At 42.9% G+C, this 72,089-nt stretch overlaps 1 long non-coding RNA gene across 1 annotated transcript; it reads right to left on the bottom strand.

Moving 5' to 3' along the window:
• Positions 1–60,271: 60,271 nt before the first annotated feature.
• On the bottom strand, positions 60,272–63,016 carry LOC143818426 (uncharacterized). Its single transcript, XR_013224536.1, has 3 exons — positions 62,747–63,016; positions 62,233–62,421; positions 60,272–60,538 (listed from the first exon to the last, which is right to left on the bottom strand). It is a non-coding gene; the product is annotated as an uncharacterized LOC143818426 (long non-coding RNA).
• Between the last annotated feature and the right edge of the window lie 9,073 nt (positions 63,017–72,089).

Raw genomic sequence — 72,089 nt, 5'->3', positions numbered from 1 at the left:
TGTATATATTGACAAACCATGTGACATTTAGATTGTACCCAGGTGAACATCATTTCACTAAGCATGTGACTTATGAAGGTAATTGCTTGTGCCAGAATTTTTTAAGGGCTTCATAGCAAAAAGTATAAATACATATACACGTGCCAATTTTTCATTATTTGATCCCATACATTTAATTTCTGCCTATATTTTTCTTACTTCTCTTTACCAACTTAGATTATTTAGTGCTGATGCATTAGGCACAAATCGGATTACAAAAATTTTTAAACACAGGTTGCGATGTAACAAAATATGTAAAAGTCAATGGCGGTGAATACTTTTGCAAGCTATTGTAAAGACTATTATTACTGAAGAAACCAGTAAGTCAATAAAGAGGCAGAAGAGACATTCGCAGTCCTGATTAGCAGAAGAGACCCTAAATATCGTTGAAGAAAGATGAGTGACAAAAGCAAAAGGTTACAAAAAGGTTGCAGACAACATCAGTAAAAAACTAAAGAGAGACATTCAAGCAGACAAAGAACTTTATTACAAAAAAAAATGTATGAGATAGAAAGTGAACATCTGAGGGGCAAGAAAGACTTACCCAAAGATCAAAGAGATACAATGAAATTTTCAACCAAGGGTGGGCATGTTGAAAGACACCAACAGGAAAAAACTAACTAAGCCAAATCAGATCAAGAAAAGATTGAAAGGCTACACTGAGCACTTCTACAAGAATGAAGCAAGAAACTGAGGTTCGAAATTGTAGAGATACGAGCATCCTGAAATATGAAGTTGTTGCGGATATAAAGCCACTGTCAAAGAGCGTGAATGTGACAATATAGCTGTCCCAGGTATACCGTGACAGAGAAGGGCCAGAAGATTGTGGTGCCAGGTACATGAATTACAGCACTGATTAGAACTGCTTCACCATCCTATTAAACAGGGCTGGTTTTCATTGCTCTGTCATTGCAAGGGTTAATCAGTTAAGTTAATCTTCTGGAGCTCTCCCTCCTGAATTGTCTCAGCAGTTCATCCTCTCTGGTGTATATGCTTGCCACTGGCACTTGGGAGTTGCCAGTGATAGTTGCAACTTCCTTATTTGATGGTGAAGGACAGTTCTGAATTAGTAGCAGTTGGTTGGTGTAGTTTACAGGATATATCTGCTTGGACTTGGTGTTGTGTGTTTATCCTACTTCTCTCCCATTTGGTTTATCTCTCCTACAGTTTCCTTCATTTCCACTCAGTTGTTTGGTTAGTGCATTTGTATGTTTGTAGTTTTCTTTTATTCAGATGATTAGCATCCTGTTTTGGCAGGCCATATCAAGAACATAATAATGCATGTTCCTGATCTCCAGTTTATATGATACCTTGTTCTCTCTATTGTGGGTGGAAATCTGTAAAATAACCTTAGCGCTACACAATAAGCATGAGCTGCTAAAAAGGATTATTTTAGGATTAAAAATATTTCTAACAGTAGGTAATGTGAGAATGAAAATAATAACAATGCTCATTTATTAATTACCCTTTCAATTCAATGCTACAGACCCAATGGTCTCTTCTGGTCTTCTTTGTATACTTTGCTGCATTGATCATGTTCCATAGTTTCACATGTACCCCGCAGTAGTGATGAATGCATCAATGACAGCGAGTGAATATTAACAAGATAAACCACATTCCCTGTTGGTAGACACTTTTTGAAAGATCCTGGAAAACTACTTTTTTTTTTGTGTGCCATTTTAAGATATTTGCTTATGTTAGATTCAAATATCATTTTTTTCTGTATTACATGTGACTTAAAAAGAAATTAATTATCTTATAGGAGCTCACAAATTTGTCATGAAGAATCACCAATTTGTCAGTTAGTTAATTAACTTTACTGAATTGGATGCCAATTAATTCCATAAAGTCACATTTTCTTGGAAGTCAAGAATGAGGCAATGTCTACTGAAATTTACACTATGTCATATTACATATATTGCAATGATTCATGATGCTGTGATTCCATAATATGTATTTTACTTATTTTGTTTTTCATGAAAATATGAATAACTACTGAAATGAACTGCGAGTACATATCATAATACATAGTATAGTAATAGTACTTGTTCAAAAGTGACTAATTAATATTTATGGAGCCTCTCCTTTAGAAATACAAAAACATTGTAATAAGCAATACTAAAAAAAGATAATAATGGCTTGAATATAAGACACAGATGTCTTATTGACTGAAGGGCAATATTTTAGAATATTTCAGAATGAAAATGGGTATACTTCGATGCATTATTTCAACAAAATTTTATTATGTATTGTTTTTTAGACCACAGTGGCCAGAAACTTTTTAATATGTTAATGTGCCATTTACTGTGATAGAATATTCCAAATCATAGCAGTGTATTGTCTATATATCAAAAGGTTTCCAGACCAGAATTTCCATTTCTCTGAATGTTTGCTCTTTTCTGACAAGGAAGATCTTCAGGGGCTGATTTAACCCCTTCCCGACCTGTGACACAGCGTATGCGTCATGAAAGTCGGTGCCTTCCCGACCTGTGACGCATATGCTGTGTCACAGAATGATCGCGTCCCTGCAGATCGGGTGAAGGGGTTAACTCCTATTTTACCCGATCTGCAGGGAGAGGGGGAGTGGTACTTCAGCCCAGGGGGGGTGGCTTCACCCCCCCGTGGCTACGATCGCTCTGATTGGCTGTTGAAAGTGAAACTGCCAATCAGAGCGATTTGTAATATTTCACCTATGAAAATGGTGAAATATTACAATCCAGCCATGGCCGATGCTGCAATAGCATCTGCCATGGCTGGAGACCCCGATCTGCCCCCACCCCAGCCCACCGATCGCCCCCCCAGTCGTCCTTTTTGCCCCGATCTCCGTTCCGCTCCCCTCCTCCCTCCTGTCGGCTCCCCCGGTCCTCCTGTCCGCTCCCCAGGTCCTCCGATCCCCCCCCCCGTGTTCCGGTCCCACCCCCCCATACTTACCTAGCTCCGATGTCCCTCCCGGTGTCCGGCCGTCTGCTTCATGGGCGCCGCCATCTTGGAAAATGGCGGGCGCATGCGCAGTACGCCCGCCGAATCTGCAAGCCGGCAGATTCGTTCCTGCACATTTTGGTCGCTGTGATAAGTTCTATCACAGCGATCAAAATAAAAAAAATAGTGAATAAATCACCCCCTTTATCACCCCCATAGGTAGGGATAATAATAAAATACAGAAAATATAATTATTTTTGTTTTTCCATTAGGGTTAGGGTTAGGGGTAGGGTTAGGGGTAGGGTTAGGGGTAGGGTTGCACTTAGGGTTGCACTTAGGGTTGCACTTAGGGCTAGGGTTGCACTTAGGGTTGCACTTAGGGTTGCACTTAGGGCTAGGGTTGCACTTAGGGTTGCACTTAGGGTTGCACTTAGGGCTAGGGTTGCACTTAGGGTTGCACTTAGGGCTAGGGTTGCACTTAGGGTTGCACTTAGGGTTGCACTTAGAGTTGCACTTAGAGCTAGGGTTGCACTTAGGGTTGCACTTAGGGTTGCACTTAGGGTTGCACTTAGGGTTGCACTTAGGGCTAGGGTTGCACTTAGGGTTGCACTTAGGGTTGCACTTAGGGTTGCACTTAGGGCTAGGGTTGCACTTAGGGTTACACTTAGGGTTGCACTTAGGGTTGCACTTAGGGTTGCACTTAGGGCTAGGGTTGCACTTAGGGTTGCACTTAGGGCTAGGGTTGCACTTAGGGTTGCACTTAGGGTTGCACTTAGGGCTAGGGTTGCACTTAGGGTTGCACTTAGGGTTGCACTTAGGGCTAGGGTTGCACTTAGGGCTAGAATTAGGGTTAGAATTAGGGTTAGAATTAGGCTATGTGCACACGGTGCGGATTTGGCTGCGGATCCGCAGCGGATTGGTCGCTGCGGATTCGTATCAGTTTTCCATCACGTTTACAGTACCACGTAAACCTATGGAAAACCAAATCCGCTGTGCCCATGGTGCAGAAAATACAGCGCGGAAACGCTGCGTTGTATTTTCCGCAGCATGTCAATTCTTTGTGCAATTCCGCAGCGTTTTACACCTGCTCCATAATAGGAATCCGCAAGTGAAATCCACACAAAAAACACTGGAAATCCGCGGTAAATCCGCAGGTAAAGCGCAGTGCGTTTTACCTGCAGATTTTTCAAAAACTGCGGAAAAATCCACACAAATCCGCAACGTGAGCACATAGCCTTAGGGTTGGAATTAGGGGTAAGACTAGGGTTAGGGGTGTGTTGGGGTTAGGGTTGTGGTTAGGGTTGGGATTAGAGTTAGGGGTGTGTTGGGGTTAGTGTTGGAGTTAGAATTGAGGGGTTTCCACTTTTTAGGCACATCAGGGGGTCTCCAAACGCGACACGGCGCCACCATTGATTCCAGCCAATCTTGCGTTGAAAAAGTAAAATGGTGCTCTCTCCCTTCCGAGCCCCGACGTGTGCCCAAACAGTGCTTTACCCCCACATATGGGGTACCAGCGTACTCAGGAGAAACTGATCAACAACTTTTGGGGTCCAATTTCTCCTGTAACCCTTGGGAAAATAAAAAATTGCGGGCTAAAAAATTATTTTTGAGGAAAGAAAAATGATTTTTTATTTTCACGGCTCTGCGTTATAAACTTCTGTGAAGCACTTGGGGGTTCAAAGTGCTCACCACACATCTAGATAAGTTCCCTTGGGGGTTTAGTTTCCAAAATGGGGTCACTTGTGGGGAGTTTCTACTGTTTAGGCACATCAGGGGCTCTGCAAACGCAACGTGATGCCCGCAGAGCATTCCATCAAAGTCTGCATTTCAAAACGTCACTACTTCACTTCCGAGCTCCGGCAAGTGCCCAAACAGTGGTTTACCCCCACATATGGGGTATCACCGTACTCAGGAGAAACTGGACAACAACTCTTGGGGTCAAATTTCTCCTGTTACCCTTGGGAAAATAAAAAAATCAGGGCTAAAAAAATTTTTTTGAGGAAAGAAAACGTATTTATTATTTTCACGGCTCTGTGTTATAAACTTCTGTGAAGCACTTAGAGGTTCAAAGTGCTCACCACACATCTAGATAAGTTCCCTTGGGGGTTTAGTTTCCAAAATGGGGTCACTTGTGGGGGGTTTCTACTGTTTAGGCACATCAGGGGCTCTGCAAAAGCAACGTGATGCCCGCAGAGCATTCCATCAAAGTCTGCATTTCAAAACATCACTACTTCACTTCCAAGTCCCGGCATGTGCCCAAACAGTGGTTTACCCCCACATATGGGGTATCAGCATACTCAGGAGAAACTGGACAACAAATCTTGGGGTCAAATTTCTCCTGTTACCCTTGGGAAAATAAAAAAATCAGGGCTAAAAAAAATTTTTTGAGGAAAGAAAACGTATTTATTATTTTCACGGCTCTGTGTTATAAACTTCTGTGAAGCACTTAGAGGTTCAAAGTGCTCACCACACATCTAGATAAGTTCCCTTGGGGGTTTAGTTTCCAAAATGGGGTCACTTGTGGGGGGTTTCTACTGTTTAGGCACATCAGGGGCTCTGCAAAAGCAACGTGATGCCCGCAGAGCATTCCATCAAAGTCTGCATTTCAAAACATCACTACTTCACTTCCAAGTCCCGGCATGTGCCCAAACAGTGGTTTACCCCCACATATGGGGTATCAGCATACTCAGGAGAAACTGGACAACAAATCTTGGGGTCAAATTTCTCCTGTTACCCTTGGGAAAATAAAAAAATCAGGGCTAAAAAATTTTTTTTTGAGGAAAGAAAACGTATTTATTATTTTCACGGCTCTGTGTTATAAACTTCTGTGAAGCACTTAGGGGTTCAAAGTGCTCACCACACATCTAGATAAGTTCATTTGGGGGTCTAGTTTCCAAAATGGGGTCACTTGTGGGGGGTTTCTGCTGTTTAGGCACATCAGGGGCTCTGCAAAAGCAACGTGATGCCCGCAGAGCATTCCATCAAAGTCTGCATTTCAAAACATCACTACTTCACTTCCAAGTCCCGGCATGTGCCCAAACAGTGGTTTACCCCCACATATGGGGTATCAGCATACTCAGGAGAAACTGGACAACAAATCTTGGGGTCAAATTTCTCCTGTTACCCTTGGGAAAATAAAAAAATCAGGGCTAAAAAATTTTTTTTTGAGGAAAGAAAACGTATTTATTATTTTCACGGCTCTGCGTTATAAACTTCTGTGAAGCACTTAGGGGTTCAAAGTGCTCACCACACATCTAGATAAGTTCATTTGGGGGTCTAGTTTCCAAAATGGGGTCACTTGTGGGGGGTTTCTGCTGTTTAGGCACATCAGGGGCTCTGCAAACGCAACGTGACGCCCGCAGAGCATTCCATCAAAGTCTGCATTTCAAAACGTCACTACTTCCCTTCCGAACCCCGACGTGTGCCCAAGCAGTGGTTTACCCCCACATATGGGGTATCAGCGTACTCAGGAGAAACTGGACAACAACTATTGGGGTCAAATTTCCCCTGTTACCCTTGGGAAAATAAAAAATTCAGGGCTAAAAAAAATTTTTTGAGAAAAGAAAAAATATTTTTTATTTTCATGGCTCTGCGTTATAAACTTCTGTGAAGCACTTGGGGGTTCAAAGTGCTCACCACACATCTAGATTAGTTCCTTGGGAGGTCTAGTTTCCAAAATGGGGTCACTTATGGGGAAGCTCCAATGTTTAGGCACACAGGGGCTCTCCAAACGCGACATGGTGTCCGCTAATGATTGGAGCTAATTTTCCATTCAAAAAGCCAAATGGCGTGCCTTCCCTTCCAAGCCCTGCCATGCACCCAAACAGTGGTTTACCCCCACATATGGGGTATCATCGTACTCAGGACAAACTGGACAACAACATTTGGGGTCCAATTTCTCCTGTTACCCTTGGGAAAATAAAAAATTCTGGGCTAAAAATCATTTTTGAGGAAAGAAAAATTATTTTTTATTTTCACGGCTCTGCGTTATAAACTTCTGTGAAGCACTTGTTGGTTTAAAGTGCTCACTATGCATCTAGATAAGTTCCTTGGGGGGTCTAGTTTCCAAAATGGGGTCACTTGTGGGGGAGCTCCAATGTTTAGGCACACAGGGGCTCTCCAAACGCGACATGGTGTCCGCTAACGATTGGAGCTACTTTTCCATTCAAAAAGTCAAATGGCGCGCCTTCCCTTCCGAGCCTTGCCATGCGCCCAAACAGTGGTTTACCCCCACATATGAGGTATCGGTGTACTCAGGAGAAATTGTCCAACAAATTTTAGGATCCATTTTATCCTGTTGCCCATGTGAAAATTAAAAAATTGAGGCTAAAAGAATTTTTTTGTGAAAAAAAAGTACTTTTTCATTTTTACGGATCAATTTGTGAAGCACCTGAGGGTTTAAAGTGCTCACTATGCATCTAGATAAGTTCCTTGGGGGGTCTCCTTTCCAAAATGGGGTCACTTGTGGGGAAGCTCCAATGTTTAGTCACACAGGGGCTCTCCAAACGCGACATGGTGTCCGCTAACGATGGAGATAATTTTTCATTCAAAAAGTCAAATGGCGCTCCTTCCCTTCCGAGACTTACCATGTGCCCAAACAGTGGTTTACCCCCACATGTGAGGTATCAGTGTACTCAGGAGAAATTGACCAACAAATTTTAGGATCCATTTTATCCTGTTGCCCATGTGAAAATTAAAAAATTGAGGCTAAAATATTTTTTTTGTGAAAAAAAAGTACTTTTTCATTTTTACGGATCAATTTGTGAAGCACCTGGGGGTTTAAAGTGCTCACTATGCATCTAGATAAGTTCCTTGGGGGGTCTAGTTTCCAAAATGGGGTCACTTGTGGTGGAGCTCCAATGTTTAGGCACACGGGGGCTCTCCAAACGCGACATGGTGTCCGCTAAAGATTGGAGCCAATTTTTCATTCAAAAAGTCAAATGGCGCTCCTTCCCTTCCGAGTTCTGCCGTGCGCCCAAACAGTGGTTTACCCCCACATATGAGGTATCAGCGTACTCAGGACAAATTGGACAACAACGTTCGTGGTCCAGTTTCTCCTTTTACCCTTGGGAAAATAAAAAAATTGTTGCTAAAAGATCATTTTTGTGACTAAAAAGTTAAATGTTCATTTTTTCCTTCCATGTTGCTTCTGCTGCTGTGAAACACCTGAAGGGTTAATAAACTTCTTGAATGTGGTTTTGAGCACCTTGAGGGGTGCAGTTTTTAGAATGGTGTCACTTTTGGGTATTTTCAGCCATATAGAACCCTCAAATTGACTTCAAATGTGAGGTGGTCCCTAAAAAAAATGGTTTTGTAAATTTTGTTGTAAAAATGAGAAATCACTGGTCAAATTTTAACCCTTATAACTTCCTAGCAAAAAAAAATGTTGTTTCCAAAATTGTGCTGATGTAAAGTAAACATGTGGTAAATGTTATTTTTTAACTATTTTGTGTCACATAACTCTCTGGTTTAACAGAATAAAAATTCAAAATGTGAAAATTGCAAAATTTTCAAAATTTTCGCCAGATTTCCATTTTTTTCACAAATAAACGCAGAAATTATCGACCTAAATTTACCACTAACATGAAGCCCAATATGTCACGAAAAAACAATCTCAGAATCGCTAGGATCCGTTGAAGCGTTCCCGAGTTATTACCTCATAAAGGGACACTGGTCAGAATTGCAAAAAACGGCAAGGTCATTAAGGCCAAAATAGGCTGGGTCATGAAGGGGTTAAATTATTCTTATTATTTACTATTATGGAATAAATGGCACTTTACATGTGAATATGTGGTGAAAAGTCACAACTGGTACAGTGGAGAAAGGACCCTGCCCACGAGGGGTCACAATCTACAAGGGATGGGTGAGGATAAAGTGGGTGATAGTAAAGCTGGTCGTGCAGCAGTTTGGTGGATTGGTGGTTACTGCAGGTTGTAGCCTTGTCGGAAGAGGTGGATCTTCAGGTTCTTTTTGAAGGTTACCTTGGAAGGCTAGAGTCTGATATGTTGGGGTAAAGAGTTCCAGAGTTGGGGGAATGCGTGGGAGAAATCTTGTATGCGATTGTGGGAAGAGGAGATAAGAGGGGAGTAGAGAAGGAGATCTTTTGAGGATCGGAGGTTGCATGCAGGTAAGTACAAAGGTCAAAGGTGTACATGGAGTAGAGCATGGACCCTAGGAGTGAACTTTGTGGGACACCAACAGATAGGGGCTGAGGTGACGAGATGGTGTGTAAGTGGGAGACGTTGATTGTCCCACCTGTTAAGTATGACAAGATCCACGATAGAGCCAAGTCTGTGATGTTCTGTAGTAATAGGGAATGGTCCACTGTGTCAAAAGCATAGGACAGGTCCAGTAGTAGGACAGAGTAGTGTCACTTGGCTTTGGCGGTTAGTTGGTCATTGGTGACTTTAGTCAGGGCAGTTTCAGTGGAGTAATGCGGTCAGAAGCCAGATTATAAGTGGCTGAAGAGAGAGCAGGAGGATAGGTGGAAGGACAGTTCAAAATGCACCACTTAGTGGAAATGGACAAATTGTGCCAAATTAGCCCTTTTTATTTATGGGTGTACTCACTTTTGTGGCAAGAGATTTGATTTGGATATTATTGGCTGTTTGTTGAGTTATTTAGAGGTCACAGCAAATTTACACTGTTGTCCAAGGTGTACACGGACTACTTTACATTGCTTCAAAGTGTTAGATCTTCAGTGTTGCCCCAAGAAAAGATACATAAATGTGAGGGGTGTACTCACTTTTTTGATATACTGTATTTGAACACCCAAGTCCAGAAGTGAACATTAGTTATTTTCTCTTAGTACTTACAGAATGCTACTTATCATTGATTTAATAAAACAAAAAAATATCCAATCAATTACTTGCTTGGCACAAAGACTTATAACAGAGAAGGAATTCTGTGAACATTTCAGAAAGTAAGTTGCAGAAAATTTTTCTATCTTTCTTTTGACCAAGAGAATTTTTTTTTCAATTGCTATTTCCTGGACCAAATCTCTTTTCAAAATTACAGGGGATGTCCACTATTTGACAATCCAAGCTTAATAAACTGATCCCAAGTAAAATATAAACAGTGGATGTTCATCTTCCACAGCGGTGCAGCTGAAGTGATATCATCATAACTGATTGCAGAAAGTGGCGTGACTTGTGTCACATTCTGTCTGCAGCCAATCAGGTGACACTCTTTAGCTGAAGATGATCGATATTTTGTCAGGGCGTTCGTCCGCTTTGATGAAACAGTAAAGGCTGCAACTGACAAGCAGCCGATCAATGGCTGGAGTTAGAATGTAATACAACAAGTCGCATAACTTTCCGAAAACAGCAGTGTTAACATTGGAATGACATTTCTGAGGTGGGTAAGTATCGCCTGCTTTTAATTTACCGTATTTATAGGACCATAAGACGCACTTTTTTTCCTCCAAATTTGGGAGGAAAGTGTGGGTGCGTCTTATGGTCGGAATGTAGCATGTGGGGAGAGGGCAGCGACAGAGTGGGATCGCACTTGCAGGAGGCATGAAAATGTCTCTGCTGCAGGATTCTGGTGCTGAGGAAACCACGTGGTTCCGAAACTTGAAGTGAAGTGAATATTCATTAGCCGCTTCCCTGCCCACCTGTCAGTAGTGAGCAGGGAGCAGCAAACCAATATTCTTTCACTAAAACAGCGGACATACATGGTTACCCAGGACCAGATTCCTGCAGCAGCTGGGGAGATCTGTGACTGGTGGAGGAGGCGGCAGCAGCAGGGTGCCAGAGGAGGGACAGATACCGCATACATGACAGTGCTGAATCAATGCTGAATGCTCTGTGGAGGACCTGTGCTGAGGTCACAAAGAGGGCGAGCTGGAGCATCACATGACCGCACACAAGCCCTGCCTCTTATTAATGTCACAAACAGTGCAGCTTCCTTCCTGTTACATGATCTGTGGTGAGGTCATAAGAGGGAGGGCTCTGTGCGGTGATGGCTTGCTGCAGGACCTGCACTGAGCACAGCCTGTACAAGAAAGAATTCATTAAAAGGTTAATGATTACAGCACATACAAAAGCACTCTGCCACACCTGTGATGAACTATAACTCCCAGCATGCCATAGGATCTGCAGGGCATGCTGGGAGTTATAGTTCTCCCACGGGATCTTAAAGCAGCATTCCAGTTTTATTTTTCAGTGCTGGAGTGGTGCTTTAAATATAAGCCCTGTGCCCCCATTCTTATACTCACCCTCCAGCGTCTTCATATACCGTATTTTCTGGTGTATAAGACAACTGGGCGTATAAGACGACCCCCAACTTTTCCATATAAAATATGGAATGTGGGATATACCCGCCGTATAAGACGGGGGTCATCTTATACGCCCAGTCATCTTATACGGCGTGTGGTTCCCAGGGTCTGGAGGAGAGGAGACTCTCCTTCAGGCCCTGAGATCCATATTCATGTAAAAAATAAAGAATAAAAATAAAAAATATGGATATACTCACCCCTCCGACGGACCCTTGCTCTCACCGGTGCAAGCGTCTGCCTCCGTTCCTAAGAATGCAGTGAGTGAAGGAGCTGCGATGATGTCGCGGTCACGCGACCGCTCATGTGACCGCAACGTCATCGAAGGTCCTTCACTCACTGCATTCTTAGGAACGGAGGCAGACGCTTGCACCGGTGAGAGCAAGGGTCCGTCGGAGGGGTGAGTATATCCATATTTTTTCTTTTTATTCTTTATTTTTTACATGAATATGGATCCCAGGCCCTGAAGGAGAGTCTCCTTACCTTCAGACCATGGGAACCATCCAGGATCGCTCTGTGCACCCGTACCCGGCGTATAAGACGACCCCCGATTTTTGGGACAATTTTTAGGGGTTAAAAAGTCATCTTATACGCCAGAAATATTCCCGCATACTGCCACAGGGTGGGACTCTGCGTGTGCCTACAACTTTTCTACTCTTTGTAAGTATAATACGGCCCTACTCATGTATCTCTATGGGATTCTTTCCGGTATATCTGCACACATGTGTTAAAGACTAACATAGGTATATGGGGTTCTTTTGCCACATATGTTTATGGGATTTTTTCCGGTATATTCGCACACATGTGTTGAGATTAATATAGATACGTAGGGTTATTTTGCCACACTGTATTACGCTGAGGCACTTTATATTTATTTTTATCTGTCTGCTACTTACATGCACACTCTCTGTCCCTTGTACCTGCTCTCCACCTGTGAAAGAATATCTCATTGCTGCTAGACCACTTATTGGATCTGTGTCACCATGAATACTTCATAGCATTATATTTATTTTCTTTTTATTTATTGGATACCTTGCTGTGGCACACCTCCTTCTTGTTCTTTCACCCTGTTATTTAGCAGGTTGTATTTGTATGCGGCACTAGTGTTGCCTCTCTTCTGTATTATTATTTTTTTCTTATTATTTTGTCTCTTAATTTATTTCATTTATACAATTTGCTTACTGATGTAATGGTTTTCAATAAAATTGTTATTTTTAGCTTTGATGTCCATTTTTCTTTTGGTTTATTATACGCCAGAAAATATGGTAGTACTTTACAGACACCACACTGGTCCCACAGCACCTTCTTCTACCCGTAGCTTCCAACATAATAACGTACTATTATATATAATAACATCACATATAATAGTATGTTATTTATGTTATTAAATATTTTACCACATTTGTTGCATCAAATATATTTTTCCACCTCTAAAACCTGGGTGCGTCTTATCGTCCGGTGCATCTTATAGTCCGAAAAATATGGTAATTGTCTTGAATTGATTAAGCTGGGGTTGTTTAGTGGTGAACAATTCCTTTAAATAACTCTGTCCAGTGAAATCTTATGGGTATTTTACATTTACTTTATACTTATTTCTTCTTCTTTTGCAATTTATAGGACTATTTCCATTTCTAAAATCCAACCATTTGTGGTGACATTTCAACCTATGTGACCGATACTGTAAAAAGGCAGAAGGCTAGCACTCAATTCTATAGATATGACGGTGCTAGTGAACGGAGCCAATAGTCCCATAAACAATAGAGTATATAATCACTGCACTCGTACAAATTGAGGAATTTTGCTTTAAGTGAACAAGTTAATACCGGTGGCAGGTGAACTGACAGACAAATTAACGTTTCAGCCAGTTAATGGCCTTGATCACAATGCTGCCCTTAGAAAAATTTCTCTAGGTTAGAACACAAAATGTCAATATGGATGGTTGGAGTAAGAGTGAATGGATAAAATCTTCCATAAATGGTAAAGTTGTGTATGCAGACACGAATGTGTCTTGGGAACAGCTGGATAGCGTTGCAGCAGAAGCCGACACCAGTGTTGTGCCAGCATTTGCTAAATAGCCACTGGTGTCGGCTTCTGCTGCAACGCTATCCAGCTGTTCCTAAGACACATTCGTGTCTGCATGCACAACTGTACCACTTACGGAAGATTTTGTCCATTCACTTTTGCTCCAACCATCCATATTGACATTTCGTGTTCTAACCTAGAGAAATTTTTCCAAGGGTGGCATTTTGATCAAGGCCATTAACGAAGCCATCGAAACGTTAATTTGCCTGTCAGTTCACCTGCCACCTGTATTAAATTTTTCACTTGAAGCAAAATTCCTCAATTTGTACGACGAGTGCAGTGATTATATACTCTATGTGACCAATACGGAAAATCAGAAGGTTGTAGAGTATTTATGAGAAGAAATGTGACCACAGGAAGCCACAATGTACTGAGATCAGCTTGCAAGGAGACCTAGGAGTGATGACGCAACAGAGGAGCTGAATATTTGCATTCTACTTTGCTGCTGAAGTTCACAACAAGACCAGCACAACTCGGTGTGGATTTGTAACTACAAATTTCCCTGTGGATGCTTGTGATTGGCTTTGGACTTTGTCTGTAGCAAATCTGGTACACTTGGATTTTTCCTTTCATGATTACAGACATTCAAAAATACAGGCCAAGGAGAGAACAGTGCAAGGATGCTCTTTCCATGAAGGCAGCAGAAACTATGGAGTACAGCTCTCAGGCAAAAAAAGAAACATCTTTGATTAATTGCTCCTTGATGAATGGACTCTATTTTAGGGAGAGGGGAGCATTTAAAAATTCTTTTATAAATTTGTTAACTTGGCAGTGTTTTTTGCATTGCAATTGATATTTGCTGAAACTAAAAACAATTTCAAATAAAAGTCTGAAAAAAAACATGGTTAAATATGCTGAAATGAGATGCTGTGGAAGTAATTCACTAAAACTCTGAAGCAGCTGTGGGGGATATTTTTAGATGAGATCTTACATTAAATCAAGAATGAATTACCACAAATAAATGCACAGATTTTTCATTAACTCTGATGCTGCTTAGAATGTTGAGTTTAGTATTTTAGAATTCAGAATATCTAGGATTTTTATCTGTGGCTTTTAGCCTATAGAGTTATAATATAGAAATGTTCATCAACATATCAAGTATTTTAGCTGCATTTCTGTGCTGTGCATTTTTGTATAGTATTTATGGTGATTGAAGTAGGTACTTAGTTTGGGCAATAGGTTACATATGATAGAATCTGGTTACATTAGGTTATATTTGGGTTTTTGCATTTGCAGGAAAAATAAATACTCTCTATGGATGTGGTGCCATATTTATGACCATGTTTCTTTCTAATATTGTTTTCTTTGATTTCAGTGAACTTCCTTATGAGTTCCAGCAATTTAAGGAAAAAATGTTTCCATGCAATTCTCATATTAAGATTTTTTACTAATCATCCTGTAATAATAACTTTATTTGCATAGCCCAAACATATTCCGCAGCAGTTTACATTTAACCACTTAGTGACAGAACTAATTTGGTACTTAATAACCAAGCCAATTTTTATAATTCTGACCACTGTCACTTTATGAGGTTAGAGCTCTGGAAAGCTTCAACGTATCCCACTGATTCGGAGATTGTTTGGAAAGAGGGAAACCGATTGGTAGAGAATTGCAGTACTCCAGACGAGAATGAATAAAAGTGACAATAAGAATTTTTGCAATTTCAAATGTGAAAGAATGTCGGATTCTGGATATGTTTTTAAGATGCAGGTGACATGAGCGAGTGAATGATTGCATACAGGGAATAAAGGAAAATTCTGTGTCAAATATGAAACCAAGAAAGAGAGTATGGGTTACGGGTGAAACACCAACGGCAATTGCAATACCAGGTATAGGAAGGGAAGAGGAAGGAAACAAGATAAGTTCAGTTTTGGAAAGATTCAATTTCAGGTATAAAGAAGACATGATGTTAGAGACAGCAGGGAGAAAATTCCTGGTATTTTGTATTAAAGGGAATCTGCCAGCAGGTTTTTGCTACTTAATCTAAAAACAGCATTAGGTAGGGGTTAAAACACAGATTTCAGCATTGCCTCTCTTATCAATCTCCATGCTTTTGTTTGCAAACAATGATTGTTTTAGCACCAGGAGCATATCATTGCTGGAACACAACAGAGCTCTTCTGGTAGTTCGACTCCACCCCCTCCTTTGATAAGCAGCTCATTGTCTATAGCTATGTACACAGAGAGCCTGGTGTGGGTAGTGGCAGCTTTCTCAGCTATGCTACATTGCTAAGTCTAAAAGCTCTGATTGTGTCAGAAATGTTGCACCCAATAAATTAATTGATACACTGTTGGATTTGGGGTCTCTTTTAGTATATTATCCTGCTCTCAGATGAGGAAGCAAGAACCTACTGACAGATTCCTTTTTAGGTGGGGGTGATGTCAGGGGAAGATGTGTATATTTGTCGGTCATCAACATGGTACTGGAAACCAAAATTGCTGAAGGTTTGTTTATTAAAAGAAGAGGTGAGGGGCTAGGATTGAACCTTTAGGAATTCTGACAATAAAGGGCAAGGTAAAGGAAGAAAGTTGGCAAATGATTCATTGAATCAGTGGTCAGAGATATAGGCGAAGACCCAACAGAAAGCAGTTTCTTTGGGGCCCAGAGAGCAGAGCATAATGAGGAGGAGCTGGTTATCCACATTGTTAAATGCAGCAGAGAGATCCAAGAGAATTAGCAGGGATAGTAGCCATTAGACTTAGCTGTTAATAGATCGTTAGAGACTTTAGTATGGGCCATTTTAGTAGAGTCTAAATAACTAACACTGGATTATAATGAGTTAAGAAGAGTTTTTGGAGAGATAGCAGAGTAGATAAAAGAGGACCAAAGCATTCCAAAAGTTTAGAAATGAACGGAAAATTAGAAAGAGGTCTGTAGTTAGCAGTGCAGTTCTGGTTGAAGGATTTTTTTTAGTAAAGGGGTTATGACAGCGTGTTTGGACGAGGAGGCAAAGATTCCGGATGAAAGAGAGAGGTTAAATATTTCCGTTAGGTGGGCAGTGACAGCCGGGAGAGGCACTGAAGGAAATGTGAGGGAATAGGTTAATTGATGCAGGTTGTAGGGCGAGAAGAAGCAAGTAGTTTGGTAACTTCTTCTTTTGTAACAGGTTCAAAGGTGGAAAGTGAATTTTTGGTACGGGAGGGAAGGTGATCTAAGCTGTGAAGGAATTGGGTGAAAGTGTCCTTACCTTATAGCTGTCGTTTTTTTTCTTGGAAATAAGTGGCCAGATCATCAGCAATAAGTTTGGTGACAAGGGCCTGTACTTTAGGGCTCAGGAGGGAGTGGAACATTTTAAAGATTAGTTTTAGATTTTCGCATAGTGATATGATGAGTATGGTGAAGTAGTCTTGTTTTGGCCAGATGGAGAACAGAGTAATATGTTTTGAGAACAAACTTATGCTGGATGAAGTCTTCTTCTGAAAGTGATTTTCTCCATTGATGCTCAGCACACCTGGAGCACCACTGGAGTAAACATGTTTGCAGCATGTCCCAGGGTTGCATTCGTCTGTGTTGGGTTGAGATAGGCCTACACCCCAGGTCAACATTAGTTGATTATCTTCTTTGACTTATAATTATGTTTGAATAACTTACATTTTCTTCTGTTTAATAAAATTGAATTACTTGCAAGTAAATTTAAAAACATATTAGTTCTGGTCCCAATGATACTAAGGGGCTTCAAGGGGTTTAGTATAGCACTGGATAAAAAAAAAAAAGTAATGGCACTATTTGCATATATACATGACTGAAAATGAAAAAAACACAATTTTCATTACTTCTGCTCCCTGGAGGGGTCCATAAGTGATGCCCCTATCTCAAATATATACATGCTAGGATCTGTATCATATGATGACAATGAGTCTATTACTATTTATTAAAAGAGTGCAAAGGAAATTTAGAATATACAGCAGCAGAAACCCACATGAACATGGGGAGAACACACAAATTCCATACTGATGTTGGCTGGTTGGATTTACACCAACCAAATAAAAATCAACCTCAAATATTTTTTAAGTGATACATACGTTTATTTTCTTCAGGTGGTCAAATATGTATATTCATTGGATTTGTAGAGTACTTTTCTCCAGGGAGCTTACAAAAAGGGGTATAAAATAATACATTATAGACCAATAGGGGTCGAACAACTGAGATAGAAGGGGGGAAATCTCTCCAACATTAGAGCGGTGGTCGAGCATGTGCACTGCAGCTTCATTCATTCATTTACGTAGCTATCAGAAATTCCCTATTTAAGTTATCGTTGGATGTCTGAGATATCAGACTCCCAACAATCTAGTTAGTTGTTATCACCAATCTAGGGAATAAGTGATACCATATTCTTACTGAAATACTCTTTAAGCTAGACAAAAAGTGCAGAATTATTGTAAAGAATCAGTAATTATTAAAGAACCAAGATAACACATTAAGAAGCCATGCTGTACACAACTTCAGCCATAATAAAATGTTACATGCCAATGAAATTGACCAACAAAATTAAATAAGCTATTGATTCACCCTTGTCAGAAAGATGCAATATGTCAGGCTAGTAATTATTCCATGTTTAGGTTTAATGAGTTAGGCTGGTTTCACACTTGCGTTTTGATCTGCAGCGTTTTTTAAAAAAACGCATGTGGTGAAAAAACGCATGTAAACGCGGCAAAACGCCGCGTTTTTTAGACGCATGTGTTTTTGCATGCAGAAAAAAAACGCGGCGTTTTGCCATGATTACATGCGTTTTTTCCAGCGTTTGCGGTTTTTAAATGCATGCTGAGAAGTGTGTGACAGCTGCCAATCATCAAAATCAACTAGAAAACCCACTATAAACAGAAATAGCTAGGGTTAGGGTTAGGGTTAGGGTTAGGATCCCTAGTAACCCTAGGGATCCTAACCCTAACCCTAACCCTAACCCTGACAAGCCACCCCCCACCATCAAGGTGATAAAGGCATCCAAACCCTAACCCTAAACCTAACCCTGACAAGCCACCCCCCAACATCAAGGTGATAAAGGCATCCAAACCCTAACCCTACCCCTAACCCTAACCCTAACCCTGACAAGCCACCCCCCACCATCAAGGTGATAAAGGCATCCAAACCCTACCCCTAACCCTAACCCTAACCCTGACAAGCCACCCCCCACCATCAAGGTGATAAAGGCATCCAAACCCTACCCCTAACCCTAACCCTGACAAGCCACCCCCCACCATCAAGGTGATAAAGGCATCCAAACCCTAACCCTACCCCTAACCCTAACCCTGACAAGCCACCCCCCACCATCAAGGTGATAAAGGCATCCAAACCCTAACCCTACCCCTAACCCTAACCCTGACAAGCCACCCCCCACCATCAAGGTAATAAAGGCATCCAAACCCTAACCCTAACCCTACCCCTAACCCTATATGATAGTCAATACGAGTTTATATTTTTAGTACTCTATAGCAATACCGTATATCTTGGGGTGTCCACATTGAACAAAGCTTTTTATTAGAAGAATGTCCTGGTCACCAGGTCAACATAATAGCCAATTCCTATGGATCCCTAGGATCCCTAGGGTTAGGGTTAGGGGTAGGGTTAGGGGTAGGGTTAGGGGTAGGGTTAAGGTTAGGGTTTGGATCCCGTTATCACCTTGATGGTGGGGGTTGGCTTGTCAGGGTTAGGGTTAGGGTTAGGGGTAGGGTTAGGGTTAGGGTTTGGATCCCTTTATCACCTTGATGGTGGGGGGTGGCTTGTCAGGGTTAGGGTTAGGGGTAGGGTTAGGGGTAGGGTTAGGGTTTTCTTGTTTTTTCTTGTGTTTAGGGATAGGGTTAGGGTTTTCTTGTTTTTCCTTGTGTTTTCTTGTGTTTTTCTATAAAAACGCATGCGTTTTTAACGCAAGCAAACGCATGTGCTTAAAAACGCATGCGTTTACATAGACAGCAATGCATTTTTTTGCCGCGAATAAACGCATGCGTTTTTTGCGGCAAAAAAAACGCCGCTAAAAATTACTACATGTTGCATTTCTGCAAATGAACGCACGCGTCAAAAAACGCATGCGTTGCCGAAAACGCATCAAAACGCACGCTAAAAAACGCATGCGTTTTTTAATGTTAAGTATAGAAAAAAAACGCATGCGTTTTTTAGCACTAAAACGCAGCGGACAAAAACGCAAGTGTGAAACCAGCCTTAATGATATTGCTCAGAAATATGCTAATTGTATAAAGGAGCTGCAGCTCACCATTTTATCATTAATGGTGATGAGTAGTGTTGAGCGATACCGTCCGATACTTGAAAGTATCGGTATCGGAAAGTATCGGCCGATACCGGCAAAGTATCGGATGCAATCCGATACCGATACCTGATACCAATACAAGTCAATGGGACTCAAGTATCGGACGGTATCCCTGATGGTTCCCAGGGTCTGAAGGAGAGGAAACTCTCCTTCAGGCCCTGGGATCCATATTAATGTGTAAAAGAAAGAATTAAAATAAAAAATATTGCTATACTCACCTCTCCGAGGGAACCGGCAGCGTTGTTTGCTTAAAATTCGCGCGTTTCCTTCCTTACGTGAAGTCCCGGCTTGTGATTGGTCGCGTGCCGCCCATGTGGCCGCGACGCGACCAATCACAGCAAGCCGTGACGTAATTTTAGGTCCTTCAGGACTTTAAAATTACGTTCCGGCGTTGTGATTGGTCGCGTCGCGGTCACATGGGCGACGCGACCAATCACAAGCCGTGACGTCACGGGAGGCAGGACAAGCGCGCATTTTAAAATGCGCGCGTGTCCAGCCTCCCGTGACGTCACGGCTTGTGATTGGTCGCGTCGCCCATGTGACCGCGACGCGACCAATCACAACGCCGGAACGTAATTTTAAAATCCTGAAGGACCTGAAATTACGTCACGGCTTGCTGTGATTGGTCGCGTTGCGGCCACATGGGCGGCACGCGACCAATCACAAGCCGGGACTTCACGTAAGGAAGGAAACGCGCGAATTTTAAGCAAACAACGCTGCCGGTTCCCTCGGTAAGGTGCAGGCTGCGTCGGAGAGGTGAGTATAGCAATATTTTTTATTTTAATTCTTTATTTTACACATTAATGTTGTTTCGATACCGATACCCGATACCACAAAAATATCGGATCTCGGTATCGGAATTCCGATACAGCAAATATCGGCCGATACCCGATACTTGCGGTATCGGAATGCTCAACACTAGTGATGAGGGAATACATTTGGCACTATTCGTTACTTGCACGAATAGTACACTATTCGGGCTATTCGTTACTCAGCAAATAATTTGGTATTTGCCTCGGTATATTTGAGTGACCCACCCAGCATGTTTGCCGCTTTATTTGCTTGCCAATCACATAAATGCTGGCACTATCTTTGGTGTGGCATTACAGCGATTGGCTGCCTGAACACCAGATGTTTGTCGCACTGTCATGTGCATGAGAGAGCGGCAAACATCGCTGCTGAATGGCGGTGAAATCATCCCCACCGGTCAGAGAGCCGTGGTTCCCATGCTGTCAAAAGACAGTGTGATCAAACAGCTGTGATCGGAGGTATAAAGTTTAACTCCGGACATTGGTGTCAGCTGATGGGACTACAGCTCCCATCAGCCGATGGCTACTGACGCTAATAACAGTGAGAGCAGGGAATATTCATCAGCTGGCTCCTGCACTGCAAATAAATAGTTTTATAAAAAAGTGGGTTCCCCTGTATTTTTGATAACCAGCCAGGCTGCAACCCTCAGCTGTCAGCTAAAGCAGATAACTGGGGGCTGATATTCTCAGGCTGGTAAGGGGCTATGGATATTGACCCCCAAGCCTAAAACTAGCAGCCCGCCAAGAAAAGGCACATCTATTAGATGCACCAATTCTGGTTCATTGCCTGGCTCTTCTCACGTGCCCTGTAGTGGTGGCAAATGGGGTTAATATTTGTGGGGTTGATGTCACCTTTACATTGTCAGATGACATCAAGCCCACGGATTACTAATGGAGAGGCATCTATAAGACACCTATCCATTACTAGTCTTATAGTTATAAGGTAAATAAAGACACAGCAAGAATGAAGTCTTTTATTAGAAATAACGCAAAAAACACTTTTTCATTTTTATTTAAAAATAGCAAACACAGTTATACTCACCTAATGCCTAATTCCACTGAATCCCTGGTCTCTTGTAAGAAAACAAAAATAAAAAAACAACAATATCACTCACCTATCCATTGCTCTGTCTCACACCATAATACATGTCTGGAGAATAAAGAGTTTTCCAACTGGATGATGCCACTGAAAAAGTCAGTGATAAGGTTACCACAGATCAAGCTCAGTGACTTCACAGCAGATCAGAATTTATCACTGTCTTCTGCGGTGAAGTCAGTATGCTTGAACTGCGGTGACATTGTCACTGACTTTTTTCCCATAGGGCTGAAGTGATCATCACAGTTCAGCCCGGCTGGGAACACAGCCTTAGTGACTGGAGTTAACTTCAATGACGTAATTTCTAGCCACTGAGGCTGCGAGCAGCTCATTCACCAATGGTTCTCAGCCTGGACGGTCGCGTCTTGGCACCGAATAGGTTGCAAACTATTTATCCCCCAGACATGGATTACAGTGTGGGATAGAGCGATAGAGAGGTGAGGGATAGTGTTGTTTTTTATGTTTGTTTTCTTACAGAAGACGAGGGATTCAGTGGACTTAGGCGTATTGACTCATCTAATAGGCTGGGGGGTCAATATGCCTGGCCCCTTACCATCCTGAGAATACCAGCCCCAGCTGTCTGCTTTAGCAAGGCTGGTTGTCAAAAAATGGGGGGACCCCACACCGTCTTTTTTTAATTATTTACTTAATTAATTAAATTAATTTAAATAATTAAAAAATATGGCGTGGGAACTCCTCTATTCTTGCTAATGCTGGCAGCTGAAGGTTGCAGCCCCCAGCTGTCAGTTTTGCTTGGCTGGTTATAGAAAATACAGGGCAATCCACAACATTTTTTTGATTCATTTTATCTATTTATAGCACAGGAGCCAGCTGATGAATACTCTCATCAGCCGCACCTGTTCTCACTGTTATTAGCGGTAGCAGATGCTGCTGAGTGTCTCTGCTGACTGGTAGGTTGTATGGTTGCATCATGCAACCATGCAGCCTGCCATCTAGATGTAGCAGAGCTAGACTCATTGTGGGACAAATGGATTATCATTTTCTCTGTGGAAAGGTGAGGAATATGGTTGTTTTTTATTTTAACTCTTTTGCAGATGACAATGGTGTTGGTGGAATAGGTGATGTCGTAAGTATGGTTTAAATAAGGTTTTTTAAAAGGAGTCTGTGTCATTCTTTCAATTAAATGACTTTTTTTCTGTGTGTTTTTGTGCAATATAACTAGGAGATTAGTAATGGGGACATCTTATTGACACCTCATCATTACTAACCTCTGGGCTTGCTGTCACCTGACAAAACAAAGGTGACATCAACCCCCTGAACTATCACCCCGCATGCCACTGCTACAGGGCAAGTGTGAAGAGCGAGGCTAAGTGCCAGAATTGGCACATCTTAGAGATGTGCCTTTTCTGGGGAGGCTGAGAACTTATGTTTTTAGCCTGGGGGGAGGGGGGGCAGTATACATGGCCCCTTCCTAAACTATTAATATCAGCTCACAGCTGTCTGCATAGCCTTTGTTGGTTATTAATTATAGGGGGATCCTACATCATTTTTTGTGGGGGTCCTCCATTTTTATAGCTAGTTAAAGCTATGTATACAGCTGTCGGCTGATATTAACAGCCTGGGAAGCTCCATGGGTATTACCCCCTTCCCAGGCTCTAAACATCGGCCCCCAGCCATTGGCTTTCCCTCTGCTGGTTAAGAAAATTACTAGGGAGCCCATGCCATTTTTATCTGAAAAAGTCTTTTAATAATTAACTACATGTCCAGTAAGCTGCACACACATTGTACTAAATGTATATGTCACTGTCATCTGAATATCTATATTTCTATATACACTGTGTGCAGAATTATTAGGCAAGTTGTATTTTAGAGGATTATTTTTATTATTGATCAACAACTACACTCACCGGCCACTTTATTAGGTACACCATGCTAGTAACGGGTTGGACCCCCTTTTGCCTTCAGAACTGCCTCAATTCTTCGTGGCATAGATTCAACAAGGTGCTGGAAGCATTCCTCAGAGATTTTGGTCCATATTGACATGATGGCATCACACAGTTGCCGCAGATTTGTCGGCTGCACATCCCAAAGATGCTCCATACAAGGCAGGATGGATCCATGCTTTCATGTTGTTTACGCCAAATTCTGACCCTACCATCCGAATGTCGCAGCAGAAATCGAGACTCATCAGACCAAGCAACGTTTTTCCAATCTTCTACTGTCCAATTTCGATGAGCTTGTACAAATTGTAGCCTCAGTTTCCTGTTCTTAGCTGAAAGGAGTGGTACCCGGTGTGGTCTTCTGCTGCTGTAGCCCATCTGCCTCAAAGTTCGACGCACTGTGCGTTCAGAGGTGCTCTTAGGCCTACCTTGGTTGTAACGGGTGGCGATTTGAGTCACTGTTGCCTTTATATCAGCTCGAACCAGTCTGCCCATTCTCCTCTGACCTCTGGCATCAACAAGGCATTTCCGCCCACAGAACTGCCGCTCACTGGATTTTTTTTCTTTTTCGGACCATTCTCTGTAAACCCTAGAGATGGTTGTGCGTGAAAATCCCAGTAGATCAGCAGTTTCTGAAATACTCAGACCAGCCCTTCTGGCACCAACAACCATGCCACGTTCAAAGGCACTCAAATCACCTTTCTTCCCCATACTGATGCTTGGTTTGAACTGCAGGAGATTGTCTTGACCATGTCTACATGCCTAAATGCACTGAGTTGCCGCCATGTGATTGGCTGATTAGAAATTAAGTGTTAACAAGAAGTTGGACAGGTGTACCTAATAAAGTGGCCGGTGAGTGTATGTTCTCAATCAACCCAAAAGACTCATAAATATCAAAGCTTAATATTTTTGGAAGTTGGAGTGTTTTTTTCTTAGATTTGGCTATCTTAGGAGGATATCTGTTTGTGCAGGTAACTATTACTGTGCAGAATTATTAGGCAACTTAATAAAAAACAAATATATTCCATCTCACTTGTTTATTTTCACCAGGTAAACCAATATAACTGCACAAAATTTAGAAATAAACATTTCTGACATGCAAAAACAAAACCCCCAAGAATCAGTGACCAATATAGCCACCTTTCTTTATGATGACACTTAACAGCCTTCCTTCCATAGATTCTGTCAGTTGCTTGATCTGTTTACCATCAACATTGTGTGCAGCAGCCACCACAGCCACCCAGATTCTGTTCCGAGAGGTGTACTATTTTCCCTCCGTGTAGATCTCACATTTTATGAGGGACCACAGGTTCTCTATGGGGTTCAGATCAGGTGAACAAGGGGGCCATGTCATTATTTTTTCTTCTTTGAGATCTTTACTGGCCAGCCACACTGTGGAGTAGTTGGAGGCATGTGATGGAGCATTGTCCTGCATGAAAATCATGTTTTTCTTGAACGATACCGACTTCTTCCTGTACCACTGCTTGAAGAAGCTGTCTTCCAGAAACTGGCAGTAGGTCTGGGAGTTGAGCTTCACTCCATCCTCAACCCAAAAAAGGTCCCACAAGTTCATCTTTGATGATACCAGCCCATACCAGTACCCCACCTCTACCTTGCTGGCATCTTAGTCGGAGTGGAGCTCTCTGACCTTTACTGATCCAGCCTCTGCCCCATCCATCTGGCCCATCAAGAGTCACTCTCATTTCATCAGTCCGTAAAACCTTTGAAAAGTCAGTCTTAAGATATTTCTTGGCCCACTCTTGACGTTTTATCTTATGTTTCTTGTTCAAAGGTGGTCGTTTTTTAGCCTTCCTTACCTTGGCCATGTCCCTGAGTATCGCATGCCTTGTGCTTTTTGTTACTCCAGTAACATTGCAGCTCTGAAATATGGAAAAACTGGTGGCAAATGGCATCTTGGCAGCTTCACGCTTGATTTTCCTTAATTCATGGGCAGTTATTTTGCGCCTTTTTTGCCCAACACGCTTCTTGTGACCCTGTTGGCTATTTGCCATGAAACGCTTGATTGTTCGAGATCACGTTTCAAAAGTTTGGCAATTTCAAGACTGCTGCATCCCTCTGCAAGACACCTCACAATTTTGGACTTTTCAGAGCCTGTCAAATCTGTATTCTGACTCATTTTGCCAAAGGAAAGGAAGATGCCTAATAATTAAGCACACCTTATATAGGGTTTTGATGTCATTAGACAACACCCCTCCTCATTAGAGAGATGCTCAGCACCTGATTTACTTAATTGGTAGTTGGCTCTCAAGCCTGAACAGCTTGGAGTAGGACAACATGTATAAAAAGTATCATGTGATCAAAATACAACTTGCCTAATAATTCTGCACACAGTGTACTTTATGTAATCCATCCATTCCATCCTGTCGGTACCTGCTGTGATTTCACAGTACGTGGCCGCTGAATTGCCAGCTTTTTGTTAGCTAGATGTAATATATATACAGTATATATATATATATATATGCCACTGACATCTTTATATCTATGTATTCTGTGTGTACAGTATATATATTCTATCTATTCTATTCTAACCTGTCACGCTGTGATTTTGCTGTACGCAGCAGATGGATTGCCAGCCTTTCATCTCCATCTATCTATCTATCACATCCATTTCAGCTTTTTTTCTCAGGCTCCCAGACCTATTTGTAGGGCACAGCTGAAAAATATTCGGCCTTTCCATTGACTTGCATTGGATCCGTTATTTGGTACGAATACTAGTGTTGAGCGATACCGTCCGATACTTGAAAGTATCGGTATCGGAAAGTATCGGCCGATACCGGCAAAGTATCGGATCTAATCCGATACCGATACCCGATACCAATACAAGTCAATGGGACACCAAGTATCGGACGGTATCCTGTATGGTTCCCAGGGTCTGAAGGAGAGGAAACTCTCCTTCAGGCCCTGGGATCCATATCAATGTGTAAAAGAAAGAATTAAAATAAAAAATAGGGATATACTCACCCTCTGACGCGCCCTGGACTTTACCGATGTAACCGGGAGCCGTTGTACCTAAGAATGCACGCTTGAAGGGCCTTAGATGACGTCACGGCGCTCTGATTGGTCCGTAGCGGTCGCGTGACCGCTAGGCGACCAATCACAAAGCCGTGACGTCACCCTAAGGTCTTTCAAGCGCTTGAAATACCTTAGAAGACGTCCGCAGCTTCTGATTGGTCGCGTAGCGGTCGCGTGACCGCTACGCTACCAATCACAAAGCCGTGACGTTACCTAAGGTCTTTCAAGCGCTTGAAAGACCTTAGGGTGACGTCACGGCTTTGTGATTGGTCGCCTAGCGGTCACGCGACCGCTACGGACCAATCAGAGCGCCGTGACGTCATCTAAGGCCCTTCAAGCGCGCATTCTTAGGTACAACGGCTCCCGGTTACGGCGGTAAAGTCCAGGGGCCGCCGGAGAGGTGAGTATATCCCTATTTTTTATTTTAATTCTTTCTTTTACACATTGATATTAATCCCGATACCGATTCCCGATACAACAAAAGTATCGGATCTCGGTATCGGAATTCCGATATCGGAATGCTCAACACTAACGAATACATAGATATTAGAAATATTTGTGATGATTTTCCCAAATCCGAATATTTCACTATTCGCTCATCACTAATCATTAATCATGGCTTGTCTATAGCAAGGCCAACAGTGATTATAAAAGATTACTTTTATTGTGCTATGTGGTTCAAAAGTTTTATTCTCTCCCACTTTGATTAGTATTGAAAAACATCAAAATATAGTAATCAGAAAACCTTTCCTGAAAGCTCCTATCTCTGTACTTATAAGATATGATGAAGAACACTCATTAGGAAGATTGTTTTACACAAAGAAAAGAGCAGGAATATTATTCAGTTTGTCGAAATATACTTTTATTGCAAAATTCTTATGTTAACCAAATGTAATAAGTAGAGTTGAGCGACTTTTACTTTTTTCGGATCGAGTCAGGTTTCGTGAAACCCGACTTTGTCAAAAGTCGGGTCGGGTGAAATCGGCCGATTATTGCGAAAAGTCGGGGGCCAACTGAAACACGAAACCCAATGCAAGTCAATGGGGAATCAAAGTCGGCAGTGAGTGGAGGACAGGAAACCACCTACAGTGCCAATTTTAATGCCAAAAACATAAATTCCTATTACTTAAGCTTGTCAATCTTAATTTACTTTATAATAATAGTTAGGCATTGAAAACTGGGGGTCATTTGGCTAAAGCTGTGGGGGGTAGGGCTGGCTCAAAATTTTCGTGGGCCCAGGAAACGCGGAATACGTCACGGCGGTGGAGCAGGGAGAGGTAAGTATTTCAACTTTGCAAGTGCTGTGATCCTGAGCAAGCAGGGGGCCCACTCGTTGGCACTGGCACAGGGCCCCTCATAGTACGGCGGTGTGTTTGACGGCAGGTGGCACCTCCCACTGGCAGAGACACTTTTGCGTACTATGAGGGGCCCTGTGCCAGTGACGTCGCCAACGAGTATGCCACCCCCCACCTGATGAAGGAACCTGCACTTTCATCTGCAACTTCCTCTTTCTCCCCATGTAAGGTGGTCTAGTATGCGGGAAGGGGAACCTGACTTTCAGCAGGGTCAGATTCTGGCTGTGTAGAGTGCAAGGGGAATGTAGTGGTCTGGGTCAATGTACCAGCAGACTCATCTAGCACTGGCTGGGCAATGGGCAGGATGAGGAGGAAACACAGATATAGGCCCAAATAATAAAGTAGGCTAAATGCAGTTCAAAATTGGTAACAGGACTAAACAAGCGGCATTTCTTTGTTCAGTGGAGGAAAACTGTAATGAGTGGCAGACACAGTTAGTAGGCCCAAATAATAAAGTGGGCTAAATGTCTGCCAAAAAATTGTTCATAAATAAACAGGTGGCATAGCTAGGTACAGGGGTGGGCTCCTCTGCTGAGTAGCAGACAGTGGTAGTAGGCGCAAAGTATTAACTGGTCTAAATGGAGGCCAGGGCCCCAGTATATTTTAACTATCATCTATCATTTCAACAAATTTGTATTGGCAGTGGCATTGAAGGATTTAACAGCACATACTACACAGTGGTGGAGCAGGGAGAGGTAAGCATTGCAAGTGGTAGAGCACTGTTCGAGCTGGGGGGGAACACTCTCTCGTGGGCAGCGGTACTGGCACAGGGCCCCTCATATTACGACGGTGTGTCTGACGTTGGTTGTGCACCACCACCATCAGAGACACTTTATTGTACTCTGAGGGACCCTGTGCCACTGCTGTTGCCCAAGAGTGGGCCCACCCACCTGTCCAGGCAAACGGCACTCGCATGGGTGCTTGCGCCAGCTGGTGACCACGGCCCTGTGGGGGGAGTCAGCCCATTTAGGGAGGTATAAAAATGGCCTATGGTGGACATTCAGCAGCTGCAAATGGAGGAATTGGAGAAGTCAGTAAGAGGAGGCCAAAAGCAAGACATTTTTCAGGCAAGCTACGTGTCAGCAGGGGAAGGTGGGGCAAAATAATTTGAAATCTATGATTGGTTCATTTTAATGAAGGTTAGATCATCAACATTTTTGGTAGCCAGACGTGTCCTTTTTTTGGTCAGTATTGAACCAGCAGCACTGAAGACTCTTTCTGATAGCACACTAGCAGCAGGGCAAGCGAGCTCCTGTAATGCATATTCTGCCAATTCAGGCCAGGTGTCTATTTTAGATGCCCAGTAATCAAAGGGGAATGACCTGTGAGGGAGAACATCGATAAGGGAGGAAAAGTAGTTCTTAACCATACTGGACAAATGCTGTCTCCTGTCACATTGAATCGATGCAGCAGTACCTGTCTTGTCAGGTACTGGTACTGGTATATGGTACTGTAAAACAAGGTAGAAGGTGTATATAAACTTGTTGAGAATTTAAATCTACCTTTTTTGGGGGGGAGACTGAACCAAAACTCAGGCCCTGTGCATAAAACAACACAATGTAAGTGGCAGAAAGTGGCTGGCTGATATACGACAAACTAACAGGACTGAAGTATATCCACTTTGTGAGAATTTGAATCTCACTTTTTTTGGGGGGAGACTGAACCAAAACTCAGGCCCAGTGTATATAACAATGCAATCTAAGTGGCAGAAAGTGGCTGGCTGACATACGACAAACTAACAGGACTGAAGTATATCCACTTTGTGAGAATTTGAATCTCACTTTTTTTTTGGAGACTGAACCAAAACTCAGGCCCAGTGTATAAAACAACAAAATGTAAGTTGCAGAAAGTGGCTGAAAGATATATGAAAAAATACAAGGATTGTAGTACAATTTCAATCTCCCCACAATGATCTCAGGACAAGTATGGCAGCAATAAAAAGGACTGCTGCACACAAAAGTGTGGACAAATGAACAAGATAACTGTGCAGAAAGGAGCAACAGGATTTTTGCTTTTAAAAAAGCAGTTGGTTTGCACAGCACCGTGCACACAGCAATGCAGCTATCAGGGAGCCTTATAAGGCAGCCTAATAAGCTACAGAGCTGATGCACAAAAATATAGCCTCCACTGTCCCTGCAAAAAAAAGGTGGTGTTGGACAGTGGAAATCGCTACAGCACAAGCAGTTTGGGGGTTAATCTTCCCTCCCTAACTATATCCCTTCTTCTGATGAAGCTGCAGCAACCTCTCCCTATGCTAAGATCGGCAGAAGTAAGATGGCTGTCGGCGTGCACGCCCCTTTATAGCCCCTGTGATGCCGCAGAAAGCAAGTCAATCACTGTCATGCCCTTCTCTAAGATGGTGGGGACCGAGACCTATGTCATCACACTGCCCACACTCTGCGTCCTCCTTCATTGGCTGAAAAATGGCGCTGAAAGCGTCATATGAAACGCGACTTTTGGGCGCAGATCGGCGACCTCATGGCCAATTCCATACTAGAATCGAGTCGGTTTTCATGAAACCCGACTTTGCCGAAAGTCGGCGATTTTTGAATTTGTCCGATCCGTTTCGCTCAACCCTAGTAATAAGGATTTTAGTTTAAGTCACAATGCCCTAATCAGATCCAACTAAGATTTGATAAAAGACTGTTGCAGGGGCTATAATTACTGAATATAGATACTGTATATGTAAATAAGAAAAAAGTAAGGTGTGCTCATGAATCGCCCCCAGGGTAGGGCAATGGGGTACTCGGCACCGAGGTTCTTCGGTTCGGGGGATGTCACAGTGGCTGACCCGGTCCGTGGCCCTCAAGGGTGTCAAGGAAAAGAGTTTATATATGGGAAAGGTCTTTAAAGGGGAAGTGTTCGTGACTCCACCTGTGGTATTTGGTCAGGGTGACCGACGCTGCTTAGGGGTCCGCTGGGGTGATGTTATGGCAGCTAGATGGTATACCTTCCCACAGGTGAAGTGTATCCCCAGGGCTTCCCAGAGTGTAGACGGTGAACGGTGTGAGGCGCAGTGAAGAACAAGGACACAAGGTTGCAGTCTCTTTACCTTTACTGAAGGCTTCAGTGTCCACAGTCCAGGGTACAGACCACAGGGTAGGCAGAGTCCCGCCGGTCCGAAGGCAAATCCAGAGTCCCCTTATCCAGGTGGAATGCAATAGCCTTCCTATGCACACAGTAACACAGTAGGTCCCTACTTGGATAAGCTCCAATAAGGTCCTCACTGTTATTACTCCTCTCACTGTTCCCTGTGATCGGATAGAACAAAACACGTATGACCGGTGACTTGAGACTTTGGTTAGGGACTCTAGCACGCCCCGGCCTCTTTAAGGTTGCCACCTTGCCTCCTGTGTATAAAGGACGGACAGGCAACTTGGAATCACCTGCCCTGCCGGTCTCTGAAGCAAGGCATAGAGCACTTACTCCCTCGGTATTCCGGCTACCGGATCGCGCGCCAGAAGGATGCAGCTTCTCTCAGCCACTCTCCTCTCTGGTATCCACTTGTTGCTATGCCTTCGTTTCTCACTCACTGCAATACACTTCTCTTCTATATCTCTTTCTTAGGATGCTACCGCACGTGGGACAGGCGCAGCTCCGTGGACCCTCGTCCTCCTCAGACCACAGTCTGGATCTGACTGGAGATCACTGCAGCCAGCTCGATCTGGAGACCTTTCTGTCTCGGTCCCCAGCCAGGAACTCTCTAACTTTCCCTCCAACTGCCAGTTTTACCTAACTGTGAGGAGTGGCCTAATAAATAGAACCTTTGCTCCCCCTGGTGGATCGAGTGTGAAGTATGTTGTGTGGTTGTGATACCTGGACAGAGGATTTCCTTTATTGCCTTCAGAAGTAATATCGCTCCCCCTGGTGGAAGAACAACATTACTGCAACGACCAGGACTCTGGGGCGCTGCACTCAAAGTAAAGGTGCAAAAGAATCCCCACTCTAAAGTAAAACATTACCACTTGAGAATACAAGGGCCCAAATTGATTTAATCACGCTAGTTTTTAATAATGAAGAGAAAAGTGGGCATGGCCATTAACTTTTATGCAGACTTATTAAAGGGATTGTCCGGTTAAATGAAGTTATCACATATTCACAGGATAGTTTGATAACTTGTAGTGCTCATGTTTTCCTGAGGGATCTTCTCCCAGACCTGGATTAAAGCATCTGTCAACTCTTGGACAGTATGTGGTGCAATGTGGTGATGATGGATGGAACAAGACATGGTGTTTCAGACGTGCTCAATTGGGAACAGGAAGGCAAGTCCATAGCATCAATGCCTTCATCATGCAGAAACCGCTGACACACTTCAGCCACATAAGGCCTAGCATTGTCATGCATCAGAAGGAATCTAGGGCCAAGTGCACCTGCATATGGTCTCACAATGGGTCTGAGGATCTCATCCCAGTACCTAATGGCAGTCAGGGTACCTCTGGCTAGCATATGGAGGTCTTTTCAGCTCTCCAAAGAAATGTCTCCCCACACCATTAATGACCTACTGCCTAAGCGGTCATGTTGGAGGATGTTGCAGGCAGTAGAATGTTCTCTACGACATCTCCAGACTCTGTCACATGTGTCACAAATGCTCAGTGGGAACCTGCTCTCATCCGTAAAGAACATACGGCACCAATGTCAAATCAGCCAATCTGTGTTCTCTGCAAATACTAATTTCCTTTCATGGTGTTGGGCTGAAAGCACAACACCCACTTATGGGCTCAGGCCCTTATGCCTCCCTCATGCAGTCTGTTTCTGACAGTTTGAACAGACACATGGATGTTAGTGGCCTGCTAGAGGTAACTGTGCAGGGCTCTGGCACTGCTCCTCCTACTTGTCCTTGAACAAAGAGGGAGGTAGCAGGACTGCTGCTGGGTTGTTGTCCTTCAACGGCCCCCTCCATTTCTCCTAGTGTAGAAGCCTGCCTCCAGGTATCTGTTCCATGCTCCGAGCACTGTGCTGACAGACACCCTTCTTGCCACAGCTCACATTAATGTGCCATCCTGGATGAGCTGCATTACCTGAACAACATTTGTGGGTTGTAGACACTGTCTCATGCTACTGTACAGTATCTCTAGGGGTGAGAGCAATGAAAAATGCAAAATTGACCAAAACAACAGTAAAAAGGGATGCGAACAGAATTATGGTCTGTGGTCACCCCTGCAGAACCACTCCATTATAGGGGTTGTCTTGCAAATTTCCTATCATTTCTACCTGTATTCTGTTCTATTTGCAAAACAGCAGGAAAAATCGATTCATTATCATTGTTGCTTTATAACTGGACAGGTTGATTTCACAGAAGTGTGATTAACTTGGAGTTACATTGTGTTGTTTAAGTGCGCCATTTATTTTTTTGTGCGGATTCTATATACAGTAATAAGAAACTGTGCTATATATAACAAGAGGACACTATATAATATGGAACAGCACTATATATAACAAAAGCAAATGCAATATAATATCGGAAGGATCACTCAGTAAGCAATGTTTAAAAGGGTGGAATAATTTTTTTTTTATTTTCATCCTAAACTCTATCTATTTAATATCATAATCTAATCTTTTCTCTAATATACTTTAATCCGTTTCTGACCTCGGACGGGATAGTACGTCCGAGGTCAGAAGCCCCTCTTTGATGCGGGCTCCGGCGGTGAGCACGCATCAAAGCCGGGACATGTCAGCTGTTTTGAACAGCTGACATGTGCCCGCAATAGGCGCCGGCAGAATCGCGATCTGCCCACGCCTATTAACTAGTTAAATGCCGCTGTCAAACGCAGACAGCGGCATTTAACTACCGCATCCGGCCGGGCGGCCGGAAATGACGGCATCGCCGACCCCCGTCACATGATCGGAGGTCGGCGATGCTTCAGTATTGTAACCATAGAGGTCCTTGAGACCTCTATGGTTACAGATCCCCGGCAGCTGTGAGCGCCACCCTGTGGTTGGCGCTCACAGCACACCTGATTTTCTGCTACTTAGCAGCGAACAGCAGATCGCTGCTATGTAGCAGAGCCGATCGTGCTGTGCCTGCTTCTAGCCTCCCATGGAGGCTATTGAAGCATGGCAAAAGTAAAAAAAAAATGTGAAAAAAATAAAAAAAATATAAAAGTTTAAATCACCCCCCTTTCGCCCCAATCAAAATAAATCAATAAAAAAAAATCGCCCGATCTATCAATTAAAAAAAAAGCATTAACCTGATTGCTAAACAGTGTAGCGAGAAAAAAATTAGAAACACCAGAATTACGTTTTTTTGGTCGCCGTGACATTGCATTAAAATGCAATAACGGGCGATCAAAAGAACATATCTGCACCAAAATGCTATCATTAAAAATGCCAGCTCAGCACGCAAAAAATAAGCCCTCAACCAAACCCAGATCATGGAAAAATGGAGACGCTACGAGTATCGGAAAATGGCGCAATTTTTTTTTTTTTTTTTAGCAAAGTTTGGAATTTTTTTTCACCACTTAGGTAAAAAATAACCTGGTCATGTTAAGTGTCTATGAACTCATAGTGACCTGGAGAATCATAATGGCTGGTCAGTTTTAGCATTTAGTGAACCTAGCAAAAAAGCCAACCAAAAAACAAGTGTGGGACTGCACTTTTTTTGCAATTTCACTGCACTTGGAATTTTTTTCCCATTTTCTAGTACATGATATGCTAAAATCAATGATGTTGTTCAAAAGTACAACTTGTCCCGCAAAAAATAAGCCCTCACATGGCCAAATTGACGGAAAAATAAAAAAGTTATGGCCCTGGGAAGGAGGGGAGTGAAAAACGAACACGGAAAAATGAAAAATCCCAAGGTCATGAAGGGGTTAAGGAAAAGCTCCCAATCTCTAAACACACAGACCCCAGTGAATGACTGCTGATCGGTAATGGTCTACTGATTATTGGTTGTTTAGTGCCGCCAGTTGATCCATGTAAACATTACCCTGTAGAGTATCCCTATACAAAAAATATTTAAATCCAGTTACTTACCGCTGACAACTCATCTGATTACGCCCTTTTTCATTCTTCAGGACACCTCCCTGCCCAGAGATGTGTGCTGCAGATGGTGATACACAAATCATTGTAATGATGGCAATTTGGTCATGGCTTCCCTCCCTGGGTCCTAGGTGGTCATCCAGATTGAGCTCCTTATAAATCACTTTATAATATGCTTACTATTGCTACTTGTCTCAACTGATTCCAGTGGCAAGTTCAATATAGTGTCTCCAGATTCTATGCTCCTATTTATAGGTCATGTCTGGTTCACATGGTGACTGGAAGCCAATGTTGATGTCTCCTACTTAATAGAAAAACTACCATAGCTTTCGCACCTGCTTATTAGGGTGCATCCTTGTAAGGTTCTTACTCCAGATCTCATATCCTTACTCTTATCCTGACCTTAACATTTGCCTTATTCCACATTGTGTCTTCATTTTCATTTCTTGCCTGATTGTTGTGTTTCCACTACATGTATCAATTCCTGGCCTGACTTCTGTCTATGCTTCTAAACTCAACATATACAGCCAGGATTCGGCCCAAGATGAGAGGTGCATGCTGGAAGAGGGCGTGGTGCAAATGCAGGAAATATGGCTTGAGGTGGAGTCGCTGAGAGTGACGCATGATGTGGTAATCTTGTCAGGACACTTGCCCCAGAAGAGGTGGATTCGAACAAACAGGAAATGTGTGGTGAGTGGAAGACCGGTGACATTTTCCCTGCAGCATGTAACAAGAGAGGAGCTAAAGTAGAGATCTCAAGATGTGATGGTGCATAGAGACCGTGAGGTGAGAGCGCAGTCTATGTGGCGGATGGGACCCTGTGATGATCTGGAGGAGATACTAAAAATTGTGATGCCCGGAGCTGTGATGGAGAGTTATTGCCCAGAAGGAGCTGTAGGAGATCGAACACAACTGCTGCAGCTTGAGATGAGGTCGGCCACCACCCCACAGTCTGAGGTAGGCCTGCTCATGCATGAGTTGTGTGTCTGGTGCAGGAGCCAGATGCTGGAAGAAGGAATTTCAGCCGGCAAAGTAGGGACATGCTCAACAGCCATGCAGCAGGCTGTGTAGGCACCTTAGGAGACAGCATTCAGGGCAGCTGATCCTGCAGCATCACCTCTTGGAGAAGCCATCCCTGTTACAATGGAGCAGCCTCTGGTTGAAGACACATTGGACCCTGAAGACTTAGCGGGTCTTAAAAGGAAGGAAGCTGGATTTTCTGCAGTGAGGCCAGCGACACCAAAGGAGGAGGTAAACTGGTGGAGGCTGTGGTTTGAATTGTCACCCTTGTACCTCTGCCAAGAAGCCATTGGCATGGGCAAGTGTCTGAAAAAGATGACGTCATCGAGGAGAAGTGGGCCAACATCTTTTTGAGGGGGTGGTTGAAAGAAGCTGATGCTACCTGTTGTTTTGCTGTGTAGGACTTGCAGACCAAGGGTTGCGTCCTGGAATTCAACATTGACAGTGGATTTGGGATCTTGAAGGAAGTGGGAACCAAAGACAGAGTCTACATCAACCACAGCATGTTAAATTGAAAATACTTTGGCCAGTGGTTCCACAATTTATACCCCAGTAAGGTGCTGGATTCATTAAGCTGTGGTGCTGCAAGTGCTGGTATGTGGCAGGGATGATACAATCCTCAACGGCCGGCGACATCGAAAGCTGGAAGAAAGAGGTCATCGGGAACACAGGCCAGTGGGTTTGGGCTAAGCAGGCTCTCATAGGTTTTCAACATCGGGGGGGCACTCCAGAGGGGGCCGCTTGGGTCTTTCAAAGGCCGGTTGTAGAAGAGGGAGAGTCACAATTACCTGAATGGGCATCAGGAGAAAAAAAAAAAGATTTGGGCACCTGCATCATCTTTCATGTCTGTCCAACAGAACATCCGGGTGAACAGCTATTGTCATGTCGGACGCTATTCACACTAGGGCATCCGACAGACAGCGGTAATTCCACATTCATCCACTATATGCTCAGTGGTGCCGGCTAGACTTTATCCAGGTTGTCCGGGGTTAATCTAGCTGGTAATCGGGTTGGAGGCTGGGTCACGCCCGTGGCCTTTAAATAGTCATTCTGGACTTTGGGCGTCGCCGATTATAGCTTGTGTCTTGTGCCTGGTGATCTCGGGCTGGAGTGGTGGTCTAGGAGAAGAAATATCGTATCTGGTGGTGTATTATCCTTTGTCATATTTCTCCTTCCTATATTTGTATTTGTTTTGCCCTGTGCACATTTTAGTATTTTCCTGTGTGTCTGCGGCGTGGTGCATTTTTAGTTTTCCCTGTCTGTGCTTTCTGTAGGGGTTGGTGTGTGGTCTAATCACTGGGTGGCGGGTGGAAGTTTCAGCATAGGACTGAAACAGGAGTCAGGGTCAGGCCTGGCAGCCCAGACAAGCACACCATCAGTGTAAATTCTGGGAGAGGGACAGACAGGGTTTTCCCTAGTCTGAGGGATATCACAGGGGCCCGGGTAATCAGCTGTAGTCTACCCAGTACCCGCATGACATTATAATCGGCCTAAATAAATTTTGGATGCCATAGATCCCATGACTTCCATAACCCGCCAGTTGGAGGTGCTGTCCTTACAGGTCACTGAGTTGAAGGGGCAGTTCAGCAACAGGGTCTTGTAGTATCTAATGTGCAAGCTGAAAATGCAGGTAGAGTTGCAGAGCCAAAGATTCCTTTACCTGAGAGGTTTGCTGGGGAACGCAGTAAATTTGTTGTTTTTCGTGAAGCTTGCAAATTATATTTTCGTATGCGCCTGGTTTCCTCAGGTAATGAGGCTCAGCGTGTGGGCCTGGTATTGTCATTACTGAACAGAGACCCCCAAGCATGGGCATTTTCATTACCATCTGATTCAGTGGAGTTTTTTTTTCTGCTCTTGGGCTCATATATGATGATCCTGACAAATTGGCTCTAGCAGAATCTAAAATACGCGCTCTCTGCCAGGGGGAGCTAATGGCGGAGGATTACTGTTCTGAATTTAGCCGCTGGGCAGTGGACACACAATGGAATGACCCGGCACTGCGGAGTCAGTTCGTACATGGGGTTTCGAGAAGGGTTAAACAAGCCCTCCTGATGTATGAGACTCCTGCTTCTCTAGAGTCTGCCATGAGTCTTGTTGTCCGCATTGATTGCCGTTTGCGTCAGGGGGTGCAAGAGATGCCGCTTATGGGGGAGGGCGTAGGTGCACGTGAGGTTGCTGCAGGTGAGTACACGGAGCCTATGCAAATCGCAGGGGTGTCACATCATCGAGCCCCCTTGCTCAGGAAGCAGGGAGCCTGTTTTTGCTGTGGTAAAAAAGGGCATTATGTTAATGCTTGTCCTCTGTTTTCTAAGAAAAGTGCAACGGCGGAAAACTACTAAGCTCAGAGGGTGTGGAGGAGGCCAATCTGAGCTTATGCATATCCTCCATGGTGGTCTCTCAATGTATGCTTCCTGCCAGAGTTATGCTCGCTGGCAGAGAGCTGCCAATCACTGTTTTTGTGGATAGTGGGTTGGCCACTAATCTCATTGATGAGGAGTTTGCGTGCACGGCCGGGTTCACGGTCGAAAAACTGCCTCATCCTATTCGGGTGGTTACCATCAATGCTACTCCACTCCCACAGGGGTAGATTACTGAGTTTGTGGCTGAGGTTAAACTCCACATTGGGGTCCTACATTCTGAGCAAGTTACATGTAGGGTGCTCAGTAATCTTCCTGCACAAATGGTTCTGGGTTTTCCATGGTTGTCTATGCACAACCCGGTGATTGACTGGAAAACTCAGGACATAATTCAGTGGAGCGGATTCTGCCAGGAGAATTGCCTGGCCACATGTGTGTCTGCTGTGACTCCTAGCATTCCTGAGTCACTTCTGGATTTCGCAGATGTGTTCTCTGAGAAGGGTTGCTCAGAATTGTCACCTCATCGACCCTATGACTGTACTATTAGGTTTAAACCAGGGGCCAAATTGCTGAAAGCTAGGATGTTTAACATCTCTGGTCCCGAGAGACAAGCTTTAAAAGACTACATTGCTGAGAGTTCGAGCAAAGGGCACATCAGGCCTTCGTCCTCGCCGGTGGCAGCGGGGTTCTTCTTCGTTAAGAAGAAAGATGGCGGACTACACCCGTGTCTGGATTTCAGGGAGTTAAATCAGATTACGGTTCGTGATCCATACCCTATGCCACTGATACCTGATTTGTTCAACCAGGTGGCTGGTGCTAAGTGGTTTTCCAAGCTTGAACTCAGGGGGGCATACAACCTCATAAGAGTCCGTCAAGGTGATGAGTGGAAGACGGCTTTTAATACTCCTGAGGGTCATTTTGAAAATTTGGTGATGCCATTTGGGTTGACAAACGCGCCTGCGGTATTTCAACATTTCATAAATGATGTGTTCGCGCATGTACTGGGGAAATTTGTTATTGTGTACCTAGATGACATTCTCATTTATTCATGCGACCGTGATACTCATTTAGAGCATGTGAGGCAGGTGTTACAGCTACTCACAAAAAATAAGCTCTATGCAAAACTGGAGAAATGTGTTTTTTTCGGTTCAGGAGTTGCCTTTCTTGGGTTATATTGTGTCTGCTTCAGGGTTTAAAATGGACGCCGCTAAGGTGCAAGCGGTGTTGCATTGGGAATGGCTTGATAACCTAAAAGCACTCCTGCGGTTCCTTGGATTCTCTAATTATTATAGAAAATTTATCAAAGATTTTTCTACCATTGCTAAACCGCTTACTGACATGACGAAAAAGGGTACCAATTTCTCCGCCTGGCCTGAGGCTGCTGTGCGCGCATTCGAATTTCTGAAGAACAGTTTTGCTTCTGCCCCCATTCTGGTGCAACCGGACGTATCAAAACTGTTTACCGTGGAAGTCGATGCGTCTGAGGTTGGAGTGGGGGCAGGGCTGTCACAAGGCTCATCCTTGGGCGAGTTGCGTCCATGCGCCTACTTTTCCAAGAAGCTGTGGCCCGCCGAACGTAACTATGATATCGGCAACAGGGAGTTGTTGGCTATCAAGTTGGCTTTTGAGGAATGGCGACACTTCTTGGAGGGGTCGGTCCACCAGGTTACAGTTATCACCGACCATAAAAATCTGCTTTATTTAGAGTCAGCCAAGCGTCTGTCCCCCAGGCAGGCTCGCTGGGTATTGTTTTTCACGCGATTCAACTTTTTTGTTATGTACTGACCAGGGTCTAAGAACATTAAGGCAGATGGTTTATCCAGGTGTTTTCCAGGGGGAGAACCTCTGGAAGATCCGGTACCCATCCTCCAAAAGTGTGTAGTGGTCTCGGCTCTCACGACAGAGGTTGAGGCTGAGATTGTCGAGGCTCAGGAGGAAGTACCACCAGAGCTTCCCATTAACAAATCATTTGTACCGCTCCATATTTGCCTAAAGGTGTTGGGTGAGCATCATGATGCTGTTCTGGCTGGCCATCCAGGGGTTAGGGGTACCTTGGAGTTGGTGTCGCATTGGTTTTGGTGGCTCAAAATCCGACAGGACGTGGTCTCGTACGTATCAGCATGTACCACGTGTGCTAGAGTTAAGACGCCTCGCTCCCATCCTGCTGGCTCATTACATCCTCTAGGGGTACCCAGTAGGCCATGGACAGAGATTTCCATGGATTTTATTACAGACCTACCCTCCTCAGCTGGGAACACGGTCATCTTGGTGGTTGTTGATCGGTTCTCAAAGATGTCGCACTTTGTGTCCTTGCCTTCGTTGCCTAACGTGAAGACTCTGGCTCAGGTTTTTGTGCAGGAGGTGGTCAGACTTCACGGGGTCCCGTCTGACATAGTGTCTGATAGGGGTACTCAGTTTGTGGCAAAGTTTTGGAAAGCATTTTGCTCATGGCTGGGGATCAAGTTGTTGCATTCTTCGGCATTTCATCCTCAGTCAAATGGTCAGACCGAGCGTATGAACCAGAATTTGGAGCAGTACTTACGCTGCTTTGTTTCTGACAACCAGGCGGAGTGGTCGACGTTCCTTCATTTGGCTGAGTTTGCCATTTATAATCACCACCAGGAATCGTCTGGGGAGTCTCCGTTCTTTTGTGTTTAAGGGCACCATCCTCAGTTTTGTACTCTGCATCAGGGTGGCTCTGCTGGCGTTCCGGAGGAGGACCAGCTAGGAGCACAACTGTCATTCATTTGGAGGAGAGTGAAACAGCGCTTGCTGAGCGTGGGTGCAAGGTACAAATGAGTGGCTGACAGTAGACGTGTGCCAGGTCCAGACCTGAGTGTGGGTGATTGGGTGTGGCTGTCCACAAAAAATATAAAACTCAAAGTACCATCCCTGAAATTGGGTCCAAGGTTTATTGGTCCATTTAGGGTCGCCGCCATCATTAACCCGGTAGCCTACCGATTGGAACTTCCTACGGTATATAAGATACACAACGTGTTTCACAGACCTCTTTTAAAGAAGGTGGTGGGTTCCGTGGACGCGGCGCCAATGCCACCTCCAGTCTTGGTGGATGGCAATTTGGAGTTTGAAGTCTCCAAGTTGGTGGACTCTCGTATAGTGCGCCACACATTACAGTACCTGGTACACTGGCGTGGTTATGGGCCGGAGGAGAGGTCTTGGGTACCAGCTTCGGACATACATGCGGACCGGCTGGTCAGTATGTTTCACCGCCGCCATCCGGACAAGCCGGGTCCTATAAGTCATGAGGGCCCTGGGGTCCCTTGTAGAAGGCGGGGTACTGTCATGTCGGACGCTATTCACACTAGGGCATCCGACAGACAGCGGTAATTCCACATTCGTCCACTATACGCTCAGTGGCGCCGGCTAGACTTTATCCAGGTTGTCCGGGGTTAATCTAGCTGGTAATTGGGTTGGAGGCTGGGTCATGCCCGTGGCCTTTAAATAGTCATTCTGGACTTTGGGCATCGCCGATTATAGCTTGTGTCTTGTGCCTGGTGATCTCGGTCTGGAGTGGTGGTCTAGGGGAAGAAATATCGTATCTGGTGGTGTATTATCCTTTGTCATATTTCTTCTTCCTATATTTGTATTTGTTTTGCCCTGTGCACATTTTTGTTTTTTCCTGTGTGTCTGCGGCATGGTGCATTTTAGTTTTCCCTGTCTGTGCTTTCTGTAGGGGTTAGTGTGTGGTCTAATCACTGGGTGGCAGGTGGAGGTTTCAGCATAGGACTGAAACAGGAGTCAGGGTCAGGCCTGGCAGCCCAGACAAGCACACCATCAGTGTAAATTCTGGGAGAGGGACAGACAGGGTTTTCCCTAGTCTGAGGGATATCGCAGGGGCCTGGGTAATCAACTGTAGTCTACCCAGTACCCGCATGACAGCTATGTTCCCACTCTAGTGACCTGCGGGGGTCCACCACAAGCTAGAGAAGATCCTGGGTATGTCTGACACCTGGATCAGCCGATCAGCCATGGAGGTTAGAAAGACTACCTTGGGAGAATGTCTTGGCTTGATTCTGGAGCTCAATCCAGTGACACAGCATGTGTTGTTTTTGTCCAGCCACTAATAATGCTCTTTGCTTTGTTCTGTTGCTTCTATGCAGATGTTTTCACTTTCTTGTTTTGGTTTGTTATATGACATCTTGGGATGGGCTATTTATGCTCACTGCACATGCAGTTTTTGCTGGCTATATTCCAAGTTAGATGGATGTTTGCAGTCTCACCTCTCCAGTTTGGTTTTGTGTTCCCCTTCAGAGCACTTTTCCCATTTTGTTACATTCAGGGTCTGGTGGTTTTCACATCTTTTGGGTTCCTATATTTTTCTTCCGTCTTTCAAGTATGACTGTGTGAACAATTCTTTAGCTCTTTGTATCACCCTCTCTCTGTGTGCACTACACATGTTTGTTGTTGTTTTGGGTTACACTCTATGTATAGTTGATAGTGCAGTTAAGGACACTCAGGGTCAGCCTATGTTGAGCAGGAGCATCATTGTGTAATTTTAGGGTGCTAAACTTCACTGACAGCCAGGGACAAATCAGGGTCAGGTTATGATTTTGCCTAGTCTGTATAATAACCTGTGATGTGCAGGTAATATCTCCCTGATTTGTCCTTTCCCGTGTGAGTATTAAGGCACAGTCATAACAGAGGGGTTCGAGGTGGCCCATACAAAACTTTCTACAAAAAACTGAATGACATCTGAAGAAGCGTCTTGTTGCATCCATTGTTTTGGTTGGCCGAAGTAAGCATTGTTAAAGAGTTGAGTTCTGGGTAACCCTGTCAAAAGGCAGGGGACCAGTTGGACCTCTGGTGAAGATTTAGTTTAAGGTAAACATGCCTTTGATCTGAGGGACTGTTCCAAACCCTGATGACCAAAGGAAGGCTTTTATGAGCCGAATAGGCTGAACTTTTCTCTTGTTTCTCTTTTCATTTTGTTGCAACCATTGCATCTTTTTCTGCTGGACTTCAATGCTGGTGCAGCCAGTAGGGTCAGAAACCTCAAGTAAAAAAGACAGTGCTTTTTATTGACTCTTATGTTTCCAAGGTCCTTACCTGAAAAGACCAAGTCCAGTAAATTTCAAGGACTTTGAAAATTGTGCAGGAATGTGCTACACACTCTTCCAGGGTCTTAACTGAGAAGGAACGGATACCATGAAGGATGCTAGTGACCGTGAAGAAGACATCTTTAGTCAGCAAGACTTCAGTACCAAGTGCATTATTGTGTATAAACTAACCTCTTTGTTATAAGTCCTAGATGGCCGCTGATGGCCATCAATAAAGAGGAGGGGAGTGTAGAGGTGGAGAGGATGACGTGTCACCTCTCTGGAGATCCCCGTTTTAAATAAATGAAAATGTACTGTATTGTATGTGTTACTCTCCTTGAGTCTGCACTGCCTGTTAGTCAGGGGTGATGAAGTTAACTGTAGGGACGGTCCATAGTAGGGAGACGGATTGAGCAGCTGTAGGCAGGTCCTGTTCATAATGAAAGAGTTGTTAGTGAGAGGGAGACAAGAAAGGACACCCTCAGAGGAAGGGAATCATCACTGGGTGTTTGTGTTGTTGAGACCAGGAAAGTTTCAGCAAGGGATCTTCAACGGTGTCAGTGTTCTTCCATATGCTGGCAAGTCAGGGTACCTAGAGACTTTTAGGAATGTATTTAAGAGACTTTTGGAAATTTCTTTAGTGTTAGTCAGATCTGAAATTTGCCGTCAGTGAGGTATTGTCAGCTAGGCTGGGTCAAGTTTGTTGTTCTCAGGAAGTGTAGTTGGAAAGTTGTGATCACAGCGAAACACATCGATCTGGGTATCTCTATACTGGGATGATGGAAGTCCTCAGCTTAACCTACAGTTCTACAATAATGTTCATTTCAAGTATTGTGTCGCTGTCCATGCAATCAAGATTGTGTCTCTGTATTGTGCAGAAGAAAACAGTAAGCTTATTTCCTGGTATCCTTGATTGTCGGTAAAAAGGATTTCCCTTTTACAGGCTGGTCTGGTTTCAATTTGGGGTCAAAAAGGGTCCGGCGCCACACAAATCATGGTAGAGCTGAAAATGAAGGTGTCTGCAACAGCAACACAACCACACACATGCACCCAGGAAGTATTCCATTTTTATGTAGAGTGCCGAGGCATATTAGACAGGTGCCTTGGTTACAGCTACCTCCCTGCGTAAAGTTACGCTGACTGTGCTACAAGTTAACCAGTAACGTCCTTCCAGTCGGCAGTGATTATCCTGGAAACTTTGTCCAAGGAATCTGAATGTCCATTTAGGACAAGTACATACTTCTTTATGATTGATTAGGGTGAAAACATTGGTGATTCTTAAGACTCCTTCAGTCTAGTCAATAAAAAAAAAATTGCAGTTGAAAAAGGATTCCCAGTACTATGATATTAATGATGATGACTTATCTTAAGGACCTATCCAGTACTATAAATTTGATGGTGACAACCAATACTCACATCATCCTCTAGATAGATTGTCATAAATTGCATTGCACGGGAAAATCCATTTAAACAACAATTGTTTTTTACTGGCTTGAAGGTATTACAGAGTCTAAGGAATTACCCAGATTTTTACTCTTATCCCCTACAAAAAGTTTCCCTACATGGATTTTCAAATAGCTTATCATCAATATCATAGTACTGGAAAACCTCTTCCACTATAGTTCTTTTACTGGCTAGATTGGAAAGCAGAGTCTAAGGCCGGCCTCACACTAGCGAGTTTTACGGACGTATGAGCGCATAAACTACGTCCATAAAATACGCATAACACATGGCCCAATGATTCCCTATGTCCCAGCTCCTATCAGCCGTATTTTACTGATCCGTATTATACGGTCTTGTACGGCCGTACAAAATCGCAGCATGCTGCGTTTGTCACCGTATTGCGCAAAAAAATCGCCAATGAAAGTCTATGGGGGCGAGAAAAATACGGATTACACACGAACCATGTGTGTGACTTGCGAGAAATACGCACCGGTGTTAGAGAAAAGCCGGTAATTCAATTGCCGGCTTTTCATTTCTCCTTCCCAAACCCGAAAGGATATGAGACATGGTTTACATACAGTAAACCATCTCATATCCCTTTTTTTTGCATATTCCACACTACTAATGTTAGTAGTGTGTATGTGCAAAATTTGGGCGCTGTAGCTTGTAAAATAAAGGGTTAAATCGCGGAAAAAATTAGCGTGGGCTCCCGCTCAATTTTCTCCGCCAGAGTGGTAAAGCCAGTGACTGAGAGCAGATATTAATAGCCTAGAGAGGGTCCATGGTTATTGGCCCCCCCCTGGCTACAAACATCTGCCCCCAGCCACCCCAGAAAAGGCACATCTGGAAGATGCGCCTATTCTGGCACTTGGCCACTCTCTTCCCACTCCAGTGTAGCGGTGGGATATGGGGTAATGAAGGGTTAATGTCATCTTGCTATTGTAAGGTGACATTAAGCCAGGTTAATAATGGAGAGGCGTCAATTCTGACACCTATCCATTAATAATCCAATAGTACTAAATGGTTAATAAAACACACACACATGATTACAAAGTATTTTAATGAAATAAAGACACATGTTGTAATATTTTATTAGACTCTTAATCCACCTGAAGACCATCGTCCTGAAACAAAGTAAAAAAAACAAACAACAATATTCCATACCTTCCGTTGTTATGTCCCACGATGTAAATCCATCTGAAGGGGTTAAATCATTTTACAGCCAGGAGCTGCGCTAATGCACTCGCTCGTGCCTGTAAACCCCGGGTACTGAAAGGAAAGCAGGGTGATCTGTAGTTACCTTGAGTTGCGGTGATGTGCCCTCTGCTGGATGTCCTCATGAACTGGAGCCTTGGAAAAGTTCCCACGCTTGAGTTCATATGAGGACATCCAGCAGAGGGCGCATCACCGCAACTCAAGGTAACTACAGGTCACCTCACCCAGCATTCCTTTCAGTACCCGGGGTTTTACAGACAGGAGCGAGTGCTTTAGCACAGCTCCTGGCTGTAAAATGATTTAACCCCTTCAGATGGATTTACATCGTAGGACATAATGACAGAAGGTATGGAATATTGTTGTTTGTTTTTTTAACTTTGTTACAGAATGAGGGTCTTCAGGTGGATTAAGTGTCTAATAAAATATTACAACAACATGTGTCTTTATTTCATTAAAATACTTTGTAAACATGTGTGTGTTTTATTAACCATTTACTACAATAGGATTAATAATGGATAGGTGTCATAATTGACGCCTCTCCATTATTAATCTGGCTTAATGTCACCTTACAATAGCAAGGTGACATTAACCCTTCATTACCCCATATCCCACCGCTACATGGGAATGGGAAGAGAGTGGCCAAGTGCTAGAATAGGCGCATCTTCCAGATGTGCCTTTTCTGGGGTGGCTGGGGGCAGATGTTTGTAGCCAGGGGGGGCCAATAACCATGGACCCTCTCTAGGCTATTAATATCTGCCCTCAGTCACTGGCTTTACCACTCTGGCGGAGAAAATTGAGCGGGAGCCCATGCCAATTTTTTCCACAATTTAACCCTTTATTTTACAAGTTACAGCGCCCAAATTTTGTACATACACACTACTAACATTAGTAGTGTGGAATATGCCAAAAAAAAAGGGATATGAGATGGTTTACTGTATGTAAACCATGTCTCATATCCTGTCGGGTTTGGGAAGGAGAAATGAAAAGCCGGCAATTGAATTACCGGCTTTTCACATATATCGCACTGAATTAAATACAAATACAGAATATATATATATGTGTCTCAATGACATATATATATATATATATATATATATATATATATATATATATATATATACTAGCTGAAGAGCCCGGCGTTGCCTGGGCATAGTAAATATCTGTGGTTAGTTATAGCACCTCACTTCTCTTATTTTCCCATCACGCCTCTCATTTTCCCAATCACATCTTTCATTTTCCCCCTCACATCTCTCATTTTCTCCCTCACACCTCTCATTTTCCCCCTCACTCCTCTTATTTTCCCCCTCACTCCTCTCATTCCCCCCTAACACTTGTCATTTCGACCTCACATTTGTCATTTTCCGATCACTCCACTATTTTCCCTCACTCCTCTCATTTTGCACTCACACCTTTTCATTTTCACCTCACACCTCTCATTTTCACCTCAGTATATACATGTTTGTCATCTCCCTTATATATAGTATACACCTGTATGTCATCTCCTGTATATAGTATATACCTGTATGTCATCTCCCCTGTATATAGTATATACCTGCTGTGTGTCATCTCCCCTGTATATAGTATATACCTGTATGTCATCTCCTCCTATATATAGTAAATACCTGTATGTAATCTCCTCCTGTATATAGTATATACCTGTATATCATCTCCTCCTGTATGTAGTATGTACCTGTATGTCATCTCCTCCTCTATATAGTATATACCTGTGTGTCATCTCTCCTGTATATAGTATATATCTGTGTGTCATCTCCACCTGTATATAGTATATACCTGTGTGTCATCTCCCCTGTAAATAGTATATACCTGTGTGTCATCTCCTCCTGTATATAGTATATATCTGTATGTCATCTCCTCCTGTATTAGACCTCGTTCACACTTTATTTGGTCAGTATTTTTACCTCAGTATTTGTAAGCTAAATTGGCAGCCTGATAAATCCCCAGCCAACAGTAAGCCCACCCCCTGGCAGTATATATTAGCTCACACATACACATAATAGACTGGTCATGTGACTGACAGCTGCCGGATTCCTATATGGTACATTTGTTGCTCTTGTTGTTTGTCTGCTTATTAATCAGATTTTTATTTTTGAAGGATAATACCAGACTTGTGTGTGTTTTAGGGCGAGTTTCGTGTGTCAAGTTGTGTGTGTTGAGTTGCGTGTGGCGACATGCATGTAGCGACTTTTGTGAGATGAGTTTTGTGTGGCGACATGCGTGTAGCAACTTTTTGTGTGTCAAGTTGCATGTGACAGGTTAGTGTAGCAAGTTGTGTGCAGCAAGTTTTGCGCATGGCGAGTATTGCGCGTGGCGAGTTTTATGTGTGGTGCCTTTTGAGTATGTGCAAGTTTTGTGTGAGGCAACTTTTGCATGTGTTGCAACTTTTGTGCATGTGGCAATTTTTCCACGTGTGCAAGTTTTGCGTGTGGCGAGTTTTCCATGAGGTGAGTTTTGCACGTGTGGTGAGTTTTGCATGTGGAGAGTTTTGCGCGTGGCGAGTTTTGAGCGGCGACTTTTGTGTTTCGACTTTTATGTGGCGAGGTTGGTGTATGTGTGGTGAAATGTGCGCTGAGGGTGGTATATGTGTTCGAGCACGTGGTAGTGTGTGGCGCATTTTGTGTGTGTGTTCATATCCTCGTGGTGGTGTGGTGATTATCCCATGTCGGGGCCCCACCTTAGCAACTGTACAGTATATACTCTTTGGCGCCATCGCTCTCATTCTTTAAGTCCCCCTTGTTCACATCTGGCAGCTGTTAATTTGCCTCCAACATTTCATTTTTTCCCCATTATGTAGATAGGGGCAAAATTGTTTGGTGAATTGGAAAGTGCGGGGTTAAAATTTCACCTCACAACATAGCTTTGACGCTCTCGGGGTCCAGATGTGTGACTGTGCAAAATTTTGTGCCTGTAGCTGCGACGCCTCCAACACTTTTCCTTTCACTTTTTCCCAATTATGTAGATAGGGGCAAAATTGTTTGGTGAATTGGAAAGCGCGGGGTTAAAATTTCACCTCACAACATAGCCTATGACGCTCTCGGGGTCCAGACGTGTGACTGTGCAAAATTTTGTGGCTGTAGCTGCGATGGTTCAGATGCCAATCCCGGACATACACACATACACACATACACACATTCAGCTTTATATATTAGATATATATATATATATATATATATATATATATATATATACTGTATATATGTTTTAACGAACATTTGAGCACGTAAATCCATTAGATGTCGGTTTTGCAAGCCTGCGAGAAAATATCGCAGTACGGATGCCATACGGATTACATACGGAGGATGCCATGCGCAAAATACGCTGCCACACCCTGACTACGGATGACATACGGATCACTATTTTGGGGACTTTTCTGCGTATTACGGCCGTAAAAAACGGACCGTATTTACATACGCTGAGTGTGAGGCCGGCCTAAGTCACCACCTTGCTTGTGTTTTAGATGACAAACAAGTAAGGCAGGACACACCAACAAGAAGTAGAAGGGCAGAAGGAAAAGAAAATGGCAGTAAACAGACAGATATAGGTAACAATGACAGCAGCAGATAAAACTGTAATTTGAAAAAAGTTTAATAACAGTTTGCAAACGATGGGTTAATCAGAGCAGATGCAGATTATAGAATCCACAGCAGAATGTAAGGGAGTGACAACAGTCTTTAAAATCAGTACCAATTAACTAGCCTCTGGCTATTGAGCTTATTTCCTCTCCCGGAAAAGTCTCTTTACCTTGATTAACCCCTTCCCGCCACGGCCCTTTTACGTTTTTGTGTTTTCGTTTTTCGCTCCCCTCCTTCCCAGAGCCATAACTTTTTTATTTTTCTGTCAATATGGTCATGTGATGGCTTATTTTTTGTGGGACAAGTTGTACTTTTGAACGACACCATTGGTTTTACCATGTCCTGTATTAGAAAACAGGAAAAAAATTCCAAGTGAGGTGAAATTGCAAAAAAGTGCAATCCCACACTGGTTTTTTGTTTGGCTTTTTTGCTAGCTTCACTAAATGCTAAAACTGACCTCATAGTATGATTCTCCAGGTCATTGTGAGTTCATAGACACCTAACATGTCTAGGTTATTTTTTATCTAACTGGTGAAAAAAAATTCAAAACTTTGCTAAAAAAAAAAAAAAGAAAAAAAAGTGCCATTTTCCAATACCCATAGCGTCTCCATTTTTTGTGATCTAGGGTCGGGTGAGGGCTTTTTTTTTGCGTGCCGAGCTGATGTTTTTATTAATACCACTTTTGTGCAGATATGTTCTTTTGATCACCCGTTATTGTATTTTAATGCAATGTCGCGGCGACCAAAAAAACGTATTTCTGGCGTTTTGAATTTGTTTCTCGCTACTCTGTTTAGCGATCAGGTTAATGCTTTTTTTTATTGATCATCAGATCGCTGCTATGTAGCTGAATTGCAGGCTTGATATGAGCGCCGACCACAGGGTGGCGCTCGCAGCAGGCCTGCATCAGTAACCATAGAGGTCTCAAGGACCTCTATGGTTACCATCCTGATGCATCGCCGACCCCCGATCACATGACGGGGGTCGGCAATGCACTCATTTCCGGCCGCGCGGCCGGAAGCGGTAGTTAAATGCTGCTGTCAGCATTTGACAGCAGCATTTAACAGATTAATAGCGGCGGGTGAATCGCGATTTTACCCGCCACTATTTGCCGCACATGTCAGCTGTACAAAACAGCTGACATGTCACAACTTTGATGTGGGCTCACCGCCGGAGCCCACATCAAAGGGGGAGACACGACATGCGCTGTACTAGTACGGCACGTGTCGTGAAGGGATTAATAGCTCGCGGTCTGTTTTTGTCACCTGGCACATGACGTCACACAGACAGTGTGCTGTTGATCAGGCTAAAGTGGCTAGTGCTAATGGGAGAAATAACTTTTGGAGGTAAAAGGTTGATTCAGTCCTCTGGCATGGCCAGAACAATTAATGTCCAAGTTGCATGTGTATTAAAATACTAATTCCTTGTGATTGCAGCAACAGATAGAAGAATAAATGATACAAAGGTGTTGATGTATTTACATTTCAGAGACAAATATGCCAATAAATGTGGTTTTAAGGGGAGACGAGAAGCTGTCACCATGTCATAAGGGGTGTCACATCGCCGCAATGCAGGTATTTTCAGCTCCACTAGGTGGCAATAGAGTGGAGGGAGGACTGCACATAGCAGGACCAGACCTGAAATACATGGGCAAGGCCACCACAAGGCCACCAGCAGAATAGTAAAAACAAGCTGGGTCGACATAAGACTTTAGCGCAATACAAAAGGAATAAGCAAACAGAGTCAATAACAAGCCAAATGGATGAGTACCAGTCAAGGGCAGATATGCCAAAGAAAAGAGACAAAATGAAAAGTCAGGGTCCAAGCCAAGTCAAAATCAGTGAGTCAATACACGAAATGGGAACACAGAGTCAGAAAGGGAAGAAGGGATAAACAGACACAGGTTCAGTAGCCAAGCAGCAGGACAAATTAGGGCAAACAGAGTGAGCTACGCATGCCGTAAGCAGAAACTATAACTGACATGGTCTGCAGGACACAGTGGAGATAATTAGCAAACCTGAGACCAGACTGAGGCTGAGAAACATAACCCCTGGCATGACCAGACTGGAAAAAGGGGAAGACATGAGTCAAAACCCAGTCTGGATCATGATAAGGGGATCGTTTTTGCTTATATTTCATTCCTGCTGCTCCCCTGAGTAATCATCTTTTTTGGTTTATTTTTTTTTTAAATTCATGATACAGTTCCGAAGATATGAGCTTTTGATTTAGTGCTCCCAATATGCAAATTGTTTGGTTTTTACAAAGGGTGCGTTGCACAGGTAATAATACTGAGCAGCCTAAAAACACATCCCCAGAAACCCCTGTGAGGAATGCCCCTTTGTAAAAACCATAACAATTAGTATTTATCGCACTGAATAAAAGATATTCCATTTCTCAAGAACTGTATGTTGGATTAAAAAAATAGAATACTCAAGGATATAAAATATTAGCAAAGACTAGTAGCTTTTGACATGGCGGAAAGTCGTCTTTTACTAAAATTAAGACTTTCAGTATTGTTTCCCTTCTAAATGCCATGTATAAACTGTGTGATAGTTAATTGCCTTAGGGTAATGTTTCAGAAGAATTGCACCCTTGCTGTCATGATCACTCACATGGGACAACTGATTGCTGTAGGTCCTAATAGTATGGCACCCTGTAACCAGTATCAATGGAAAGTTCTAATAAGAGGCTTTGTGACATATTAAACTGTCATAAGTATCTGATCACACCTAACAACAGGAATCCAGGGCAGATATAACAGCATCAACAGTAATATCAATGTTTCATGCTGGTAATGAGTGAATCTAATCACAAGCACTTACACATGGATTTATCCTGATGAATAAATTTAATAGTAATAAGAAGGAGATCAAATAAATCTTTTGTTTTCATGGCATGAAATAAAGCAGCATTAATATAAGTCCAGGTATACAACTGATGAGTTTTCATACCCAGAATCTATAAGAAAACAATGGTTTCCTTTCAATGGAATTCTGTGTTATCACTTGGACATTTTAAGGCCTCATGCATGCACGAAAATATGGTGCTAATGCATTTTAATCAGGCCATAAATTACACACGTAGAGTCCACATGAAAAGCAGCAGATGCAGTTACTTGCTGTGTATTTTCTCAAACACATTGGTGGACATATCATTGGTGCAGCCTGTGAAGCCGCACAGGGGCCCAAGAGATACAACTGGTAAAAATTATGTAATCCAGGTCCAGATTTTAGGCACAGCTGACTGTGAACAACCAACATCTTTTCCAACATTGCGTGATGATTTACCCTCTTTTAAGAGTTTGATAATCCTCTCCTTTGCTTCAATTGACATTTCTCGTGTTGGAACCATGATTCATGTCAGTCCACTTGGTGCAACAGCTCTCCAAGCTGCGATCACTCCTTTTTAGGGCTGTCCCACACGTCCAGATAATTCCGGTACCGGAATAAATCGGTACCGGAGTTATCCGTGTCCGTGTGCCTGGGAACTCACGGAGGCCATACTTGCGGCACACGTGTGCCACCCGTATGGCGAGTGGGTACCACACGGAGCGTGTGGTACCCACTCTGCATGGTGCTGAAGCTGCGATTCATATCCTCTCTGCAGTAGCGTTTGCTGCAGAGAAAATATGAAGAATAGTGTTTAAAATAAAGATCCATGTGTCCGCCGCCCCCCCACCCCCTGTGCGCCCCCCCGCTGGTCAGAAAATACTTACCCGGGTCCCCCGTCGGCTGTCGCTCCTTCCTGGTCTGGCCGCGGCTTCTCCTGCATGCGGTCACGTGGGGCCGATCATTTACAGTCATGAATATGTGGCTCCACCCCCCATAGGGGCGGAGCCGACTATTCATGATTGTAAATGATCGGCCCCACGTGACCGCATACAGTAGGAGGCGCGGCCAGACCAGGAAGGAGCGAGGGAGCGGGTAAGTATTTTCTGACCAGCGGGGGGGCGCACAGGGGGTGGGGGGGCGGCGGACACATGGATCTTTATTTTTAACACTATTCTTCATATTTTCTCTATAGCAAACGCTGCTACAGGGAAGATATGAATACCGGCTTCAGCACCATGTGGGGGGGACAGCGCTTACTGTAGCGCTGTCTCCGGCACGCCACACGGACCCCAGACGGAGAATGTCCGTGTGAGGTCCGTGTTTTACGCGGACCCATTGACTCTATTGGGTCCGTGTAAAACGTGCGCTCCCACGAACACTGACATGTCTCCGTGTTTGGCACACGGAGACACGGTCCGCAAAAAATCAATGACATCTGCACAGATGCATTGATTTTTATGGGTCTACGTGTGTCAGTGTCTCCGGTACGTGAGGAAACTGTCACCTCACGTACCGGAGCCACTGACGTGTGAAACCGGCCTTAGATGCAGACTAACAAGCAGATCTAATTTGATGCAGGTGTTAGTTTTGAGATTGAAAATTTACAGGGTGATTCCATATTTTTTTCCCTCACAATTGAGTGGCTCCATAATTTCTACCCTATGCTTGGTTAAAAAAGTAACCATTACTATCATATTTTTTGTTCTTGATTTCTTTTAGTGTTTCTTAAAGTCAGAAAGTTGTCATTTGAAATGACTTTAGTTTTATGATCTGCTCTTTTCCTACAAAATTAAACAACTGAATGAACATCCTCCAAGGCCGGTGATTACATAATTTTTCCCAGGGGTTGTAAGAGGGTCCACTACCCCTCCAAATCAACAAGAAGCATCTCTCATAGACAGATCTATTGGACTGCAAAGGGTCTACTTAATATTTTTCCATAGGGGCCATTTTCTATCTGTGTCCACCACTGCTCAAACATATAATGAGTGTCCTGTGTAAGAGGCTAACCTAAAGATATTGTCTTCAACTCAATGCAAGTAAATAGAAATTAAGCTTAGTGTGGCAAGCAAGGGATATCAAATTCAAAACTATCAACATTTTTCTTGAGAAAAAAAAGTTGTTCTGATTGTTAGAAAAAATTCTGTGTGTGAACTAGAAAAACACATCGATATCGGCTTATCGATCTGCCGGTTTGGTGTGCGGGGTGTAATTCACTGTGATACAATGACACTGACATGCTGTGAGCCACAGTTTAGCTCTTTGAACAATAGGCTGCTCTAAGTGTGCTCACACAGTATTTTCCTTTATGTTATTCTGCTCCACACATACAGTACCGAGATATTTCACCGGAATTTTTCTGATGGCAAACGCTATTAGTTGGCATATTGGTTTTCTTTTTTTTTGCTTTTTTGATGACAGGATAGCATAATCTGGTTGGCTGTCCCATCCAATAAAAGAAGCAGACTGACATTTTTACTTACTACTTACTATAGTAATTCTTTGTGCCTACCCTCCCTCATACATAGTGCTCATATGCATGTAGCCTTTGGAGCCCATGGTTTCTAAGGAATAGGACTTGTTTCTGACTGCTTCCTCCATATTCTGTAACTATACTAATAAGGGATAGGGGCAGGGCAGCTAACAGATATAAAACTCCTGTCTCTATCTTGCACCCCATTGCATACATATTTTTGACAAATGATGGGACATTATTGTATACCAGATTTGATCATCATTGCTTCTAAAAGTAGGTCTCATAAATATGCCCTTAAGGCCCCTTTCATACCAGTTTTTTGCTATCAGTCGCAATCCGTCGAATTTTGAAAAAAAAAACAAATCCGGCGACTGTTGGTGCCGGATCCATTTTTTCCTACTAGACTTGTATTGGCGACAGATTGCGATGGATGGCCTCACGTTTCATCTGTCGTTCACCGGATCCATCGAAAATTGTTGGTCCGGTAGCCGGAGACAACGGACAAAGTAACGTTTTTTGTGTACGTCAAAAAAACTGACAGCGACGGATCCGTCGTCATCCGTCGTTTGCTAGAATGGAAGCCTATGGGCGCCGGATCCATCAAATGCGGAATCCAGTGACGGATTCTGGTTTTTTTAACTGAGCATGATCCGATTTATTTAGCCAAATCCGCTAGTCAGATCCGTCTAAAAAACGAATCCGTCTCATCAGTTTTTCACAATCTGCGATGGATCCGTCAAGCCAACGGATTGTGACTGACGGCAAAAAACTGATGTGTGAAAGGGGCCTAAGAGGGTCTGTATTTTCCATCTGCACTTGAGGTTGGTCTTGCATGGGGGCATCATGATTTCTTTATGATTGTAGGGTTGATGTGATTGGGTAACTCCTTTTCTGAAGTAAGACTTCCAGAATATGAGTTGAGCACTGATCCCTACATGCTATCCCTTGAAGAAGATATGGGCAGCTACCCATTTTCACTGCAGGCAAAATGTATCAATTACAAGTTTGTCTGACAAATCAATTTTATTTTTGAAAAAATCTCTGTGTGTCCTAGAAAAGAATAGAAGCAATACTCACATTGACAGCTCTCACTTATGACCCATGCTTACTAGGAGCACACTAATAATTACTCTCTGGCCCTGTCTCAACACTCAGAAAAAAGGGCTAGGCAGCAGATACGAACAGGGTCCAGGTAACTGTCCTAAGTGGAGTGGCAGTGGATCGATGGGGTATTGATTGACATTAGATGTACTGTATGTTGACTAAACAATACCGTAGTATCTGAGAAATTGAGTACTGTGGCCAACTATGGGGTATAAGATTGAGAGTTACTTTTGAGCATCTAAAACCAACACTTAACCTTTATACTAATGCTCTGCTTTCCCACTTGTACAGGAGTAAATGTGTGCTGGCCGGGACAATATGAGAGAATATTGGGGCAATTCAGCAAAGTGTTGTAGCCTGAAAGCTGGGGAAAAAAAAAAAACACTTTAAAAATGTGCAATTTTTCTGTATAACATGGAGTTGGGCAAATATTTTGTTACATTTTGCAATGTCACACCAGTTTGGAGATGTTCCCTCAAAATAGGTGGAGCTGGGGAGGAGCCCAGTTATGGTGTGGCTACTCTCACACATCAAATTCATCAACAGTGGCAATGTTTCTTATGTCAGAAATGTGACTCCAGTCAATGACTGGAGTCACATTTCTAGCAACATGCCGGTTTGGTGCACACCATTAATAAGATGCTCCAAATTCATTAAGTGGCATGCATCTCTTAATACATTTGGTGCCTCTTTTCATGCACGTCCCTCATTAAGACTGCTGTATGAGAATTAACACTGGCGCATGTACAGTCTTATTGAGTCAGAGACTATGTCTTTTGCAATCTAACTTTTGGTTGATTTGTTTATGGCTGCCCTTCAGTTGCATTAATAAAAAAATACAACTTGTTCTTTACTGATATTATGTTTCGTCTGCTTTATTTTTGACATATTTTTCCAAGACAAAATTCTATATTGGGAAATATATCATAGAAAGAAATATGTGACAGCGGAAAAGAAAAACATTTGATGAGATTTTTTTGCGAATAAAAGCATAAAACAAACAAAAGCCGACATATATTGTGAATATACTGCAAATGGATGGAAGGGAACACACAGTGAAGATAGATTGCATTAATCTCTGCTAGATAAAAAAAAAAAATCCGGCTCTAGTTTGGACAAGATACTTATCAGTTGTTACACAGCAGATAAATAATCTCTGGCAATGTGCGCTTGTATTGTTATATCACTACTAAAATCTCTTAAAGGTTGTGTGCTGGCAAATCTAGTTTCTGTAGCTAGACAGAGCAGATGGTGTAGTACGTATTGCCTTGAAGTTAATGAATAGAGGTTTGTATCTCCCGTTTGCTGTTCCTATTAACTTCCAGCAGTCTGGATTATTAAAAAATATATATATATATATATATTGTTTATCGATCAAAGTTTCTTTTTCCGGTGCAGGATTTCCTTTCACCGCTAAACTGCTGTGTGTCAATTAAGTGTCACAATTAAGGATTTACAAAGCATAGATCAGCGGCTATGTGCCATAACGCGACACTGCCGCCTCTGCCAAGATAGCTGAGTGTTTGCAAATAGCAGGGGAAAGTTGGGAATCGTTAAGAGGCTCAGCTCGGTCTTTCTCTCATTTCTTACACCAGATATCTCTTCTGCGTCTGTGCTTGGCATGCTGATGCCTTTACACTGTAAGCAAATAAGCTCAGTAGGGTATGGATTTAAGGGCTTTCTTTGAAGCCATCTGGCATCTGGAAATTAAACAGCAAATTCGGTCAACTGATTTGCTAGACAAAATGGTTAACAACTCATGAATACAACTTTTTTTGTGGGAAAAGGGAAAAGAAGGGCCTAATGAATCCCATCAGGGAGGGGCATTTACTTTTCTGTTGTGCCGGTCTCATTTGTGTCAGCCGTCAGCCATGCCCACTTCTTTTCCACTTCAATTCCGTCATTATAGGGAGAAACATGTGGTTTTGCACTATGTCAGTGTCAGCAATCTGTGCCGACGTTCCTAACAGATTTCTAATGACTTTTCAATGATAATGTACAAGTCTTTGTGCCTTCTCTCTCTCTCACTCGCTTCCCTCCTCTTTGCCGTCTCATTGCTTTTTTTTTTTTTTGGAGGAGCTGCTGACTTTTGTCCCCTTTTCGCTTCAGCGCTCCTATTTTTTTTTGTTTCCCTCTTTCTGCAAGGTCAGCTCCAGCCATTCTGCTTCACGTGTTTCCATGCAAGGAACGAATTGAAATAGGAAAGAAAATGCATATGAGGGAATGGAAATAGGAAGCCTTTCAGTCTTAAAGGATAAGGATTAAATCCATTTGCAAAAAAAAAAAGATAAAGAAAAAACAGTATCGAAGCTTCATAGTGTTACACGAGCAAAACTCATCATTTTTATCAGCACAGTGATTGCTATAAAGTATTAACCTTAAAGCAAAAGCATTGATTTGAGAAAATCCTTTTATATTACTCCATCTCTACTTTGGAATGTAGGGCTGAATTAATAAGATCATCTGCATCCTCCTTCTGTGCTAAATTCCCTCGGTGGAGATTCTCTTTCACCATGTTAGCTATTTGTGCTTGAGATTTAATCAAGACTTTCTGAACCAGATGCGAGGGGCCTGCACCCTTCATTACCCTTAGAATCAGCCCAAACACCATTATATAGAGCAGGAAAATAAAATACACATTATTATAAGGTTTAGTACAGTTTATTTATTAATCAGGTAGGAACCGGGCTGCGATTGGCTGGAGTCGTTCCTTTACTTTTAAGACCCTGTCACTTTGGTTAAGGACAAATATCACCGGGGGATTTTGTGTTTCCGTAAATGTAATCTAAAATGCAGTTATGTCCTCATCTATGTACATGCTGCTTAGTAGTGCAGGATTTTCTTATAGTTTCCACTGGCTCAAAGCAAGGTGATTCTAAGGAAGGTGCCTCTGCCGCATGCCTCGGGATGTGATCTTACCATTGCGTCCAATCTGATATGCTGACTAATGCTTTACCTCCTAAGGGACCCACGACTCAGTAAGTCACAGGTGCTGATAGAAAGCAAATTGCGAGGCATTTGGGTATACAGCTGGTCATTGTCCAATGTCAATTCCTTCGTATTGCTAAACCAAAAGATTTTTAGGCCTAATCAAAGGCACTTCCAATAACACTACTCCTATCAACAAAAACGGAAGCATATGCCAATTCAAATTAAAAATTTATATATTTTATTATACAGAACATGTACACAAATAACGAGGAGACATAAAATACAGAATAGCTGCTACTACAGAGCCACGTCCTCCATGCACAAATATCCATATAGCCTGTGTATCTACATGAATCAAAAAATGCTATAATATATTATGGTACATATAAGGTATAAATTGCACCTAGATTAGAGTATCTACCACAAAATAATAAGGGCATAAACAGAAGTATATCACAAAAAAGGTCTATATGCCAAAGATGAACAAATTTATAAATAGCTCAATACTGCACAATATACATATAAATGTTGTTATTATTCATTGGACGCTAAATAAATACAAATACATCTCTTGTCCCATAGGGGGCGCACAAGCCCTGGATAAAAAATATATATATAAAGTGCCTAGTGACAAAAATTATATTATATTCCATCTATATCCCATGTAAGAGTGCAAAAAAATAAATAAAGAGTTTATTTGTATATAATAATAGCTTCCATATAAGACAGCGCTATCCTAGTTAGGGACAAGTAAATGCCAAGTGACCTAAAGATAATAATAGTCAATATTGGTATTAAAGTGCAGCCATAAGTAAATAAATACAAATAAGTCCTAGGAGGGATTTCAATACATGACCTGTGTATGCAGCGCAGACCCCTGCAGCGCAGACCCCGACGCGCGTTTCGCGTATAGCTTCTTCCTTGGGGGAATTCAGTATAACTGAGAGGTGTTAATTCACGTCTTAATATACCTTAAAAAATCAATGAAAGCAGCGGCATGTGAGCGGCGCTTCCGTTGCCGAAAACCGGAAGTGACGTCTTCCACGGACCGGCGTCTCACGTCACCAGTCCGCATCCCCCTCCGACGCGTCAGAGAGGGAGACGGCACAGGCAAAGATCAAGACGCGTCGCCATGGAGACTCACCAGCCGGAGACTCAGGAAGCGCACACCGCTGCTAGGAGAAGGAGGGAACCGTAATCACTCTAATATAGCCACTGAGGAAGAGATGTGCCACACATTATATATAAAATCCTATTTATAAATACCTAAAACATAATCTGCATGAAGCATAATAGAAAGTGAAATCAGTGAAGTTACAAAAAAAGAGGTATAAAACCTATTATATAGAATAGCCATTATAAAAAGATAATTGATTAAGAAAAAACCGTAAATATCCTAAAATAGCTACATGGCTACAAAGTTCATTTAACGTCCAGTGAATAAGTGCACATAAATCAAACATATATACATTACTAATACATAAAAATATAAGAACCGCAAACAAAGTTCATTATAATGTTATACAGTCCTAACAAATAACATATTTAAAAAAGTGCAACGGACAATTGGATAATAAATGTCTAAAAAATATATATATCCTCAAAGTGCAGTGCTCTATTAATATACAATCCCGGGAGACAAATCCTCCAGATGGTTCTGGGCCATCCCACAGTGGTATCCATATATTTCTTCCAATATTGATGTCATCTGATCAATAATTCCCCAATCCACAACTCCTCATATTCAAGCAGTAAAGACGTGTATAAAACACTAAAGAGATGAAAACATAAATTATTAGAGTCCATATAAAAACAGATTAAAATATTTTCAGACATATAAAAATAAAAAACACCTAACAAAAAATAATAAAAAGCAAAAAGTGGTAAATAACATACTCTATTAAAGAAAAGGAGCAAAACTAAGGATCTCATTAAGCCCATGTGGCTGTACACAATCAATCATAGAGATCCACCTAGCTTCCAACTGAGCCAAATTCTTGCGCCAATTACCACCTCTCTGATCAATATGAACCTTATCAATGCCTATTACTTTCAAAAGTTTTGCATTGCACCCATGCTTCAATCTGAAATGTCTGGGTATGGGTTTTAATGTTGATATGTCCTCAATATCTTTAGAGTTCACGATATCTCTATGATGTTCCCTTACCCGTATCTTTAAAGGTCTGGATGTTAGACCAACGTATATTTTCATACATGGACAGGTGGCGTAGTAGACCACACCCACACTATTGCACGTAATGTGTTGGGTAATTGTATAGGTCTTTGTACCATCACTCGATAAAAAATTACTAGCTCGAGACATATTAGGGCAGGCTATACAGTCGTTACAAGGAAAAAAGCCCCATTTAGGGCCTTTAGAGCCAAAGGCTTTTTCCGGGGTTTGTCCTGAGTGATAGCTATGAACCAATATATCTTTCAAATTTTTTGCTCTTCTATACGTAATCGAAGGCTGATCATTAAGATATTTAGCAAGTGTTTTGTCCATTTTTAGCATTGGCCAATATTTCTCCAACGCTTGTTTCATGGCCGAACCTTTATCACTAAATGTAGATATAAATCTCACTACTTGATCTGATGGCGGCTTATTTTTGGTTCGTAGTAAATCTTCTCTCTTAGCTTGGACAGCTTTTTTCTTTCCCCTCTTAATACTGCGTTTAGAGTAGCCTCTGTTCTCGAACCTTGTAGCCAAGGCATCTGCTTCTTCATGAAATGATTGTTCACTGGAACATATCCTCTTGATCCTCAGGAACTGACCCGTTGGTATACCATTTATCAGCGGTCTAGGGTGTGCTGATGATGCATGTAATAAGGAATTTACAGCAGTATCCTTCCGGAATACATTTGTCTCAATAAAGTCATTAGTACCCTTCCTTACCATGACATCCAAAAATTCTAAATTGCTCTGACTATACTTGCAAGTGAGTTTCACATTGATACCATTGTTGTTAAGGATTTCCAGGAACAGGAGGAGGTCCTGTTCTGAGCCCTGCCAAATCAGAAAAATATCGTCAATGAAACGTACCCAGAACAGGACCTTCTCAATAAAGTCAACTGGTCTAGTGAAGAAGATGGTTCTCTCCCATAGACCTAAAAATAAATTAGCGTATGAGGGGGCGAAAGACGCCCCCATCGCTGTGCCCTGGTTTTGCAAGTAAATGGTTTCTTTAAAAATAAAAAAGTTGTGGGTCAGTGCAAATTCCAGAAGAGTAATCAAAAAATCGATAACCTCAATACTGTAATCAGTCATAGATAGAAAGGTTTTAACTGCTTGGATTCCATCTTTATGTTGAATAGAGGTATAAAGAGACTCTACGTCAAGAGTCACAAACCACATATCTTCCTCCATTGGTATGCCTTCAATTTTTGACAGGAAATCTCCAGTGTCCCTAATATAGGAAGGTAACATGTGGACCAAAGGTTTAAGGTGAGAATCAAGGTACTTACCAACTGTTTCGCAGAGGCTCCCGTTGCCCGATACAATTGGACGACCCGGTGGGTTATTTAAATTTTTATGAACTTTGGGCAAGAAATAGATACATGCCATCTTTGGGTAGGTAGGTATCAAATTGTCTCTGATTTGTTTTGTGATAATCCCATTCTGAAAAGCTTCTTCCAAGATCCCCTCCAGGTCACCTACAAATTTCAAAGTTGGGTTAAAAGTCAATCTCTTATAGTGAGCTGGATCCCTCAATTGTCTCAAAGCTTCTTTTTCGTATAGTCCAACAGGTAAAACCACCACATTCCCTCCTTTGTCTGCCGATTTTATCACTATTCCCTTTAAATCTCTCAGTTCTTTTAGGGCCTTCCTCTGATACCAAGTGAGATTATCATTATTTATCCTTGGTGATATCTTATGGAATTCATTAGTGACCATTTTGACAAAGAGTTCAATATTCGGGTAAAGATTCATAGGAGGGAATTTTTTAGGAATGGGGGGCACAAATTTGTTTATACTCACTATTGGTTCCTGTTCATTACTGAGTTCGTCAAGAATGGCAATAGCTTCTAACTCCCTCTCTGTCCATACTTCACCCAGATTTGGTTTTTCATGAAGTTTTTTTAGAACCAGCTTACGTGCAAATAAATTTAAGTCTTTCAGTGCTGAGAAAAAATCAAATGAAGCAGTGGGTGAGAAACTCAGACCCAAGCTCAATACCTCCACCTGTGCTTCCGTAAGTTTGTAATCAGATAGATTAATTACCTGTAACCCAGATGTCGATGGATCATTTCTCCGTTTCTCCTTTCTTTTATAATTGTTTCCTCTTCTCTGATTAGTATTCCTCCTCAGATTATAGAAACGATTATCAGTCCTACCATTATTATCCTCCTCTCTGGATGATATGGATGAAAAAGATGAAGTCCTTGTCATCTCATGGCTCCTTGTCACAGCTGTTTGCCATCTGTAGACTGTTCCACTTTTGAGGTCTTGAAGATCCCTTTGGAACTTCTTCATTTTAGAGTCCTTCACCTCTTTTTCCCAAATATGGGATTGGTTCTCTATTATAGCATTTTTTGATTCATGTAGATACACAGGCTATATGGATATTTGTGCATGGAGGACGTGGCTCTGTAGTAGCAGCTATTCTGTATTTTATGTCTCCTCGTTATTTGTGTACATGTTCTGTATAATAAAATATATAAATTTTTAATTTGAATTGGCATATGCTTCCGTTTTTGTTGATAGGAGTAGTCCTTCGTATTGCTGATGCATTTAGTACCACCAATTAAGCGCCACTTAATTAGTGCCTAGAAGCAGTTGGTGGTCATTCTTGGAGGAACCTGATAACCAATGACTATGTCTCCCTTTCACTGTTTTTAGGAATAAATGCTTTCTTTACGTACGACGATTTCTTTCCATTTTCTTAGCATTCACTGACAATAATTTACAATGACAATTTGTAATCACATACCCGTATAAAAAGATGCAATAAGATATTTCTTCTTCTCACATGACATATTATTGGCATCTTCTCTCTTCTACTGACAGCTTTATCATTTCCATAATTAATACAAAAACTCAATTCTGGAAACTGAATATTTGTGGATAACATTACAGAGATTAGGAATTAGCGCTCTTTATTGTCAGAGTGCAGATTTTTGATTGATAACACTTTTGACTATTGTCAGGACTCCATTTTTAACAACCTGACAGATAAGGACAACTGAAGTACTTATATTTATAAGTAGATTTTTATTTTTTGAAGGGGAAACATCAGGGTGCACATTGTACTGTCAGGTATACCAATAAATGGAATTTCCTTAGTGGAAAAAAAGAAGAGAAAGGAGCGCTTTCTAAGCATTGAAGGTTAACAATATATATAAACAATTGTATGGAATGTTCTCACCTGGCAGAGAGGTGCTGAAGGCACAACTCCAAATATAATGGGTTCCAGTGGGTGCAGCCAATCTGGTATAGCATGGGACTTTCCTCCATAAAGGGTTCCAGTAGAGCTTGATAAAGTGAAAAGATCAGATAAAGTTGCTCCCATCAAAATGGAATGGGCAATGGATCCAATGAGTATACATAAAAAGCTATATAAAAATATATAAACTTTTATTTAAAAAAACGCTATGCATTTCGATTGCATCCAGCCTTCCTCAGATGCAGCCAAAATGCATTTAGTAATAATAAAAGCACATGCAGTAATAATTGTAATCTTTTTGTCATGTTCTGCTCCAATTTAATGAGAATGATACAGTAAAGGAACCTGTACACATTAAACTTATGACAATGGAACCTGCCAATATTGACAGATTCAGCTTATATGTATCAGGGCCCCTGACAGATGTTCCTTGCATGTCCGATATAGAGCTGCCTATCCATTGACATAAGCTGCCGCCAGAAATGAATGGCAATGGCTCTGTCATGGAGAAAACACGTTTGCATAGCTAGGTCAAAAGCTTCTCCTCCAGATAACATTACTGGCTTGACCAGTATCAAAGGTATCAACCACTGAGGACTCTCAATTCTAAATATTTTTCTGGCAAGACCAAGAGATTTATTGCTGAGAATCTTGCCCATAAGCAGTTTCTGATTAGCTCACAATGCTATGCAAGTGATGCATGGAGGCTGAACAATTCCTTGGAGGCAACTCTTACCTTGGGCAGCTCTCCACATAGAGGAAGCATCATGGAGACTTGTGCGTTCTTTTCACTCGTTACTTGCAACGTTCTGCTTTGGACAACTTTATAACAAGGACAACTTTATAACAAGGGCAACTTTATAACAATATACAGATTTATAACAAATATGTTCTAAGTAGAGAAGAGTGGATCCATCAGTGGAGGATCAAGTTTTAGACAAATTCCCTGAAATTGCCATCTTCCCGCAAATTTGAACATCTTGAGATTTGATTTGCGGTTCACAAAAAAAACTTGCCCGCCATCATTTCCCACACTGCTGAAGCATCAGGGAGCAGGCTAATGTCATTTTGCGTTGCTGAATGAGCCTCCCCATAATGCCCTGCAGCTAATTACCATACCTCTTACAGTGGTGGTCAGTGCATGGGTGATATGGTATCTGTAGTTCCCAGTGGAGCTCGATTTGAACAGCAGAGGTTTTTTTCAATTTGCAGAGTCACTAGGTTAAGTCTCTCTCTCTTTTTGTGTGTGATATCTAATGATCAGTGTGCTCCCCTCTCTCTCTCTTTCACTTCCATAGTGTTTAAGCTCTTGTGGTCAGCAATGTCTCTTCTCTCTCTCTCTTGCCTGTAAAATGTAAGCTCTTCTGGTCAGCTCGGTACTATATTTCCTCTCATAAGCAATTACAAGATTAGCAGCAATGAGATTTGCGACAAATTTAGTAACTACGAATCGATTAATATTTTTTTAAAAATTCGGCTAAGTTGGCAAATTGGAATTTCAAAAGATTCTCTCATCTTTAGTTCAAAGACTATTAGCACTTATTGTGTTTTAAAAAAGGATACAGTGATTTTCCCTAAGAGATAAGCTCATTGAGAAGGTCACCCCTTATCTACTATATGATTGTCTAAGGGACACTTCCGTCTGTCTGTCTGTCTGTCACGGATATTCATTGGTCGTGGCCTCTCTCTGTCATGGAAATCCAAGTCGCTGATTGGTCGTGGCAAAATGCCCACGACCATTGCCACGACCAATCAGCAATGGGCACATACTCCCCTCCAGTCAGCGCTCACACAGGGTTAATGCCAGCGTTAATGGACTGCGGTGTAATGCACTCCATTAACGCAGCTATTAACCCTGTGTGACCAACTACATGTGTGTAGTAGCTTTGAGAAAGAGCATACCATTGTTTGAAATGCACTGGTTGCTATTCACTATTATGTGATTGATTGGACTGGACTTTGCATTTTATTCTTAATAAATTTGTAAATTTTTGGAAGCTGGATTTTTCCTCCTTTTTGCTCTACTTTATTCACATGATGACTACACGATATCCGTGCTTCCCCACAACACATGCCGACAGGTGAGCTAGTATTTTTCCTTTTTTTTGTTCTAGGGCTCATTCTAGTCTGCCTCTCTTTGGTTCTGGGGTGGCTATTTAATGTTGGTAGTTCCTGGGTTTGGTGTCGGTGATACTTCCATATACTCGATATGTGGTTGCTGACCCAGGTTACTCGTCTGTAATCGCTGTGCCTCTGTGTGTGAGCTTTTGCTGTGTTTGACCTGGTTTGTCCTCTGACTTTTGCCTCTGTATCTTGCATTGTACAGCCCTGTCCTTCCTGATTGTCTGATCCCTTGGCTCGTATCGGTTTACTCTCTGTCTTGTCCCTTGGTACTATACTCTCATCTGGCTTTTCACCCTCGGCTCTACTTTGACTATGTTTCTTTTCTGTGCCCTGTACTCCGCGCTCCCAGCTGCCATCCCTGGCCGCATGTGTGGTGACTCCGCACCCCTGTCATCATGTGACTGCTTTGTTCCAGGTCCTGTGCTCACTGCTTAGTCTCAGGTCCTTGTACACTGCGTGCCTTGTTTCCCCACTCCTGGCATTTGTTCCTGTGCCCTCTGATAGTGCCCACTAGGCTGCACCAGTGACACCTTCGGTGTCATTACTAAAGCTTCTTCTAGTTCCAAGGTGATCTGTGAGGATTAAACTGTCTGCGAAACATTGGTACTGGTACAAGATGGGGATGCAACATCGGGAGAAAAGGTGGCAGTTGGGACAAAGTACCGAGGGAGGACTGCCGCCATGAGTTGGAAGAAAACCTCCATATCTACCAGCCTAAATTGCTAATTTGCAACATTTCCACTACAAGCAGCCTGGAAATGTGCCCATTTAGCATTTGGTCCTGTGGGAGGGTGGCTGGGAACTTTCTTTTTTGTTCCAAAGCCTGGGGTAGGGACACTTGAACGCCGTGCTGGGACAAGGATTTGGAAATCCCTGACGATGGTAAGTCAGAATGTGCAAGGATAGATGTAGGGCAGGAGGTATCTGTGCCAGTGTTTTGCAACAGGTGATTGGGAAGCCCTTAGTAGAGGGGAAGAGGCAGTGATGTCACCCAATGCACCAATTGTGAACCCAGGCAGTTGCTTAGATGACATGTGCCTATTCTTAGTGTTCAGGCCCCTGCTGAAATTTAAAACCTACAAGAGAAAAAAGTAATCATAAAACTGAGATCGCGCTAAAACACTATGTATGTTGATCAAGCCTCTTAGATTTTATAAAAACCTTCACTATATTAACACACTATCGCCATTCTAAGTGCCAGAACCAGTCCCTGATGAAGAGGGACGGAGTCCCTCGAAACGCGTTGGTTAGCTTCTTGTCCTGTGTTACACGTCGTAGGTTTTTTGTGACGTCACACGCTGCTGTTTAGCAGCGGCGGCCATCTTTTCCACACGCGCATCCAGGATCGCTGCCGGCCGGAGCGCTTCTGGCTCTGCGCGTCTTCTGATCACAGGCTTTTTTCATTATCCACTCCTGCCGCCAGTTGTACCGACACCTACAACCAGTACCAGTATCACTATACCAGCTGTAAACCAAGCCATCCTCTGGGTAAGGCGCACAGTTTACCTCCTGTACATCATTTTTACTGGTTCTGGCACTTAGAATGGCGATAGTGTGTTAATATAGTGAAGGTTTTTATAAAATCTAAGAGGCTTGATCAACATACATAGTGTTTTAGCGCGATCTCAGTTTTATGATTATTTTTGTTCACCAGTAGGTGTGACGAGTGAGTCACGGCACTCGTCTGATCAGCAGCTTGCACACATACCTCATCAGCGCCAGTGTGCCATTGTCTGTTTTCAAGAGAAAAAAAGTAAGCAAAAACCCTGATATAACTAAGTAAAAAAGCAAAAGTGCATTTAATTAACACATAGTTTTTAGTAATACTGTTTTTTGATCAAAAAATAGCACGAAAGCCATCCCACCGTGTCAATGTAACTCTGATCGGGACAGTCCTACACTGTCTAATATTGAAACCTTACCATGTGTCAATATTGACCTCAGTGTGAATAAGGGCAGACAAAACGACCGGGCCCAACCAGTGAAACACCAGTCTGGGGAAGCCTTATATATAATCTCTAGCTCAGAAACAGGGATGCCACACCCCGCTTGCACAGAATGCAACAATACAGAGAAAAAAAACCCCAAAAATGTAGCTTAACTTGAGTTGGTACACATGCAGAGGTTAAACACATGTTCACATTGGCCACAAAACATTAAAACCTACAAGAGAAAAAAGTAAGCAAAAACCCTGCTGATATTTGCTTAGCACAGGTTGCAAATGGGCCTTTTGTTTGTCTTAGAAATCTCCTTTAAAAAGTCCCAAATTGGGGAACACCTAACTCTTTGAAGAATTGAGGATTGTCAGTGCTCTGCAGAACAGATCCCAGCCTTCTCCTTTTGGTCACCTAACTGCATCTTGCTGTTTGTTTCGGTGCTGCTCCCCCTCAGCTCTGCTGGCCTCGCTCTGAAGGCCAGCTTCCCATGTTGGGTCGGTGACTTCGATATCCACCATCCTATCTTCTGCCACCACCCCCTGGTCCTCCTGACTTTGTGACGTAACAAAAACAAGACATAGCGTCAACTGTGCATTATAATCATCTTACTCCTCCTTGCCCCAAATTTGACACTCCCATTGTCATCTTCTTGTGGCCATGGCTGCTCTAAGTTTTGTGCATCACTAAACAGCATGTCATGCTGTCCCTTTTGGACCATCAGGCTGAACGGTCACAATCAAGATATGTTGTGGTAAACAGCTCATCAGAGTGTCCTAATGTGGGATCACTAGTCTCCTGGGACTCAACATTGTGGCAGGAAGAAGGATTACAGTGATGATTAAGTTATCCAGACTTTAGGCTGATGACACTGGACTGTGTGGAAAACTGTGTGTGCTGCCAAGCATGCTGGAAGCGTTATTATTAGTATTATTTATTATTATAGCGCCATGGCGCTTTACATGTGAGGAGGGGTATACATAATAAAAACAGGTACAATAATCTTGAACAATACAAGTCACAACTGGTACAGGAGGAGAGAGGACCCTGCCCGCGAGGGCTCACAATCTACAAGGGATGGGTGAGGCTACAGTAGGTGAGGATAGAGCTGGTTGTGCAGTGGTTTGGTTGATCGGTGGGTACTGCAGGTTGTAGGCTTGCCGGAAGAGGTAGGTCTTCAGGTTTTTTTTGAAGGTTTCGATGGTAGGTGAGAGTCTGATATGTTGTGGTAGAGAGTTCCAGAGTAGGGGTGATGCGTGAGAGAAATCTTGTATGCGATTGTGGGAAGAGGAGATAAGAGGGGAGTAGTGTTGAGCATTCCGATACCGCAAGTATCGGGTATCGGCCGATATTTGCTGTATCGGAATTCCGATACCGAGATCCGATACTTTTGTGGTATCGGGTATCGGTATCGAAACAACATTAATGTGTAAAATAAAGAATTAAAATAAAAAATATTGCTATACTCACCTCTCCGACGCAGCCTGGACCTCACCGAGGGAACCGGCAGCGTTGTTTGCTTAAAATGCGCGCTTTTCCTTCCTTCCGTGACGTCACGGCTTCTGATTGGTCGCGTGCCGCCCATGTGGCCGCGACGCGACCAATCACAGCAAGCCGTGACGTAATTTTCAGGTCCTTCTAGGCATTCAGTATTTTAAAATTACGTTCCGGCTTTGTGATTGGTCGCGTCGCGGTCACATGGGCGACGCGACCAATCACAAGCCGTGACGTCACGGGAGGCAGAAGACGTGCGCATTTTAAAATGCGCGCGTGTCCAGCCTCCCGTGACGTCACGGCTTGTGATTGGTCGCGTCGCCCATGTGGCCGCGACGCAAACCAATCACAGCAAGCCGTGACGTAATTTCAGGTCCTTCAGTATTTTAAAATTACGTTCCGGCTTTGTGATTGGTCGCGTCGCGGTCACATGGGCGACGCGACCAATCACAAGCCGTGACGTCACGGGAGGCTGGACACGCGCGCATTTTAAAATGCCTCCTGCCTCCCGTGACGTCACGGCTTGTGATTGGTCGCGTCGCCCATGTGACCGCGACGCGACCAATCACAAAGCCGGAACGTAATTTTAAAATACTGAATGCCTAGAAGGACCTGAAATTTACGTCACAGCTTGCTGTGATTGGTCGCGTCGCGGCCACATGGGCGGCACGCGACCAATCAGAAGCCGTGACGTCACGGAAGGAAGGAAAAGCACGCATTTTAAGCAAACAACGCTGCCGGTTCCCTCGGTGAGGTCCAGGCTGCGTCGGAGAGGTGAGTATAGCAATATTTTTTATTTTAATTCTTTATTTTACACATTAATATGGTTCCCAGGGCCTGAAGGAGAGTTTCCTCTCCTTCAGACCCTGGGAACCATCAGGGATACCGTCCGATACTTGAGTCCCATTGACTTGTATTGGTATCGGGTATCGGTATCGGATTGGATCCGATACTTTGCCGGTATCGGCCGATACTTTCCGATACCAATACTTTCAAGTATCGGACGGTATCGCTCAACACTAGAGGGGAGTAGAGAAGGAGATCTTGTGAGGATCGGAGGTTGCGTGCAGGAAAGTACCGGGAGACGAGGTCACAGATGTATGGAGGAGACAGGTTGTGGATGGCTTTGTATGTCATGGTTAGGCTTTTGTACTGGAGTCTCTGGGTAATGGGGAGCCAGTGAAGGGATTGACAGAGGGGAGAGACCGGGGAATAGCGGGGGGACAGGTGGATTAGATTGGAGGAGTGCGAGAGTGTTAGAGGGGAGGCCACAGAGCAGGAGGTTACAGTAGTCGAGGCGGGAGATGATGAGGGCATGGACTAGGGTTTTTGCAGATTCTTGGTTTAGGAATGTACGGGTCCGTGAATTTTTTTTTAGTTGAAGGTGGCAGGAAGTGGAAAGGGCTTGGATATGCGGTTTGAAGGAGAGATCAGTGTCAAGGATAACCCGAGATCCAGGATAGGGCCAAGTCTGTGAGGCCAAGGGATGAGATAGCATTATCTGCTATCCATCCAACCATCTGTTTGCACTGCTCTTGCATCAGTAGTGGTGTATCATGCCTGCCTGCAAAGTGGGACAGGAACCTATTTGTCGTGGATGGGAATGTTTCTTGTGCTCCAGCAACAGGCATAGTCGTACCTGTCCTCAGCATCTGGGTGCACCTTCATCGGCACTACCACTTCCCCATCCCTCAATGCACGTCATATGCATTTTCTAATTGCTAGGTCTCTTGAAATCAAGTTTATTTTTAATAAATGAAAAAAATTGGTCACCTGCAGCAATCAAAGCAGTTTTTGTGAGTTCACTCCACCATAAAGTGACAGAAAGAATGCAAAAGTGTATAGATGAAAAACAAAATTCAGTCCAGAAAATGTTTCAATGCTTTTTCTCAGTTTTAGTAATAACAGAAATGTTCACAGACCATGTAAAACTGTATGACTGAAAAATGGAGGCCTACACACTTTTGTAAAGCTTTTGCTCACTTTAAAAGCTTTTTTGCAGTTTTACAGATCACAGAAATATTTACAGACAAAGTAATACTGTATGTCTGAAACAAAGAGGCCTACAACATTTCAAAAAGCTTTTTTGCAGTTTTACAGATCACAGAAATATTCACAGATTATGTAACACTGTGTGAGAAATTGAGGCTTATAACATTTTTAAAAAGCATTTGTTCACTTTTAGAGATCACAGAAATATGCACAAAGTAACGCTGTATGTCTGAGAAATTGAGGCCAACAAAATTTTGAAAAGCTTTTCTTCACTGGGATAACAGAAATGTTATCCACACAATGGAATAGTGTAATAATCACAGAATTACTCCACACTACGAAATAGTGTATCGCTGAAAAATGTTGTCTAAATATTAGACAAATATAACACAAG

The sequence above is a fragment of the Ranitomeya variabilis genome, chromosome 3, assembly GCF_051348905.1.
Source record: "Ranitomeya variabilis isolate aRanVar5 chromosome 3, aRanVar5.hap1, whole genome shotgun sequence".
Taxonomy (NCBI): Eukaryota; Metazoa; Chordata; class Amphibia; order Anura; family Dendrobatidae; genus Ranitomeya; species Ranitomeya variabilis.
This window is presented reverse-complemented; position numbering and strand designations above follow the sequence as displayed.